This window comes from Arachis ipaensis, chromosome B3, assembly GCF_059453495.1.
Source record: "Arachis ipaensis isolate K30076 ecotype BB chromosome B3, ASM5945349v1, whole genome shotgun sequence".
Lineage (NCBI taxonomy): Eukaryota > Viridiplantae > Streptophyta > Magnoliopsida > Fabales > Fabaceae > Arachis > Arachis ipaensis.
The window spans coordinates 106,417,117-106,489,205 of NC_142438.1; the positions used below are offsets into that span (position 1 = coordinate 106,417,117).

Sequence of the window (72,089 nt, forward strand, 5' to 3'; positions counted from 1 at the left end):
GAATTGACTTCATGGGACCTTTCCCACCATCATACTCAAACACTTATATTCTGGTGGCAGTTGACTATGTATCAAAATGGGTTGAGGCTATCGCCACACCCTCCAATGATACTAAAACAGTGCTGAAATTCCTCCAGAAACATATCTTTAGCAGGTTTGGTGTCCCTAGAGTGTTAATCAGCGATGGGGGCACTCACTTCTGCAATAAACAGCTTTACTCTGCCATGGTTCGGTATGGAATTCGCCACAAAGTGGCCACTCCATATCATCCACAAACCAACGGGCAAGCTGAAGTCTCTAACAGAGAATTAAAGAGAATCCTGGAACGGACAGTAAATACCCGTAGAAAGGATTGGGCAAGGAGCTTGGATGATGCTCTGTGGGCTTACAGAACAGCATTCAAGACCCCTATAGGGACCTCTCCATACCAACTCGTGTATGGTAAGGCATGCCACTTGCCCGTGGAACTGGAACATAAGGCCTATTGGGCAACCAGATTCCTAAACTTAGATGCCAAATTAGCAGGAGAAAAACGATTGCTCCAGCTAAATGAGCTAGAGGAATTCAGATTCACAGCTTTCGAAAATGCCAAGCTTTATAAAGAAAAATAAAAAAAATGGCATGACAGAAAGCTGTCATCTAGAATCTTTGAACCAGGACAGAAGGTCCTGTTGTTTAACTCTAGACTCAGGCTATTCCCCGGGAAACTGAAATCCCGGTGGAGGGGACCATACGTGATTACAAGTGTGTCACCATATGGTTATGTGGAGCTTCAAGATATTGATTCTGATAAGAAGTTCATTGTCAATGGACAGAGAATCAAGCATTATCTTGAAGGCAACACTGAGCAAGAATGCTCAAGGCTGAAGCTAGATTAAAAGCTCAGCAAGGTCCAGCTAAAGACAATAAAGAAGCGCTTGCTGGGAGGCAACCCAGCCATGGGGCAACAATCCTCTAAGCATTTTGCCCTATTTTTATTTTTATTTGTTTATATAAAGTTCACTGACACTAAGGTAAAGAATCATTTGCATAAGTTTACAGGGTTACAGAAGGAATCTACACACAAAACAGAGATAGGGAGCTTACTGGCAAGGCCATTTTGGGCGTTCAGCGCCCAAAATGGGCATCCAGTGGGCGCTGGACGCCAGTAAGGATAGCTATCTGGCGTTCAACGCCAGAAAAGGGCAACAACTGGGTGTTGAACGCCCAGGATAGCAGCAATTGGGCATTGAACGCCCAAAACAGGCAGTGTTTGGGCGTTCAAATGCCAGGATGGTGGGGAGGAGCTCTCCTTCTACCCATCTCCTTCTTTTTCTTTTGCTTGAGGACAAGCAAAGCTCTAAGTTTGGTGTGCTTATCCGTGATCACTAAGATCATGGCCCCTAAAGGAAAACAACCCACTCCAAGAGGAGCAAGGGCGTGATTTAAAGGAACTGAAGCGCCAGAAATTCTCTCTTGAAGGACCAAGCACCTCACAGACTAGAGGAACATCCACTTCCCAAACCTCAAGGTTGTTGAGTTCTAATCTTAGCCTTAACTCTGTGATAACTGTTCTTATTTTAATTATAGTAGTAATTAGTCTATTTTGATTTTATCTCCAATTAAGCTATAGTTTATTTTTCTCATCATCAGCAAACATGAATAAAATAGTAGATCTTTTAAATAAGAAGCAATAAAATTTCGAGTTTTAATAAGAGAAATTCTAATTAGTTAAATGTGGTGGCAATGCTTTCTGTCTTCTGAATGAATGCTTGAACAGTGCATATATCTTTTGAATTTGTTGTTTAAGACTGTTAAATATGTTGGCTCTTGAAAGAATGATGAACATGAGACATGTTATTGAGAATCTGAAAAATCATAAAAATGATTCTTGAAGCAAGAAAAAGCAGCAAAGAACAAAGCTTGCAGAAAAAAAAAAAAAGAGAGAGAGAGAGAAAGAAAAAAAAGAGAAAGCAAGCAGAAAAAGCCAAAGCCCTTAAAACCAAAAGGCAAGGGTAATAAAAAGGATCCCAAGGCTTTGAGCATCAGTGGATAGGAGGGCCAAAAAGGAATAAAATCCTGGCCTAAGCGGCTAAATCAAGTTGTCCCTAACCATGTGCTTGTGGCGTGAAGGTGTCAAGTGAAAACTTGAGACTGAGCGGTTAAAGTCAAGGTCCAAAGCAAAAAGAAGAGTGTGCTTAAGAACTCTGGACACCTCTAATTGGGGACTCTAGCAAAGCTGAGTCACAATCTGAAAAAGTTCACCCAGTTATGTGTCTGTGGCATTTATGTATCCGGTAGTAATACTGGAAAACAAAGTGCTTAGGGCCACGGCCAAGACTCATAAAGAAGCTGTGTTCAAGAATCATCACACTGAACTAAGAGAATCAATAACACTATCTGAATTCTGAGTTCCTATAGATGCCAATCACTCTGAGCTTCAATGGATAAAGTGAGATGCCAAAACTGTTCAGAAGCAAAAAGCTACTAGTCCCGCTCATCTAATTAGGATCTGAGCTTCAATCAAAAACTCTGAGATATTATTGCTTCTCAACCTATTAGTCTTCTATTTTATTTGTCTAGTTGCTTGAGGACAAGCAACAGTTTAAGTTTGGTGTTGTGATGAGCGGATATTTTATACGCTTTTTGGGGATAATTTCATATAGTTTTGAGTATGTTTTAGTTAGCTTTTAGTTTATTTCCAGTAGTTTTTAGGAAAAACTCATGTTTCTGGACTTTACTATGAGTTGTGTGTTTTTCTGTAATTTCAGGTATTTTTCTGGCTGAAATTGAAGGAGCTGAGCAAAAATCTGATTCAGGCTGAAAAAGGACTGCTGATGCTGTTGGATTCTGACCTCCCTGCACTCAAAGTTGCTTTTCTGGAGCTACAGAACTCGAAATGGCGTGCTTCCAATTGCGTTGGAAAGTAGACATCCAGGGCTTTCCAACGCCAGCCTTCTACCCAAATCTGGCGTCCAGCGCCAGAAAAGGATCAAAAACTGGAGTTGAACGCCCAAACTGGCACAAAAACTGGCGTTCAACTCCACAAATGGCCTCTGCACGTGAATTGCTTAAAGTCTCAGCCCCAGCACACACCAAGTGGGCCCCAGCACACCAAGTGGGCCCCAGAAGTGGATCTCTACATCATCCATTATAGTCCACTCATATTTTGTAACCCTAGGCTACTGGTTTAGTATTTAAACAACTTTTAGAGACTTATTTTGTATCTCATGACATTTTCAGATCTAAACTTTGTATTCTCTGACGGCATGAGTCTCTAAACCCCATTGTTGGGGGTGAGGAGCTCTGCTGTGTCTCAATGAATTAATGCAAGTATTTCTGTTTTCCATTCAAACACGCTTGTTCCTATCTAAGATGTTCATTCGCGCTTAACTGTGATGAAGGTGATGATCTGTGACATTCATCACCTTCCTCAACCCACGAACGTGTGCCTGACAACCACCTCCGTTCTATGTCCGATTGAATGAGTGTCTCTTAGATTCTTTAATCAGAATCTCCGTGGTATAAGCTAGAACTGATAGCGGCATTCATGAGAATCCGGAAATTCTAAGCCTTGTCTGTGGCATTCCGAGTAGGATTCAAGGATTGAATGACTGTGACGAGCTACAAACTCCTGAAGGCTGGGCATTAGTGACAGATGCAAAAGGATAGTAAATCCTATTCCAACCGGATCGAGAACCAACCGGTGATTAGCCGTGCTGTGACAGAGCGCGTGAGCGTAGTTTTCACTGGAAGGATGGAAGGTAGCCATTGACAACAGTGATCCACCAACACACAGCTTGCCATAGGAGGATGTGCGTGCGTGAATCAGAAGACAGAGGAAAGCAGAGATTCAGAAGACAAAGCATCTCCAAAACTCCAACATATTCTCCATTACTACACAACAAGTAACTTTTAATTTATGCTCTACTGGTTATTCATAATTCAACTGATAAACATAATTGACTTCCTGACTAAGATTTACAAGATAACCATAGATTGCTTCAAACCAACAATCTCTGTGGGATTCGACCCTTACTCACGTAAGGTATTACTTGGACGACCCAGTGCACTTGCTGATCAGTGGTACGCGTTGTGAAAAGTGTGATTCGCAATTCGTGCTACCACCACCCATACTTACCCGACCTATCAAAAGGAAAGAGCTCGTGCTATATCTATCAGTTGGAAGCCGGGCTATAGCTTCAGCCCTTGTTCGAGAAGATAAAATGGGGCAGCAACCTATCTATTTCATCAGCAAAGCCCTACAAGTGGCCGAGTTGAATTATCAAATGATAGAAAAGGTTGCTTATGCCTTTATTCTCACATCTCGAAGGCTTTGGCCTTACTTTCAGGCTCACATCATTAAAGTTCGTACTAATCAACTAATGCATGGAAACTTGTCTCTTAACAAATCTCCCTCGGTAAGTATACCGAATTGTCGTCAAGTAAAAACTCACAATAGAGTGAGGTCGAATCTGACAGGGATTGATTGGTCAAGCAACTTTAATTGGAGAAATGTTCTAGTTGAGCTAAGCAGAATTTGGTTTGAGAGTTGCAGGAAATTAAATGGCTGGAAAGTAAATAGCAGAAAATGGGAATGGGGAAGACGATCAAAAAAGTAATTGGCAGAAATTAAAGAGAATGGGTAAGATCAGAAATGGGGAGTTCATTGGGCTTAGGAGATGTTGCATCCTCCGGATCAAGTTCATTTTCATCTCTTCCTCAATCAATGCATTCATTGATCTCCTTGGCAATCTTAAGTGATTGAATTCCAATTCCTTGGTAATTCAATCTCTCAAATCTTGATCAATAGCCAATTCCTTGGTCCAATTGCTCGTGAGAAGAGATGAGGTATGGTCACCGATTATACGACATGTATTTCCAAATCAAAGTGTTGGTAGGATTATATGTCACTATATCCATCCAAACCCTAATTTGGTCCAACATGAGAAAGCATTTCTAGCATGATCTCTTCATTCCTCTTCCAAGGTTCCGAAGTTATCCAAGTATGAATAGCTTATTTTCCAAGATAACTACTCAATTGGATGAAGATTGAAAGCTTTCTAGTAAAATCAAGAGAAATGAAAGAAGAAGAATAATGAAAACTATTATTGATCCATCAAATTACAACAGAGCTCCCTAACCCAATGAAAGGGGTTTAGTTGTTCATAGCTCTGGGGATGGAAAACAAAGATGGAGAATGCATTCTCAAAAGTTAAACTAGAAGTTGCAAAGAAAGTAAAAAAATATAGAGAGTAATTCTAATAATGCCCAAAAGCTCCTTTCTAGTTCAAAGTTCTCCCTATTTATACTATTCTTCTGATTTTCTAGTTGCTTCTTCAAGTCTTGGGTATGGGCCTTTGGATCTTGAGTTGAAGCAGTTATCTTCTTCAGTGGGCTCAGCTTTACTTACAGAGAAAGTGTGCAGTTGGTATGGACTTTAGCTTGGGGCGTTAGTGGTGTTAATGTTAAGTGAAACTGTGGGGTCGAGAACGTTAGTGACAATCACCTTTTTCACTAACGTTCTTAACCCAAAAATGGTCCACGTTAACTTCAACGTTAGTGGCACTAACGTGACCACTAACGTTGCTTCTTATCCCTTTGCAAATGTTACTGGGGTTCACCTTTTCCAATAACGTTGAGAGTACCCCTTTCTCCCTACGTTAGAGTTCACGTTAGTATAGTTAACGTGGCCTTTAACGTAGGCTTGCCAAATCTTCGAGAGCGTTAGTGACACTTACCTTTGTCATTAACGCTTCTAAACGCCCCTACTTCCCACGTTAGAGTTCACGTTAACTAGGTTAACGTGACTTCTAACGTGGTATTGATAGCCATCTCCAACGTTAGTGACAAAGGTGAGTGTCACTAACGTTGGCTCATCATCCCTCTTCTCCACGTTAGCTTCTACGTTAATGTAATTAACGTGGCAACTAACGTGGCTCATAGTGGCTTAATCCAACGTTAGTGTCACTAACATTGGTGATTCCTTGCTCCCTCCACGTTAGAGTCCACGTTAACTAAGTTAACGTGACTCTTAACATGGCAAATATGAGCTTAGTCCAACGTTAGTGACAAAGGTGAGTGTCACTAACGTTGGCATTATCTTCCTCATCCATGTTAGAGTTCACGTTAACTGAGTTAACATGACTCTTAACTTGGCCAGCTGCCACTTTGGAACGTTAGTGGCACTTACTTTTACCACTAACGTTGGAGTTCTACTTCTCTTCCACGTTAGCTTCCACGTTAACATAGTTAACGTGGCAACTAACGTGGGCTATGATGGCTCACGAAGGCGTTAATGGCGATCACTTTTCTCATTAACGTTGCAAGCTAGCCTCCAACGTGGTCACGTTAGCTAGACTAACGTGGCTACTAACGTGGTTCTTCCTTGCTTCCTTTGTCCTGAAATCAAGCAATAAAGTGCATCAAAGCTCTAATCCAAGTTATGAGACATGCATCATTCAATTTTTTCATTTAATTCATGCATAATTCTCATAAAATCATGTAAAATTCACAATGTTTTCTTGAATCAAGATATAAGTGATTATTTACCCAAAACTTGCTTATTTCCTAAGAAAGTGCATGAAACTACCCTAAAACCATAAAGAAAAGGTCAGTGAAACTGGACAAAATGCCCTGGCATCACAATACCAAACTTAAAGCTTGCTTGTCCCTAAGAAAGTACTGGAACAAGAGAATGATGAATGAAATGACAAGATGAATGAATCATTCTTGTGGAAGTCATGTCCTTGGTTTTATGGGGTTTCATGTATAGCAACTTAGGTTCATTCCTTTACTGGCTTTCAGACCTTTATCATGTCTTGGAATACTCACTTGATGGCACCCTTTGAGACTGTTATTTATTGATCCCTTTGTCTTTCCAAGGTTTATTGCATCCTTAGGCTAAGTGTTCTGTGAGAGGGCGACTCTTTAAGATAAGTTTTCAGCCAACACTCCCGAACCAGTTGGTTCAAGGTGCTAGGTGTTGAAACACCCCTAAGGACTTACTCCCTCAAGTCTCTCTCCCCCATACATACACACCACAGGCACATGGTTTTTTATTTTCTTTCCTTGAGGTCTTGGTGTCCAGCACCTCTTTGGGTTACTAAATGTTCTGTAGCAAGGTTGCTCTTGGTTGTGGATTTTCAGTTGATAATCCCGGGTTAGTTAACCCAAGTTACCAAGCGATGAAGCACTCCTAAGAACTTATTCATTCAAGCAGATCCTTGGTACAAGAGCACCACAGACACATCCCTCAAGGTTTAAGCCCTTGGTGCCTAGCCTTATTTTTTATTACCTTTCTTTCTTTTTCAACTCTTAGTGTTCTTTTCCCTTTTCTTACTGGGATCTTATTATTTAGCTAGTCTCATGGGGTGTGTTTCAAGCATATGATTCAGGACAGATAGTTGCCTTCCCACCTTGTTGGTGAACTAACTTAGCTAAGTGATTACTACACCACAAATTTAAGGACTTACTCCACAAATTGAACTCCACTCTGGTCTTTCATAACATCTCTTTTTATTTAGCTTAAAAGGACAAACATACAATAAGCAAGATGCAGATGAAGATAGGTAACTTGAACCAGCACACATATGAAAAAGGCAAGAAAAATACTAAAGACAGCTTTGAAAATCCTAAACTACCATGGAAGCATGTTCTATTTCATACATGATTTTCCTTATTTAATACTTGAAAAAGATGGGACAATGAGGGAACTCCACCACCTTTTACTCATGGGGGTGCTCGCGCTCTCCTTCTTGTTTGTCATCATCCATAATTTTTTCATTTTTCTTCGCCTTCTTGGAAGATGGTGCACCAATTCTCCAGGAGATTCCTGCAAAGTCGTTGGAAGTTGCTTGTTCCCAAAGCACTTGAGAAATAGTTAGTATGCATGTATGCTTGTGAATTTCTGAACTTAACTTGGTGTGTGAACACCAAACTTAGTTCCTTGCCTAATACAGCAGGTTGAATACATGTAGAAAAGCTCATGTATTGTTATCAGCAAAACAACTATGAACTAGAAACTAACTACTGTTAAGTGGTTCCCCTGATTGTTTGGATCTAGCAATTTGCCCTTGAAGGAGTGTAGTGTGATTCTAACTGAAATCTTTGGTGGAACACCAAACTTAGAATTACACACTCACTCTTGTATTTCTTTGGTGTGTAACAGCAAACTTAGCTCCTCACAATACGGGAAAAACTACTTGTGATTTTTTATTGAAATGCAAATGAAAAGAAAACTACCTTAGGTTGGGTTGCCTCCCAACGAAGCACTCTTTTAGCGTCGCTAGCTCGATGATTCCTCCATTATTTGAGGTGATACTTCACTTTGGGGTTTTTCCCCATGTTGCCCATGTAGTGTTTGAGCCTTTGTCCATTCACAGTGAACGTCCTCTTTGAACTTTCCTCCATGATTTCTATGTGCCCATACGGCGAGACCTTTGTGACAAGAAAGGGTCCTGACCACCTTGATTTGAGTTTCCCAGGAAAAAGTCTTAATTTGGAGTTGTAGAGGAGCACTTGCTATCCTTCTTCGAAGCTCCTGGGTGTCAAATGGAGGTCGTGCCTTCTCTTTGCCTTTTCTTTATAAATCTTGGCATTTTCATAGGCTTGAGATCTGAACTCCTCCATTTCTTGTAGCTACAAGACCCTCTTTTCACCAGCAGCATTGCTATCAAAATTTAGCAGCTTGAGAGCCCAGAGGGCTTTGTGTTCCAGCTCCAATGGTGGATGACAAGCCTTTCCATACACCAGTTGGTATGGGGACATCCCGATTGGTATTTTGAATGCCGTTCTTTATGCCCAAAGAGCATCATCCAGCTTCTTTGACCAATCCTTTCTTGATGCTCCCACAGTCTTTTCCAGAATCCTTTTTAGCTCTCTGTTAGATATCTCAGTTTGCCCACTTGTTTGGGAGTGGTAAGGTGTGGCAATCTTGTGTTTCACCCCGTATCGTAGGAGGAGAGCTTCTAGTGGTCTGTTACAAAAATGGCTCCCTCCATCACTGATGAGTGCTCGTGGGACTCCAAACCGGCTAAAGATATTCTTTCTGAGGAAATTCATGACCACCTTGTTATCATTCGTTGGGGTTGCAATAGCCTCTACCCACTTGGAAACATAATCCACTGCTACCAAGATGTACTTGTTTGAATATGAGGTTGGGAATGGTCCTATGAAATCGATTCCCCACACATCAAACAGTTCCAGTTCTAAGATGAAATTTTGTAGCATCTCATTTCTTTTGGGTAAGTTTCTAGCTCTTTGACATTCATTGCAATTCTTTACCAGTTCTTTGGCATCCTTGAAAAGGGTGGGCCAAAAGAATCCACTTTGTAACACCTTGGCTGCAGTTCTGTCTCCTCCAAAATGGCCTCCAGAGCATGAGCCGTGGCAGTTCCACAAGACCTCTCGTCCCTCTTCTTTCGAAACACATCTTCTCAGGATTCCATCTGGACACTTCTTGAATAGATATGGCTCATCCCAAACAAAATATTTTGCATCATTAATGAGCTTTCTCTTTTGATGTTTGTTGATCTCTGGAGGTAAAGCCCCAGTTGCCTTGAAATTGGCAATGTTTGCAAACCAAGGTGCTTTGTGAACCGTCATTAACTGCTCATCCGGGAAACATTCATTCACACTTGTACCATGTGTTCCACCTTTATCATGAGGGATTCTGGACAGGTGATCCGCTACCTTATTTTCCACTCCCTTCTTGTCTCTAATTTCAATGTCGAATTCCTGCAACAACAAGATCCATCTTATTAGTCTTGGTTTTGATTCTTCCTTGGCAAACAAATATTTAAGTACTGTGTGATCTGTGAAAACGATTACTTTGGCACCAATGAGGTATGATCTAAACTTGTCAATTGCAAAAACTATTGCCAACAACTCCTTTTCAATAGTGGTATAGTTTCTTTGAGTATCATTGAGGACTTTGCTGGCATAGTATATTACATGGACTAAGTTCTCTTTCCTCTGTCCTAACACTGCCCCAACTGCGAAGTCAGATGCATCGCACATCAGTTCAAAAGGTAAGTTCCAATCAGGTGGGGAAATGATAGGGGAAAAGGACAGCCTCTTTTTCAAGCTTTTGAAAGCTAGCATGCACTTTTCATCAAAGACAAATGGTGTATCAGATACAAGGAGATTGCTTAAGGGCTTGGCTATCTTTGAAAAATCTTTAATAAACCGTCTGTAAAAGCCAGCATGCCCTAAAAAACTCCTAATTGCCTTGACATCACTTGGTGGAGGTAATCTTTCAATGAGTTGCACCTTAGCTCTGTCTACCTCAATGCCCTGGTTAGACACCTTATGACCAAGGACTATTACTCCTGTTACTATGAAATGACATTTCTCCCAGTTCAAGACCAGATTGGTCTCTTGACATCTCTTTAACACCAGGGCTAGGTGATCTAGACAATTAGGAAAGGAATATCCGAATACTGAGAAGTCATCCATAAAGACTTCGATGATTTTTTCTATCATATCTGAGAAAATGGAGAGCATGTAGCGTTATAAGGTTGCAGGTGCATTGCATAGCCCAAACGGCATGCGCCTGTAGGCAAACACTCCATATGGGCAAGTAAAGGAGGTTTTCTCTTGGTCTCTTGGATCAACCACTATTTGGTTATATCCTGAATAACCATCGAGAAAACAGTAATATGCATGTCCTACAAGTCTTTCCAGCATCTGATCCATGAAAGGAAGGAGGAAATGATCTTTTCGTGTAGCTTCATTGAGTTTTCTGTAGTCTATGCACATCCGCCATCCTGTGACGGTCCTTGTAGGGATTAGTTCGTTCTTCTCATTGGGGACTACAGTGATTCCTCCCTTTTTTGGGACAACTTGTACAGGGCTGACCCATGGGCTGTCTGAGATTGGATAGATCACTCTTCCTTGCCACAACTTCATGACTTCTTTCTGTACCACTTCCTTCATGACTGGGTTCAGCCTCCTTTAGGGTTGAATGGATGGTTTGGCATCATCTTCCAATAGTATCTTATGCATACATATGGCCGAATTGATTCCCTTCAAGTCAGCAAGGGTCCATCCTATGGCATCTTTGTGCCTTTGCAATACTTGGAGTAGCTCTTCCTCTTATTCTTGGCTGAGGGATGAATTTATGATCACTGGATAACTTTCATTTTCTCCTAGATATGCATACTTGAGAGTGGGTGGCAGTGCCTTTAGTTCAAGTTTGGGTGCTTCTTTCTTTTCATTCTTCTCCTCTATTGTGCGTTGAGCTTGAACCTCAGCTGTTGCAGCTTCTTCGCTTGATGCTGATTCCTCCTCTTCTGTTAACCCCTCAAGTTCTTCTTCTTCAAAAGTCTCTTGTACTACATCTTCCAGTGAGTCCAACCTCATACATTCTCCCAATGGTTCCTGTGGGTAGTTCATGGCCTTGAACACATTGATCATCATTGTTTTATTGTGTAGTCTAAGGGTAAGTTCGCCCTTTTGGACATCGATGACAGCTCCGGCAGTAGCTAAGAATGGTCTACCCAAGATGATAGAAGCCTTAGCTCCTTCCTTCATGTCTAATACTACAAAGTCTGCTGGAAAGATAAAGTCTCCTACCTTCACTAGCAAGTCTTCCACTATGCCGTGAGAAAACTTGAATGATCGGTCTGCCAGTTGTAAGGCCATTTTTGTTGGTTTGGCCTCCTCAATCTTCATTTTTCTCATCATAGCTACAGACATCAGATTTATGCTGGCTCCTAAATCACATAGAGCCTTCTCCACTGTTATTTCTCCTATAATACAAGGAATCTGGAAGCTCCCAGGATCCTTCAATTTCTGGGGCAGTTTATGCTGAATGATGGTACTGCATTCCTCAGTTAGTATCACAGTATCGTTGTTCTTCCAGCTTCTCTTCTTGGTCATCAACTCCTTCAAGAACTTGGCATAGAGCGACATTTGCTCTGTTGCTTCAGCAAAGGGTATGTTAATCTGTAGTTTCTTGAAGATTTCTAAAAATCTAGAGAACTGGCTGTCATCCCCCTTCTTCCTCAATTGTTAAGGATATGGGACTTTCGGAACATATGGCTTCAGCTCTTCTTCCTTTTGATGTGAGTTGGAGGTGGAGACTTGAACTTCATCTTGTTCCTCCTTCCTTCCAATTGAATCTTTCTCTTGTGGTTACTTGGAAGTCTCCTTCAATTCCTTCCCACTTCTGAGGGTGATAGCTTGACACTCCTCCCTTGGCCTTGACTCAATGTTGCTATAAAGGTCATGGCCAGGAGCTTGCTGAAATAGGTAGCCAATTTGTGTCTCAAGTTTCTTGATGGCAGCATCTTGATTTTGCATGTTGGATCGCACTTCCTCTCGGAACACCTTACTATCTTGGATCTCCTTGCATATGCCTTCAAGTAGAGTTTCAATCCTTGAGAGTCTATCTTCAGATGATGGTTAGTCGAGATTGGAGGGATGAGAAGGGCCATTTTGACTTTGGTATGGATGTTGAGAGGTGTTGTTAGGTGGGTGTTGATATGACCTCTGTGTGGAGTGTTGGTGAGCTGCATTGTTGTTGGGGTTGTGGCGTCTCTGATCTTGGCCTTGATCCTGTTGGTTTCCCCACCCAAAGTTCGGGTGGTTCCTCCAACCAGGATTATATGTTTAGGAGTATGGGTCATAGTGCTGCCTAGGTGAATTTCCAATGTAGTTGGCTTATTTCTGATTACCCTCTGCTTCTTCATTCACTCCTTCTTGAGCTGCTGCTAAGGTGGTGATTGCTGCCACTTGATTCCTCTCCATCTTTTTGGTAAGGTCAGCCAACTGCTTGGTAATAAGCTTGTTTTGAGCTAGCAGTGCATCCACATTGTTCAGCTCCATCACTCCTCTAGTGTTGCCTCTTTCAGAAGCATAGAAGTAGTCATTCTCTGCTACAGTCTCAATGACATCTATGGCTTCTTCAATGGTCTTCTTCTTGTTCAGAGATCCCCCGGATGAGTGGTCTACTGCCTTCTTTGATTCATACGAAAGGCCTTCATAGAAAATGTGCAACTGCACCCATTCGTTGAACATATCTGGTGGGCACCTTCTTGTCAGGTCCTTAAACCTCTTCCATGCTTCATATAGAGTCTCACCATCTTGCTGCCTGAAGGTTCATACCTCAGATCTCAACCTGTTGATTCGTTGAGGAGGATAGAATCTTGCCAAGAATTTATTCACCACATCTTCCCAGGTTGCTAAAATCTCCTTTGGAAAGGATTCCAGCCATTTAGATGCTTTGTCCTTGAGTGAGAAGGGAAACAGAAGTAGTCTATAGGTGTCAGGGTGAACACCATTAGACTTCACAGTATCGCATATCCTCAGGAAGGTGGTTAGATGTTGATTGGGGTCTTCTTGGACACTTCCTCCGAATGAACAATTGTTCTGAACAAGGGTGATGAGCTGTGATTTTAGTTCAAATTTGTTGGCATGTATGGTTGGCCTTTGGATGCTACTTACAAGGGTGATGTAAGAACCCAGAACTCTTCTCTCTTGTCCAGCCTGATGTGCTGGACCTTCTTTGCCATGGTTGTGAGCCTCTTCTTCATGATGGTTCTCCATATTCTCATCCATGTCTGGTTCAAAATACTCCTTCTCTTCCTCTGCACCAACTACTCTCTTCCCTCTTGCTTCCCTCCTTAATCTAAGGAAGGTCCTCTCAGGTTCAGAAAGTTGAAGCCCTGCTTCTTCTACCTGTCATACACCCAATAAGGCACAAGCAAGAAAGAAAGATGCAGACAATATTTTCTGCAGAAATGCTATTAGTGTGAGTGATGCAATATATCAAACAGTTAGTGGGTCAGTGAACCAAATATTAAAACAAAATGCAGGTAACACCACTAATGGGTGAAAGGTACAGGGAAAGAAATAACTAAAACTGAAAGTAAATTACTCAGATGAAACTAAATCAAACAAAAGGGAAATGCTCAATCTAGTTATCCACCAATTTAATCATTGTTGATACAAAATCAATCCACGGCAACGGCGCCATAAACTTGATGCATGGAAACTTGTCTCTTAACAAATTTCCCTCGGCAAGTATACCGAATTGTCGTCAAGTAAAAACTAACAATAGAGTGAGGTCGAATCCCCCAGGAATTGATTGGTCAAGCAACTTTAATTGGAGGAATGTTCTAGTTGAGCTAAGCAGAATTTGGTTTGAGAGTTGCAGGAAATTAAATGGCGGGAAAGTAAATAGCAGAAAATGTAAATGCTGGAAATAAAGAGCTGAAAATAGATGACGGAAAATAAATTGCAGAATCTTAAATGGGAATGGGGAAGACGATCATAAAAGTAATTGGCAGAAATTAAAGAGAATGGGTAAGATCAGAAATGGGGAGTTCATTGGGCTTAGGAGATGTTGCATCCTCCGGATCAAGTTCATTTTCATCTCTTCCTCAATCAATGTATTCATTGATCTCCTTGGAAATCTTAAGTGATTGAATTCCAATTCCTTGGTAATTCAATCTCTCAAATCTTGATCAATAGCCATTTCCTTGGTCTAATTGCTCATGAGAAGAGATGAGGTATGGTCACTGATTATTCCACATGTATTTTCAAATCAAAGTGTTGGTAGGATTATATGTCACTATATCCATCCAAACCCCAATTTGGTCCAACATGAGAAAGCATTTCTAGCATGATCTCTTCATTCCTCTTCCAAGGTTCCGAAGAGATCCAAGTATGAATAGCTTATTTTCCAAGATAACTACTCAATTGGATGAAGATTGAAAGCTTTCTAGTAAAATCAAGAGAAAAGAAAGAAGAAGAATAATGAAAACTATTATTGATCCATCAAATTACAACAGAGCTCCCTAACCCAATGAAAGGGGTTTAGTTGTTCATAGCTTTGGGGATGGAAAACAAAGATGGATAATGCATTCTCAAAAGTTAAACTAGAAGTTGCAGAGAAAGTAAAAAAATACAGAGAGTAATTCTAATAATGCCCAAAAGCTCCTTTCTAGTTCAAAGTTCTCCCTATTTATACTATTCTTCTAATCTTCTAGTTGCTTCTTCATGTCTTGGATATGGGCCTTTGGATCTTGAGTTGAAGCATTTATCTTCTTCAGTGGGCTCAGCTTTACTTGCAGAGAAAGTGTACAGTAGGTATGGACTTTAGCTTGGGGCGTTAGTGGTGTTAACGTTAATTGAAACTGTGGGGTCGAGAACGTTAGTGACAATCACCTTTTTCACTAACGTTCTTAACCCAAAAATGGTCCACGTTAACTTCAACGTTAGTGGCACTAACGTGACCACTAACGTTGCTTTTTAGCCCTTCGCAAACGTTACTGGGGTTCACCTTTTCCAATAACATTGAGAGTACCCCTTTCTCCCAATGTTAGAGTTCACGTTAGTATAGTTTACGTGGCCTTTAACGTAGGCCTGCCAAATCTTCGAGAGCGTTAGTGACACTTACCTTTGTCACTAACGCTTCAAAACGCCCCTACTTCCCACGTTAGAGTTCACGTTAACTAGGTTAATGTGACTTCTAACGTGGTATTGAGAGCCATCTCCAATGTTAGTGACAAAGGTGAGTGTCACTAACGTTGGCTCATCATCCCTCTTCTCCACGTTAGCTTCTACGTTAATGTAATTAACGTGGCAACTAACGTGGCTCATAGTGGCTTAATCCAACGTTAGTGACAAAGGTGAGTGTCACTAACGTTGGTGATTCCTTGCTCCCTCCACGTTAGAGTCTATGTTAACTAAGTTAACGTGACTCTTAACGTGGCAAATATGAGCTTAGTCCAACGTTAGTGACAAAGGTGAGTGTCACTAACGTTGGCATTATCTTCCTCATCCACGTTAGAGTGTACGTTAACTGAGTTAACGTGACTCTTAACGTGGCCAGCTGCCACTTTGGAACGTTAGTGGCACTTACTTTTACCACTAACGTTGGAGTTCTACTTCTCTTCCACGTTAGCTTCCATGTTAACATAGTTAACATGGCAACTAACGTGGGCTATGATGGCTCACGAAGGCGTTAATGGCGATCACTTTTCTCATTAATGTTGCAAGCTAGCCTCCATTCCACGTTAGTGGTCACGTTAGCTAGACTAACGTGGCTACTAACATGGTTCTTCCTTGCTTCCTTTGTCCTGAAATCAAGCAATAAAGTGCATCAAAGCTCTAATCCAAGTTATGAGACATGCATCATTCAATTTTGTCATTTAATTCATGCATAATTCTCATGAAATCATGTAAAATTCACAATGTTTGCTTGAATCAAGATGTAAGTGATTATTTACCCAAAACTTGCTTATTTCCTAAGAAAGTGCATGAAACTACCCTAAAACCATAAAGAAAAGGTCAGTGAAACTGGCCAAAATGCCCTGGCATCATCAACCCATGAAACACATCCTATAAGAAACGGACTTGGCAGGTAGAATGCTACAATGGACGATAGAGTTGTCCCAGTTCGACCTAACATACGAAGCTCGGACAGCCATTAAGTTTCAGTACCTTGCTGACTTTATTGTCGAATACACGAAAAGCATAGAAAACCCAGTAATATAGAGTCTGTATATAGACGGATCATCAATCATAGCACAAGATCAGGAAGGAAATATAAAACCATGCAAATATTATGAATAAGTGGGTAAAGAGTTGATGAAATCCATTCAATTGAGCACAAGATAAACTATAAAATAGTGGTTTATCACCAAGTCAGATACTGAAATAAATAAATAAGGTGAAAAGGAAGTTTAAAACAAAGAAATATAAAACCTGGATTGAGAGTCACTCTTAAAGCAAAAAGAAATCCTAAATCCTAAGAGAGAGAGGAGAAGATCTCCTTCTCAACTATATCTAAATCATTGAGAAATAAAATATGCGAGCTCCCTTTTAAATGGGTGCATTCCCACTCTTTATAACCTCTGGTCTATGCTGTCTGTACTTGGATCTGGGCCAAAAAGGGCTTCAGAAATCGCTGGGGGCGTATTCTGTAAATTCTGATACGTGGCCTCTATCACGCGTCCGCGTGGGTCACGTGGTCACGTCATTCGGAGCTTTTCCTTGCCGCGGTCGCGTCAGTCACGCGTCCGCGTCGTATGCGTTCTGCTTATGTCGCGCGGTCGCGTCAGTCATGCGGCCGCGTCGCTGCATCTTCGCTTCTGGCACGCGATCGCGTCGTCCATGCAATCGCGTGAATACCAGTTTCCTTCAAAGCTCTGTTTTACTTTCTCCTTCCATTTTTGTATGTTTCCTTTTCCATCCTTTAAGTCATTCTGCCTTAGAAAATCTGAAACTACTCAACACACTAATCACGGCATCGAATGGAAATAAAGGTAATTAAAATAATTAATTTTTAAAGCTTAGAAAAACATGTTTTTCACAATATGACATAATAAGGAAGGAAAAGTAAAACCATGCAGTTAATATGAATAAGTAGGTGGAGGATTGAATAAATTACTCAAATTAAGCACAAAAGAACTCATGAAATATGGGTTTATCAACCTCCCCACACTTAAACACTAGCATGTCCTCATGCTAAATCCAAGGTAAATAATTAAGGTTAAAGTAATGGAATGTCATGCAATGCAACCTAATTTAAATGCAACTACCTAAATGAATGATGCATCATGCAACTCTAAATTATTCACTCATATATAAAGCTTACATGTAGTCAAGTTAGTTCATATTCTCAAGGAGTTATGTATATGTATAGCCAACCTTAAATAATGAAGCATTTCAGCAAATGAGATGGGAAAGAAAACATTGTACAAACTTGCAAAACAATTAGTAAATTAAGTACAGGTATATGTTGATGAGTTATTGAACCCTCACTGGATTTTGTGTTTACCCTCTAGTCACTCAGTGTTTACTGGGTTTATTCACTCTACTTTTCTTTTTATTCTTACTTTCTATAGCTTTGTTTTTCATCTAACCAATCAACAATTATAAAATATAGTCATACCAAAAAGTCATGAGGCCTTTAATTGAGGTTGTAATGGGGTCAAGGTAAAGGTAAGGATTTATGTATAGGGTCAAGTGAGCTAATAAGTGAATCCTTAATTAGACTAAGATCTCACCTTAACATACATATTTAGTAAAACAAAATCTCTTTACCTATTTTCCCATATTATCCCACTTATTGTTACAAGCTCATGTTTCACTTTTTATTTTTTAATTCCATGTGCATTGCTTTTATTTTGCATTGGGGAATTTCTTTTGTATCCCCTTTTATTAAATGCTGAAAAAAAAAATTTTTCAAGGCACATGGCAATTAAATCACTTTGATTTTCTCATGAGCATGCTTCCCAAATTTATTTTATTTCTTTTAACTTCTCTACCCTTTTGTTTCTATCATCCATGTTCCCAATAGGTTTTCCATGTTCTAATCTATTCATAATTTTCTATCTTAAGCTAACCAAGGATTCAACTTGGGATTTTATTTTGTTTTTCTACTTAAGGCTAGTAGTGTGGCTAAATAGAATAAAAGGGATTTTAAAGGCTCAAGGGGGCTGACAAGGGTGATGTGAAAGGTAGGTTATTCTGGGGTAAGTGAGCTAAAATCAAATGATGGCCTCAATCATTCTTTTGGTATGTATCTATTCTATATTCTATAATTGGACATATAGATTAAAGCAAAGTAAAGAACATCAGAATAAAAAGAAGCGAAACACACAGGAATGAAGTTATGGTTTGAATGCAACCATACAATTAAGCTCAAGACTCACAGGCTGTGTGTTCTCTAACTCAAGCATCATATATCATTCATATATGTTATGCAGGTTTAGTTAAAAATTCCCATTATTCTCATAAAAAAATTATTTAGGGTAGCTTTTAAAGTTTTAATGTTCCTCCTTGATGAAATGTTGTCAGCTTAACTACATCATGTAATGATATATACAAGGTTGATGATATGTTTAATTTCCTAGCTTACTTCCTTTTTATATTTTTTAATTTAAACTATACTATCTTATGCTAAAAAGGGTAAACTATACTAATTAATCCACTAATAAATCAGAATTGCAAACTAAACTAAATAACTAGAAATATGAACTAAAGATGCAATATGCAAAAATAGAGTAAAAATACATAAAAGCAATGTATAAGTACTCAGAAAATAACAGTAAAAAGAAAAATACAGAAAATATTCAAAATAAAAGAAAAAGTATGTAGTGGTTCACCAAAATAAAAGCCAGAGATGGCGACCTCCCCACACTTAAAATGAAGCATCGTCCCTGATGCTCAATCAAGCCGGGTGTGAAGGGGTGTCATCACTGGTAGGGATGGCAGCTGGAGGCTCTGTGGTGGTGGTGGGCTGAGGGTCTAGCTGCTGTAGAGGTGGGGCTGACTGAATTGGGATCTCCGGATCCGCAGCCTCTATCTGAGGCATAACCTCCTGATGCGGGGCAGCCTGCTCTGTGGCTGCCTGCTGATGGGTCTCCTCCTGGAAATGAGTCTCCTCCTCGTGCCCATCCTCCTCCTCCTCTGATGGCTCAGATGGTGTGTTGGGCTCAGAGGGGATGTCGCCGGATCGTATCATCAGCTTCAGGTGCTCATAGCGTCGCTTGTTGCGACGCTCCAATCTCGCATACCAGCGCCGATTACGGTGCTCCATCTGATCAAGCTGTCGGAATAGGCGGTGCAAGAGGCGGTATACTGGCTCAGAGGCAGGTGAAGGTGCAGTGGTAGCAGCAGGAGTAGCAGTGGCAGCTGTGGATGAAGAGGGTTCAGGAGACGGTGGGGCTGGCACATCGGTAGTAGTGAAGGGTGGTGGTCTGTAGCCCAAAGCTAAGAAGTTTCTGCTGTGAGGAATGATCTTCCTGCAATCCGCCGCTGGTGGTGTCTCATCGGCATCCTCCCATAGCACGTTAGCTTGACGGCCTAGCTGTGTAACCAGATACAGAAAAGGGAGGGTGCCTCGGACGTGGACCCTGGCCATAAAATGCCGGATAAAGCATGGCAGATAAAGGTCCTTCCCCTTCATCACACACCAAAGGAGGGTGATCATAGCAGCCGGGATCTCCGTCTCGTGAGTACTCGGCATCACATAATTACTCAAGATCTGGTGCCATAACCGAGCCTCATCATTTGAGTACGCCCTCTTGATCCCTCTAGGCATGCTGGTGTCCTGACCCATCTCCCAAGGAACAGTCGGGTCCAGAGCTATCCGTGCCTTCACAGGATCCCAATCAAACTGCATCTGGCGCATGTCCTCCTCAGCCTTCGAATAACCATCAGGCTGATCGGACTTGGCTGGGAGCTAAAGAATGTCCTCTAAGGCCTCCTCAGTGACTAGAATTTGTTTTGCTCTCAGGTTCACTGCATCTAGGATGGTGAGGTAGTAGTTGCAGTAGAATTCCCGGACCCAAGATGCGTTGACCTCTGTCAGTATTCTCTCCAGAAAGAACCAGCCCCTTTGCTTGATTTGCTCAGTGGTGTACTGCTGGAGTACTTCTGGAATCTTCAGAGTTCGCTCCAGGTATAGATTTCTGGAGTTTGCAAAAGCCGGGTACTTCAGCTCACAGTACTGGTTTGCAAATTTTATAGGATCATTTGCAGGGAGCAGCTGGTCAGCTTTTTCCTGCTGTGTGAAGTTCTTCTCCCGCCATGAGGAATCGTGCATGAGGGCAATGATGGACTGGGAGGAATCTCCTCGCTTGCGCTTGCCAGTAGCCTTGCCTTTTCCTTTCCTTTGTGAGGCAGACATCCTGAAAAACAGAAAACCAGGATATGGATAAAAATAGTAAAGCAAATAGGCAATTAAACAAAGGAAACACAAAGCGGCAAATGAGAAATAAAATAAGGAAAATGAGTATATGAAATGTGATTGAATTTATGTTAAATGGAAAAATAATCAATATGCCATGGTTAGAAAGTTAGAGGAAAGTGAAAATAAATAGAAAAGAGATCAAAATGGTTAGTATGGTTAGAATTTGAAGAAGATATTAGTAAAATAAAATTAGTGAGTTAGTAAAGTGCGGGTTAAAGTAAGTGGCATAGAGAAAAATTCCATATAACAAGGATTCATAGGTAAGAATAGAAGTACTCATAATCGAACAAGGAAAACAGGGTGATGTTGATTCGAATAGAAATAAAGAAAGCAAAAATTGGAATCAGTGAATCACAAATGCAGTTTATGAATCAGGAAACCAAAAAGGGTAAGAAACTCTTCCATAGCATTCATGAAATAGTTTGGGTAAAGCAGAGTAAAACAGAGTTCAGAAGTGCCAAACCAAAACATGAATGAAAACAATTTACAAAAAATTTGGACAGCATTCCGGCTAAAATTGGATTGTCTCGGAAAATAAACAGCAATCATAGCAGTGCCTATGAATTAAAAACTTGCTGTAGTTACCTATAATTAATAGAAACAAGAAAATTCAGAGTAACAAGCAGCAAATGCAAGAAATCACAGCATATGAACGAGGTCACAGGAACAATAGAATTGCAGTTATGATAAAACAGAAACAGGAACAGTGCAAGTAAACAGACCTAGATCCACTAACCACAGCCTAAGCTTCCTAACAACCTAAAGATCTACCACAGCATGCATATCTATCTATCCTAAGTATGAACAAAAATGGAAAAAAAAATACAGAAAAACGACGAACGGATAAAAGGGAGTGCGTGTTGCGGAACCTAGAAAGCGAAAGAAGCAGAACGGTTGGGAGATGGCGGCGGTGGTGTCCGGCGCAGTGGCGGGGCACGGCGGCGCGGTGGCGGCGGAGGGGGATGGGGATAGGTTCTTAGGGTTAGTGATAGAGGAAGGGAGGGGGGTTGCGGGTGGGTGGCGGAGGGGGGGGGCGCGGCTGGAAGGCCGGCGGTGGTGGGTGGTGGTTCTGGGTGGTGGCAGAGAGGGGATGAGACAAGAAGAAAGAAGAAGAAAAAGGGGGAGGGGGTGGTACGGCGGCGGTGTTTGGACGGCGGCGGCGTCTGGGTGGTGGCGCGGTGGCGGCTGGGTGGTGCTGGTTGGTGGCTGGAGCAAGAAGAAGCAGAGAGGGAGAAGAGGGTTGGGGGTGGGGGGTTGCACGACTGATAGGGTTCGCGTGGCTGGGAGGTTATATTTTCATATCCACGCGGCCGCGTGGGACATGCGCTCGCGTGGTTGGGTGAAAATGGGAGTGACGCGATCGCGTGGGGCGCGCGATCGCATGAGAGGGGGGAAAGAGGGGTGACGCAATCGCGTGGGTCACGCGATCGCGTCGCTGGAATTCATGCTAAACGCACGACTCCAGCGCCGTTTTAGCGCAACTCTCTGTCTCCTTTTGGGGTGATGTGCAATCCATGTGACGCGATCGTGTCGCTCACGCGGTCGCGTGGGATTGGTATTGTGCAAGTGACATGATCGCGTGGGCCAATTTGTGCGAAACGCACAAGGGCCGCACGATTCCAGCCTAACTTTCTGTTCGTTGGATCCTTACGCCGATATATATATATCATGCGGCCGCGTGGGTCATCCGGTCGCATGGGTGGTGTTTCTCGCAATATGACGCGATCGCATGGGGCATGCGGTCGCGTCGTGCACCCTTTTTTTTATATATGCATGAAAAATGCAAAATGCAATGATTAACATGAATGCTATGCATGATTCCAGGTTTAATAAATTAAAATAAAAAAGGAAAAATGAAAGCAATTAACAAGAAATAAATTGAAAAAGAAGCGACCATACCATGGTGGGTTGTCTCCCACCTAGCACTTTTAGTTAAAGTCCTTAAGTTGGACATTGGAGGAGTATCCTGTTATGGCGGCTTATGTTTAAATTCGTCTAAAAATCTCCACCAGTGCTTGAAATGCCAATAGCCTCCGGGGTCCCAAACCAAGCATGCAAACCTTCTGAGTAGCTCCAAACAGATTTTCAGGCTCCTGGGACGACGAATGTCAGGATAGAGTCCAGGATTCCAAGCCTTGCTTTTAAATCCACCTCCGTCTTGATCTACATGTTTCCATTCGGGAGGTTTAAAAAGTAGAATCTCACCTTGGTGACCAAACGTTTTCCGTGATCCATGCAATTGAGCATGATACCAATCCGTGTACTTCGAGGTGAAGCGTGGAACCTTATTGAACCTTGTGCACCAGCTCTGAGTATGAGCCATTTCTCTCTTACTCTTAAAGCCGCAGAGAGCTCTAAGCTGGCCATCTGTTTCAAGCAAACCATATTCAAGTGAATAAGTAAAGTTATAAGTTAAGGATTGTACCCACTTGAAGCTTGTATTAGGTGGTAATGGCCTTGGGATAGGTGTTTTTGGTGGTTCTGCAAGTTCCATTTCGTTGTGCTCTTCTGTGAATTCCTCCACTTCTTTGCAAAGATCTTCAATTGTATCTGTGTCCTGGTCAGAGTCTTTTGTGTCTTCCTTATCACTTGAGTCATAGATTGGAGGTTGAGAGAAATCTACCTCTGCATCATCTTCATATTCACTTGGGGAAGATTCTTCGATCTCAGAGAATTCACTTGCGGATGCAAGTTCATCACTAAGAGAGCTAGACGTGTGACTATCACTATCGAGGGAATTTGTTTCTTGGATTATTCCGTCTGATTCTTCATAAACGACTTGCCTTGGAGAAATATCCTCCTTAGCATCAACTGTAGTCTCCTTGACGGCGTGTTCCTCAATTCTGGATTCCCATGGAGGTTCAGCATCTCTTAGATCTTCAACCAACTCTTCTTCTTGAGCGATGACAGCTTCTTCTACTTGTTCTAGTATGAATTCATTCTCTGTCTTATCCACTGGAGTTTCTGGTATCTCCTTCATGCTACGCTCTTCGTTAGACTTTTCACATGGGGCTGTGGCTGATCCTTGTGTATTTGAGCGCCTAGAAACCCATTGAATTATTGCTTGCTCCAGTTGTTGAATGGTTGTTTGAAATTTATTTACTGTTTTCGTTAGGCGAACCTCTGCTTCTCGGGTTGCTGGACTTGGACATGACACAAAGGAAAGTGGTGGTGATTGGGAGCGATTGGATTGGCACTGGGGTAAGGAAGGATCATATGGTGGCGAATGGTGAAGAGAAGCTTGTGAGTGTGGTGGTTCGAGGTTATATTGAAAGGATGGTTTACATGCACGGGGTGGGGCTTGTTGGTAGTTACAAGGTTGTCCACCATATCTTTCAGCTGGGTATGCATTGTAGAATGGTCTTTGTCCAGGATATCTCGGAGGGTGTTGCTGCCAAAAGGGTTGATTAGATCCTCTTGGTTCCATCCATCTTTGATTGATCTGACCTTGATGCGCGTTCCTGCTGTAACTTCTATTTCCTTTAACAATATTAGAACCAAACTCAAAGCGAGAGGGGTGAGAGTTCATGGTAGCAAATAAAGATAAACAGAAAAAAAAAACAAAAATAAATAAACAAGCAAAAGAAAAATATTTACAATAACCAATAATAAGGCACACGTTAGCAGTTTCCCGGCAACGGCGCCATTTTGACGTTAGGATTTTTGCCAGTAAAGAATGTCATAAAAACAGTCGCGTTGTAGATATAGTCTCTAAACCGACAAAAATCCCTTCGTACAAACATTTTGGGTGTCACAAGTAACAAACCCCTTTAAAAATTGTTAACCGAGTATTCAAACCTCGGGTCGTCTTCTCAAGGAACTGCGAGGAGGTATGTTCTTATTATTGGCTATAAAGGTTGTAATCGGGGTTTAGAAGATGAGAAGCAAGTAATTTAAATGACAAGTAAAGTAAATGGAAATTAAAATAAATAAATACTGTAAAGCATACTTTTGGCAAGGTAAGAGAAGTTGGAGGTCCAACATAGTTATCTCTCTCAACTATAATGAAAGTTGAATCTAAACTCCACTTGGTCAACCTTTACTAGGGCAAAGAAAAGTCAAGGGACTAATTAAATTGACCCTTGAATCCTATTTATTTCCTATGAAAAGGTTGGGATTACTTAAGTTCAGCTCAATTAGCAAGATAACGATTATCAATTATGTTGAGCTTAATAACTGTTGAGTTACTGAATTCTTAACCAGGACCAAAAGGGGAAAAAGTAAAATTGCTGGAATAATAAAAATGTCCTTAGATGGGAAGCAATGGTAACTTAAATCAAAGAGAACAATCATAAACTGAAAATACCTCAATTATCATTAATTCAAATAACAGTCTGTAACATGGAAGAATTCATAGATTCAATTATAAAGGTAAATAGCCAACTCAGATACTGAAATAAATAAATAAGGTGAAAGGGAAGTTTAAAACAAAGAAATATAAAACCTGGATTGAGAGTCACTCTTAAAGCGAAAAGAAATCCTAAATCCTAAGAGAGAGAGGAGAAGATCTCCCTCTCAACTAAATCTAAATCATTGAAAAATAAAATATGCGAGCTCCCTTTTAAATGGGTGCATTCCCACACTTTATAACCTCTGGTCTATGCTGTCTGTACTTGGATCTGGGCCAAAAAGGGCTTCAGAAATCGCTGGGGGCGTATTCTGTAAATTCTGATACGTGGCATCTGTCACGCGTCCGCGTGGGTCACGCGGTCGCGTCATTCGGAGCTTTTCCTTGCCACGCGGTCGCGTCAGTCACGCGTCCACGTCGTATGTGTTCTGCTTATGTCACGCAGTCGCGTCAGTCATACGGCCGCGTCGCTGCATCTTCGCTTCTGGCACGCGATCGCGTCGTCCATGCGATCGCGTGAATACCAGTTTCCTTCAAAGCTCCGTTTTGCTTTCTCCTTCCATTTTTGTATGTTTCCTTTTTCATCCTTTAAGTCATTCTGCCTTAGAAAATCTGAAACTACTCAACACACTAATCACGGCATCAAATGGAAATAAAGGTAATTAAAATAATTAATTTTTAAAGCTTAGAAATACATGTTTTTCACAATATGACATAATAAGGAAGGGAAAGTAAAACCGTGCAGTTAATATGAATAAGTAGGTGGAGGATTGAATAAATCACTCAAATTAAGCACAAAAGAACTCATGAAATATGGGTTTATCAATGACTCCCATAATCAACTACCTCAAATTCGACGTACTCCCCAAAAATGAAAAGGAAGTCAGAAGACTCATAAAAGAAGCGTAAAATTACACACTGGTCCACAATATCTTATACAAAAGAGGGATCTCAACACCCCTTTTAAAGTGCGTCCTGACCTCCAATACAAAGGAAGTCTTGGTGGCGTACATAGCGGCATATGTGGAAACCACTTGAGAGCTCAGTCATTGGCCAAAAAAGTGATCCGAGCTAGCTATTTCTGGCCGACCATATAGAAGGAGGCATCCAAGTTTGTTAAGGTATGTCCGCCTTGCCAGAAACACGCTAATTTCCATGTGGCACCTCCTAAAGAGCTTATCAGTGTTACCTCACCATGGCGATTCGCAAAATGGGGCCTTTATCTTCTTGGACCATTTCCGCAAGCACCAGGCCAAGTCAAATACCTAATAGTAGGGATTGACTACTTCACCAAATGGATTGAGGCGGAGCCCTTAGCAACTATTATTGCTCAAAGAAGTCGAAAATTCCTGTATAAGAATATTGTCACAAGGATTGGAGTTTCCCACTCCATCACCACAGACAATTGGACTCAGTTCACTGACTCAACCTTTAGGAACTTGGTGGCCGACCTAAAAGTAAAACATCAGTTCACATCAGTAGAGCACCCCCAGGCCAATAGATAGGCTAAAGCTACCAATAAATTCATATTGGTCGGGTTAAAACTTCGACTACAAGATGCAAAAGAGGCTTGGATCGACAAGCTCCCTCAAGTCTTATGGTCATATCGGACTACTCCACACTCCACAACGGGAGAATCACCCTTCCGACATACTTACAGAATGGAAGCAATGATCCCCATAGAAGTAGCTGAAGAATCACTTAAAGTCATATTTTACAATGAAGGAGCTAACACCTAGGTGTAAAAGGAAGAGCTCGACCTCTTCTACGAATTCTGAGAAAGAGCTCGAATTAGAGAGGAAGCTTTGAAGGAATTGATGGCTCTAAGATACAATTAAAAGGTGATCAAGAGAAACTTCACCACCAATGACCTTGTCCTGATCCAAAATAATATCGGAATACAGAAGTCAGGAGAAGAAAAGCTAGCTTTGGAAAGGACCTTACAAGATAGTAGAGCTCCTAAGCAAAGGTTCCTACAAGGTGAGTGACCTCCAAGGGCTGGAGTGATGCACGGAAAACTTGTCTCTCAACAAATCTCCCTTCGGCAAGTGTACCGAATTTGTCGTCAAGTAAAAACTCACAATAGAGTGAGGTCGAATCCCACAGGGATTGATTGATCAAGCAACTTTAATTAGAAGAATATTCTAGTTGAGCGAATCCAGAATTTGGGTTGAGAGTTGCAGAAAATAAAATGGCGGGAATGTAAATAACAGAAAAGTAAATGCTAGAATTAAAGGACTGGAAGTAAATGACTGCAAATAAATTGCAGAATTGTAAATGGGAATGGGGGATTTGCTCATAAAAGTAAATGGCAGAAATTAAAGAGAATGGGTAAGATCAGAGATGGGGAGTTCATTGGGCTTAGGAGATGTTGCAATTCTCCGGATCAAGTTCATTTTCATCTCTTCCTCAATCAATGCACTCATTGATCTCCTTGGCAATCTTAAGTGATTGAATTACAATTTCTTGCAATTCAATCTCTCAAATCTTGATCAATAGCCAATTCCTTGGTCAATTGCTCATGAGAAGAGATGAAGTATAGTCACTGATTATACCACATGCATTTCCCAAATCAAGTATTGAGAGGGTTATAGTCACATACCCATCCAAACCCAATTTGGTCCAGCATGAGAAAGCATTTCTAGCTTGATCTCTTCATTCCTCTTTCAAGGTTCAAAAGAGATCCAAGTTTGAATAGCTTCTCTTCCAAGATAACTACTCAATTGGATGAAGATCGAATGCTTTCAAGTAAAATCAAGAGGAAAGATAGAAGAAGAATAATGAAAATTAGTATTGATCCATCAAATTACAACAGAGCTCCCTAACCCAATGAAAGGGGTTTAGTTGTTCATAGCTCTTGAAAATGAAAACAAAGATGGAGAATACATCATAAAACTAGAAATTGCAAAGAAAGTAAAATACAAAGAGTAGTTCTCTTTTTCCCAGACTCCAGAACTTCTTCTCAATTCAAAGCTACTCCTATATATACTACTCTTCTCAGCTTCTAGTGTGATTCTTCAAGTCTTGGGCCTTTGGATCTTGAGTTTGAAGCAGTTCCTTTCTTTATTTGGGCTTGGCTTTACATGCAGAGAGAAAGTGCGAAGTGGGCGGAGACTTTAGTTTAGGACGTTAGGGGTGTTAATATTTAGTGAAAATATAAGTTCGAGAACGTTAGTGACACTTAACATTGTCACTAACGTTCCAATGCACCCCTTTGCCTCACGTTAAAACCCACGTTAACTAGGTTAACGTGGCTTTTAATGTTGCCTTGTTAACCTTCGAGAACGTTAGTGACACTCAACATTGTCACTAACGTTCCAGTGTGCCCCTTCTTGCTTTACGTTAAAGCCCACGTTAACTAGGTTAACGTGGCTTCTAACGTGACCCTTGCCATCCTTTGAGAACGTTAGTGACATTCAACATTGTCACTAACGTTCCAATGTGCCCCTAGGTCTCACGTTAGAGTCCACGTTAACTAGGTTAACGTGGCTTCTAACGTGGCCATCTTTAGCCATCCCAACGTTAGTGACAATGTTGAGTGTCACTAACGTTGGCTCATCCTTCATTCCTCATCGTTAGCTTCCACGTTAACCAAGTTAACGTGGAAGTTAACGTGACTCTTGGGGGTTGTGTGGTTGCTTCAACGTTAGTGACAATGTTGAGTGTCACTAACGTTGTCGACAACTCTTCATCCCTTACGTTAGTTCCCACGTTAACCAAGTTAACGTGGGAGTTAACGTGGTACTTTGCACTATAGGCCAACGTTAGTGACAATGTTGAGTGTCACTAACGTTGGCTTCTCTTCCCCCCTTAACGTTAGAGGACACGTTAACTAGGTTAACGTGGCTTCTAACGTGGCCACTTATGAGTAATTGCCAACGTTAGTGACAATGTTAAGTGTCACTAACGTTGGCTCAACTTCTCTTCTCCACGTTAGAGTTCACATTAACTTAGTTAATGTGACTCTCTAACGTGGGCATTGATGGCTTTTTTTTGAGAGTGTTATTGGCAATCACTTTTCTCATTAACCTTGCAAGTTACCTCCCCTTTTCTTGCTTCCTTTTGGTCCTGAAATCAAGCAATAAAGTGCATCAAAGCTCTAGTCCAAGTCATGAGTAATGCAACTTAATATTTGTTACTAAACTTATGCAAAATCCTCATGAAATTATGTAAAATGCACAATGTATGCTTGAATCAAGGCATAAGTGAATATCTACCCAAAACTAGCTCATTTCCTAAAGAAATGCATGAAACTAACCTAAAAACAGTAAAGAAAAGGTCAGTGAAACTGGCCAAGATGCCCTGGCATCACAACACCAAACTTAAAGCTTGCTTGTCCCTAAGCAAGTACTGGAACAAGAGAATGATGAATGGAATATCCAGAGGAATGAGTCATTCTTGTGGAAGTTATGTTACTGATTTTATGGTGGTTTCATGCATAGCAATTTAGGTTCATTCCATTACTGGCTTTCAGACCTTTATCATGTCCTAAAACACCCTCTTTGTTTATATCCCATGAGACTTTTATTCATTGATCCTTTTATTGTTATTTCAAGGGTTGTTTGTGTTATTTAGGCTAAGTGCTCTATAAGGGGGCAACTCTTTAAGATAAGCTTTCAGCCCAACACTCCCGAACCAGTTGGTTCAAGGTGCTAGGTGTTGAGACACCCCTAAGGACTTACTCCCTCAAGCCTATCCCCCATACATACACACTACAGGCATTTAGTTTATTTATTTTCTTTTCTTGAGACCTTGGTGTCCAGCACCTCTTTGGGTTACTAAGTGTTCTGTAGTGAAGGTTACTCTTGATAGTGGACTTTCAGTTGATAATCCCGAGTTAGTTAACCCAAGTTACCAAGTGATAAGGCACCCCTAAGAGCTTATTCATCCAAGTAGATCCCTCACACAGGAGCACCACAGACACTTGCCTCAAGATTAAAACCATTGATGCCTAGCCTTATTGCTTACTCTTTTTCTTTTGTTTTTCACTTCCATTGTTCTTTCCCTTTTCTCTTCTTAGGATCTTGTTATTAACTTAGTCTCATGAGTGTATCCAAAGCACAGTATTCAGGCCAGATAATTGTCATCCCAGCCTTGTGGTTGAACCAACTTAGCTAACTTATGACTACCCCAAAGATTCATGAATGCACTTCCACAATATGAACTCTACTCTGGTCTTTTGAAAACAATCATTCTCTTTTTATTTGATTTAAAGGGACAAGCATACAAGTAAGTTAAGTGATGGTGCAGTAACATAAAGACTAATGCACATAGACCTATTCAGAACTTAAAAGACAGAATTTAAAAAGGGTTCAACTATGAGTAACTACAAATCAAAAGTGCATTCGGACTTCCAACTTTCAACAATTCCGAGTACAATGGAATTAGGTAACAATACAACCTTCGGGTGATGATCTCTGGTCCCCCTCTCTCTTTGTCATCATCCTAGTTTTTGCTGCCTCGCTTCTTTGGGTGAAGGTGCACCATTTCCTTATAAGATTCCTGCAAGGTTACTGGAAGTTGCTTGTTCCCAAAGCACTTGAGACATAGTTAGCTTACATGTATGCTTGTGCCTCTCGAACTCAATTTGGTGTGTGAACACCAAACTTAGTTCTTTGCCCAGTACAAAATATTGCATATATGCAGAGACCCTCATATCTTGTTATCAGCAAAGCAATGATCACCTATGGTCTAACTACATCTAAGTGGTTTCTCTTGATTGGATGGAGCTAGCGATGTTCTTTTGGAGTGGAGTGTAATTCTTACCAATGTCCTTTAGTGGAACACCAAACTTAGAACTACACTATCACTCTTGGATTGTTCTGGTGTGGAACACCAGACTTAGCTCCTTACAATACAGGGGAAACAACTTTGTGATTTTTAATGAAATAAAGATGAAAGTGAAACTACCTGAGGTTGGGTTGCCTCCCAACAGAGCGCTCTTTTATCGTCGCTAGCTCGACGAGTCCTTAATTACTTGAGATGGTACTTTACTCTGGGGTTTTCCCCATGTTGCCCAGATAATGCTTGAGTCTTTGTCCATTCACTGTAAAAGTCCTCTCTGAACCTTCATCCGTGATTTCGATGTGGCCATATGGTGATACTTTTGTAACCATGAAAGGTCCGGACCACCTTGACTTGAGTTTTCCTGGGAACAGCCTTAATTTAGAATTGTAAAGGAGTACTCGCTGCCCTTTTTCGAAACTCCTGGGTGCCAGATGCATGTCATGTTTTCTCTTTGCCTTCTCTTTATACATCTTAGTGTTTTCATAGGCTTGTGACCTGAATTCCTCCATCTCTTGTAGCTGCAAGATCCTTTTTGCACCAGCAGCAATGCTGTCAAAATTTAGTATCTTGATAGCCCAAAGAGCTTTGTGTTCCAGCTCTAGTGGTAAATGACAAGCCTTCCCATAGACTAGTTGATATGGAGACATTCCAAGTGGAGTTTTGAATGCTGTTCTGTATGCCCAAAGAGCATCATCCAACTTCTTCAACCAATCCTTTCTAGATGCGTCCATAGTCTTTTCCAGGATCCTCTTCAGCTCTCTGTTGGATATCTCAGTTTGCCCACTTGTTTGAGGATGGTAAGGTGTGGCTACTTTATGTTTTACCCCATATCGTAAGAAGAGAGCTTCTAGTGGTTTGTTACAAAAGTGGCTCCCTCCATCATTGATAAGGGCTCTTGGGACTCCAAACCGGCTAAAGATATTCTTCCTGAGGAAGTTCATGACTACCTTGTTATCATTAGTTGGGGTTGCAATAGCCTCTACCCACTTGGAAACATAATCCACTGCTACCAGGATGTACTTGTTTGCATATGAGGTTGGGAATGGTCCCATGAAATCAACTCCCCACACATCAAACAGTTTCAGTTCCAAGATGAAATTTTGTGGCATGGCATTTCTTTTGGGCAGGTTTCCAGATCTTTGGCATTCATTGCAGCTTTTTACTAGTTCCTTGGCATCCTTGAAAAGGGTGGGCCAAAAGAATCTGCTTTGTAACACCTTTACAGTAGTTCTGTCCCCTCCAAAGTGCCCGCCATAGCATGAACCGTGGTAGTTCCACAGGACTTCTCTCCCTTCCTCTTCCGAAACACATCTTCTAAGAATTCCATCTGAACATTTCTTGAAGAGATATGGCTCGTCCCAGACAAAGTATTTTGCATCATTCATGAGCTTCCTCTTTTGATGTTTATTGATCCCTGGGGGTAATGCCCCAGTTGCCTTGAAATTTGCAATATCTGCGAACCATGGTGCTTTGTGAACTGTCATCAACTGCTCATCAGGGAAGAGCTTGTTCACATTTGTATCATTTTCTCCACCTTGATCGGGAGGGATTCTGGATAGGTGATCTGCCACCTTGTTCTCCACTCATTTCTTATCTCTGATTTCAATATCAAATTCCTGCAACAGTAAGATCCACCTTATTAGTCTTGGCTTTGATTCTTACTTGGCAAACAAATATTTAAGTGCTGTGTGATCTGTAAAAACAATCACTTTAGCACCAATGAGGTATGATCTAAATTTGTCAAATGTAAAAACTATTGCTAGCAACTCCTTTTCAGTAGTGGTATAATTTCTTTGAGTTTTATTAAGGACTTTGCTAGCATAGTATATCACACGAACTAGGTTATCTTTCCTTTGTCCTAACACTGCCCCAACTGCAAAATCAGATGCATCGCACATCAATTCAAATGGTAGGTTCCAATCAGGTGGGGAAATGATAGGAGCAGAAGATAACCTCATTTTCAAATGTGCAAATGCTAGCATGCATGTTTCATCAAAGATGAATGGTGTATCAGATACAAGGAGATTGCTTAAGGGCTTGGCTATCTTTGAAAAATCTTTAATGAACCTTCTGTAAAAACCAGCATGCCCTAAAAAACTTCTAATTGCCTTGACATCACTGGGTGGGGGTAGTTTTTCAATAAGTTCTACTTTAGCTCTATCAACCTCAATACCTTGGTGAGAGACCTTGTGACCAAGGACTATTCCTCCTGTCACCATGAAGTGGCATTTTTCCCAGTTCAAGACCAAATTGGTCTCTTGGCATCTTTTCAATACCAAGGCGAGGTGATGTAGGCAACTAGGAAAAGAATCTCCGAATACCGAGAAATCATCCATAAAAACTTCAATGAATTTTTCTATCATATCTGAAAAGATAGAAAGCATGCAGCGTTGGAAAGTTGCAGGGGCATTACATAATCCAAATGGCATGCGCCTATAGGCAAACACTCCATATGGACAGGTAAATGAGGTTTTCTCTTGGTCTCTTGGATCAACCACTATTTGGTTATATCCTGAATAACCGTCGAGAAAACAATAATATGCGTGCCCTGCAAGTCTTTCCAACATCTGATCCATGAATGGAAGGGGAAAATGGTCCTTTCGTGTAGCCTCATTGAGTTTCCTGTAGTCTATGCACATCCGCCATCCTGTGACGGTCCTTGTAGGTATGAGCTCGTTCTTCTCATTGGTAACCATAGTGATCCCTCCCTTCTTTGGCACAACATGTATGGGGCTAACCCAAGGGCTGTCCGAAATTGGGTATATGACCCCTCCTTGCCAAAGCTTCATAACCTCTTTCTGTACCACTTCCTTCATGATTGGGTTCAGCCTTCTTTGGGATTGAATGGATGGCTTGGCATCGTTTTCCAACAGTATTTTATGCATGCATATGGCTGAATTGATTCCCTTTAAGTCAGCAAGGGTCCATCCAATGGCATCCTTATGCTCCCGCAGCACCTTGAGTAGCTCGTCCTCTTGATCTTGACTGAGGGATGAATTTATGATCACTGGGTAGTTTTCATTTTCTCCTAGATATGCATATTTGAGAGTGGGTGGCAATGTTTTGAGTTCAGGTTTGGGTGCTTCTGATTTTTCGTTCCCTTCCTTTGGTGCATCTGATATATGTATTTCTGCTGTAGCTACCTCTTCACTTGATTCAGATTCTTCCTCCACCAATCTCTCGTTCTCTTCAGGTTCATCTTCTTCAAAATTCTCCTGCACTTCATCCTCAAGTGCATTTAACCTCATGCATTCTCCCAATTGTTCCGGTGGATAACTCATGGCCTTGAACACATTGAATGTCATCTTTTTCATTGTGTAATCTCAGGGTGAGGTCACCCTTCTGAACATCAATGACAGCTCCAGCAGTGGCCAAGAATGGCCTTCCCAAGATGATGGAGGTCTTGGCGTCTTCCTGCATGTCCAGCACCACAAAATCTGCTGGGAATATGAAATCTCCTACTTTTACTAGCAAATCCTCTATTATCCCGCGAGGGAATTTGAACGACCGGTCTGCCAGTTGTAGAGCCATTTTTGTTGGTTTAGCCTCCTCAATTTTCATCTTTCTCATCATAGCTACTGACATCAAATTGATGCTGGCCCCTAAGTCACAAAGAGCCTTTTCTACTGTGATTTCTCCTATAATGCAAGGGATCTGAAAACTCCCAGGATCCTTCAGTTTCTGAGGTAGTTTATGCTGAATGATAGCACTGCACTCTTCAGTTAGTATCACAGTCTCATTGTTCTTCCAGCTTCTCTTCTTAGTCATTAGCTCCTTTAAAAACTTGGCATAAAGTGGCATTTATTCTATGGCTTCAGCAAATGGTATGTTGATTTGTAGCTTCTTGAAGATTTCCAAAAATCTCAAGAACTGGTTGTCATCTTCCTTTTTCTTCAATAGGGGGGTATGGAGCTCTTGAGACGTTCAGTTGGGGTATCTTTTTTTTTTTCTGCAGACTTGGCGTGGGGGGTTGCATTCCATCTTGCTCTTCTTCCTTTTCATTTGAGCCTTCTTCTTGTGGTTTTTGGGGATGTTCCTTCAGTTCCTTCCCACTCCTAAGTGTGATAGCTTGACACTCCTCCCTTTTGCTTGAATGGGCATCATAGCAAAAATTGTGGTTAGGAAGCTGCTCAAACAGATAGCTGATTTGTGTCTCCAGTTTTGTGATGGCAGCATTTTGATTCTGCATGTTTGACTGCACTTCCTCCCTGAATGCTTTACTGTCTTGAATGTCTCTGCATATTCCTTCAATGAAGGTTTCGATCTTAGAGAGCTTGTCATCAATTGATGGGTGATTCGGAGAAGATGTGCTATTTTGATTTTGATAATCTTATGAAGAAGTGTTGTTGTGGGGGTGTTGAGACGTCCTCTGTGTGACTTGCTTTTGATCTTGCTCACTTCCCCACCCAAAGTTTGGGTGGTTTCTCCATCCAGGGTTGTAAGTCTTGGAGTATGGATCATAGTTTTTCCTTGGTGAATTCCCAATGTAGTTGGCTTACTCCTGACTCCCCTCTGCTTCTTCATTCACTCCTTCTTGGATTGTTGATGAAGATGAGATTGCTGCTACTTGGTTCCTCTCCATCTTCTTGGTGAGGTCAGCCAGCTGCTGGGTAATGAGCTTGTTTTGGGCCAACAGAGTATCTACATTGTTTAGCTCCATCACTCCTCTTGTGTTTCCTCTTTCGGAAGCATAGAAGTAGTCATTTTCTGCTACTGTTTCAATAACATCTATGGCTTCCTCAATGGTCTTCTTCTTGTTCAAGGATCCTCCAGATGAATGGTCTACGGCCTTCTTTGACTCATAAGAGAGCCCTTCATAGAAAATGTGCAGCTGGACCCATTCGTTGAACATGTCAGATGGACACCTCCTTGTTAAGTCCTTGAACCTCTCCCATGCTTCATACAGAGTCTCACCATCTTGTTGCCTGGAAGTTTGAACCTCAGCTCTCAGCCTATTGATTCGTTGAGGAGGGTAGAATCTTGCTAAGAATTTGTTCACCACATCCTCCCAAGTTGTCAAGCTCTCCCTTGGGAAGGATTCCAGCCACTTGGCTGCCTTGTCCCTGAGTGAGAAGGGAAATAAGAGCAGTCTATAGGCGTCAAGATGAACACCATTAGATTTCACTGTGTCACATATTCTCAGGAAGGTGGTCAAATGTTGATTGGGGTCTTCTTGAACACCTCCTCCAAACGAACAGTTGTTCTGAACAAGGGTGATGAGCTGTGGTTTAAGTTCAAAGTTGTTGGCATGGATTGTTGGATTTTGGATGTTACTTCCACAATTGCCTGGGTTTGGATTGATGTAAGAGCCCAAAACTCTTCTATCCTCCTGGTGGACGAAATTGTGATCACATTAATGTAGTACTCTTTGTTATTGTATGGAATCATTATTATGGCTCTTTACTATGTGTGGACACAACTCCGTTCAACTAACCAGCAAGTGTACTGGGTCGTCCAAGTAATAAACCTTACGTGAGTAAGTGTCGATCCCACAGAGATTGTTGGCTTCAAGCAAGCTATGGTCACCTTGCAAATCTCAGTCAGGCGGATTTAAACATGATACTTTATTAGATTAAAATAAACAATAAAAGGGATAGAGATACTTATGTAGATTCATTGGCAGGGATTTCAGATAAGCGAATGGAGATGCTTTTCGTTCCTCTGAACCTCTGCTTTCCTGCTATCTTCATCCAATCAGTCTTACTCCTTTCCATGGCTGGCTGTATGCAAGGGCATCACCGTTGTCAGTGGCTACATCCCCTCCTCTCAGTGAATCTTATGCTCACGCACCCTGTCACGGCACGGCTATTCATCTGTCGGTTCCCGATCATGCTGGAATAGGATTCACCCTCCTTTTGCGTCTGTCACTAACGCCCAGCACTCACGAGTTTGAAGCTCGTCACAGTCATTCAATCATTGAATCCTACTCAGAATACCACAGACAAGGTTTAGACCTTCCGGATTCTCTTGAATGCCGCCATCATTCTAGCTTACGACACGAAGATTCTGGTTAGGAGATATAAGAGATACTCATTCTAGCTTAATTCATGTAGAACAGAAGTGTTTGTCAGACACGCGTTCATAAGGGAGAAGGATGATTAGCGTCACACATAATCATCACCTTCATTACGTTCTTGGGTGCGAATGGATATCTTAGAAGCGAAATAAGAAGAATTGAATAGAAAACAGTAGTACTTTGCATTAATCTTTGAGGAACAGCAGAGCTCCACACCTTAATCTATGGAGTGTAGAAACTCTACCGTATGAAAATACATAAGTGAAGGTCCAGGCATGGCCGAGATGGCCAGCCCCCTAAAACGTGATCAATAGTCTCCTAAGATGAATAATGGAATAAAACTGAGACCAAAGATACCTAATACAATAGTAAGAGGTCCTATTTATAATAAACTAGTCACTAGGGTTTACATGAGTAAGTAATTGATGCATAAATCCACTTCCTGGGCCCACTTGGTGTGTGTTTGGGCTGAGCCTGAGTGTTGCACGTGCAGAGGCCATTTGTGGAGTTGAACGCCAGTTTCTGTGCCAGTTTGGGCGTTCAACTCTGGTTTTGGATCCTTTTCTGGCGCTGGACGCCAGATTTGGGTAGAAAGCTGGCGTTGAACGCCAGTTTACGTCGTCAATTCTTGGCCAAAGTATGGACTATTATATATTGCTGGAAAGCCCTGGATGTCTGCTTTCCAACGCAATTGGAAGCGCGCCATTTCAAGTTCTGTAGCTCCAGAAAATCCACATTGAGTGCAGGGAGGTCAGAATCCAACAGCATCAGCAGTCCTTTTTCAACCTCTGAATCTAATTTCTGCTCAAGTCCCTCAATTTCAGCCATAAAATACCTGAAATCACAGAAAAACACACAAACTCATAGTAAATTCCAGAAATGTGAATTTAACACAAAATCTATTAAAAACATCCCTAAAAGTAACTAGATCCTACTAAAAACATACTAAAAACAATGTCAAAAAGCGTATAAATTATCCGCTCATCACAACACCAAACTTAAATTGTTGCTTGTCCCCAAGCAACTGAAAATCAAAATATGATAAAAAGAAGAGAATATACTATAAATTCCAAACTATCAATGAAACAGAGCTTCAATCATATGAGCGGGACTTATAGCTTTTTGCCTCTTGAATAGTTTTGGCATCTCACTTTATCCATTGAGGTTCAGAATGATTGGCATCTATAGGAACTTCAGATTTCGAATAGTGTTATCGACTCTCTTAGTTCAGCATGATGATTCTTGAACACAGCTTCTTTATGAGTCTTGGCCGTGGCCCTAAGCACTTTGTTTTCCAGTATTACCACTGGATACATAAATGCCACAAACACATAATTGGGTGAACCTTTTCAGATTGTGACTTAGCTTTGCTAAAGTCCCCAATTAGAGGTGTCCAGGGTTCTTAAGCACACTCTTCTTTTGCTTTGGACCTTGACTTTAACCGCTCAGTCTCAAGTTTTCAATTGACACCTACACGCCACAAGCACATGGTTAGGGACAGCTTGGTTTAGCCGCTTAGACCAGGATTTTATTCCTTTAGGCCCTCCTATCCACTGATGCTCAAAGCCTTGGGATCCTTTTTATTGCCCTTGCCTTTTGGTTTTAAGGGTTATTGGCTTTTTGCTCTTGCCTATTGGTTTTAAGAGCTTTTGGCTTTTTCTGCTTGCTTTTTCTTTTTCTTTCTATTTTTTTTTTCGCCTATTTTTTTTTCTATTTTTTTTTTCTGCAAGCTTTGTTCTTTGCTGCTTTTTCTTGCTTCAAGAATCATTTTTATGATTTTTCAGATTATCAAATAACATGTCTCCTAGTCATCATTCTTTCAAGAGCCAACATATTTAACATTCTTAAACAACAACTTCAAAAGACATATGCACTGTTCAAGCATACATTCAGAAAACAAGAAGCATTATCACCACATCAATATAATTAAACTAAGTTCAAGGATAAATTCAAAACTCATGTAGTTCTTGTTCTTTTGAATTAAAACAGTTTTTATTTTAAGAGAGGTGATGGATTCATAGGACATTCATAACTTTAAGACAGATTTACTAACTACTAATGATCATGTAATGAAGACACAAACATAGATAAGCACATAACATAGAAAATGAAAAACAGAGAAAGTAAGAACAAGGAATGAGTCCACCTTAGTGATGTCCTTGAGCTCTTCTATGTCTCTTCCTTGTCTTTGCTGCTCCTCCTTCATTGCTTTTAGATCTCCTCTGATTTCATGAAGGATGATGGAGTGCTCCTGATGTTCCACCCTTAGTTGCTTCCAATAATTGTGTGGAAGAAAATGAATCCCCTGAGGTATCTCAGGGATCTCTTGATTTGCAGTCAAATGTTCTACCACTGAGCTATAGACCCTTGATGGAAGCTTTTGTCTTCCCTTTCCTCTTTCTAGAGGTTTCTCTGGCCTTAGGTGCCATCAATGGTTATGGAAAAAAACAAAAAAGCTATGCTTTTACCACACCAAACTTAGAATGTTGCTCACCCTCGAGCAAAAGAAGAAAGAATAGAAGAATAAGAAGAAGATATGGAGGAGATGGATGGGAGTGTGTATTCAGCCATATGGGTGGGATTGGGTGGGAGAGAGATGTTGAATTTTTGAAGGTAGTGGGTGTATGGATGTGAGTGGTAAATGGAAAAAAAGAAGGGATGATCATGAATGGAAAGAGAGATGATGAGGTAGGTGGGGATCCTGTGGGGTCCACAGATCTTGAGGTGTCAAGGCATTTACATCCCTGCACCAATTTAGGCATGTAAAATGCCCTTGCACACAACTCTGGGCGTTCAGCGCCAGGTTGGTGCCCTTTTTGGGCGTTCAACGCCCCTTTGCTGCCATTTCTGGCGTTGAACGCCAGAACCATGCTTGTTCTGGGCGTTCAGCGCCAGGATGCTCCCATTCTGGGCGTTCAGCGCCAGAACTATGCTCTGTTCTGGCGTTTGAACGCCAGACAGATGCTCCTCCAGGGTGTGATTTTTCTTCTGCTGTTTTTGATTCCGTTTTTGATTTTTTTGTTTATTTTGTGACTCCACATGATCATGAACCTAAGAAAACATGAAAAACAATAAAAATAAGAATTAGATAAACATTGGGTTACCTCCCAACAAGCGCTTCTTTAATGTCAATAGCTTGACAGTGAGCTCTCATGGAGCCTCACAGATGTGCAGAGCTTTGTTGAGACTCTCCAACACCAAACTTAGAGTTTGGATATCGGAGTTCAACACCAAACTTAGAGTTTGGTTGTGGCCTCCCAACACCAAACTTAGAGTTTGACTGTGGGGGCTTTGGTTGACTCTGCTTGGAGAGAAGCTTTTTCTGCTTCCTCTCCATGGTTGCAGAGGGAGATCCTTGAGTTTTAAACACAAGGGAGTCCTCATTCCATTGAAGGACTATTTCACCTCTGTCAACATCAATCACAGCTCTTGCTGTGGCCAGGAAAGGTCTTCCTAGGATGATGGATTCATCCTCTTTCTTTCCAGTATCCAGGACTATGAAATCAGCAAGGATGTAAAGGCCCTCAACTTTTACCAATACATCTTCTATGTGTCCATAAGCCTGTCTTTTTGAGCTGTCTGCCATCTCTAGTGAGATTTTAGCAGCTTGCACCCCATAGATTCCCAGTTTCTCTATTACAGAGAGGGGCATGAGGTTTATACCTGAACCAAGGTCACACAGAGCTTTGAAGATCATGGTGCCTATGGTACAAGGTAGTATGAACTTTCCAGGATCCTGTCTCTTCTGAGGTAATGTCAGTTGATCCAGATCACTTAGTTCATTGATGAACAAGGGAGGTTCAACTTCCCAAGCATCAATGCCAAATAATTTGGCATTCAGCTTCATGATTGCACCAAGAAACTTGGCATTTTGCTCTTCAGTGACATCCTCATTCTCTTCAGAAGAGGAATACTTATCAGAGCTCATGAAGGGCATAAGGAGGTCCAATGGAATCTCTATGGTCTCTAGATGAGCCTCAGAGTCCTTTGGTTCCCCAGAGGGAAGCTCCTTATTGATCACTGGACGTCCCAGGAGGTCTTCCTCCTTGGGATTCACGTCCTCTCCTCTCCTCATAGGTTCGGCCATGGCGCTTATGTCAATGGCCTTGCACTCTCCTTTTGGATTCTCTTCTGTATTGCTTGGGAGAGTACTAGGAGGGATTTCAGTGATCCTTTTACTCAGCTGGCCCACTTGTGCTTCCAGATTTCTAATGGAAGACCTTGTTTCATTCATGAAACTTACAGTGGCCTTAGATAGATCAGAGACTAGATTTGCTAAATTAAAAGCATTTTGTTCAGAGTTCTCTGTCTGTTGCTGAGTTGATGATGGAAAAGGCTTGCTATTGCTAAACCTGTTTCTTCCACCATTATTAAAGCCTTGTTGAGGCTTTTGATCCTTCCATGAGAAATTTGGATGATTTCTCCATGTTGAGTTATAGGTGTTTCCATAAGGTTCACCTAAGTAATTTACCTCTGCTATTGCAGGGTTCTCAGGATCATAGGCTTCTTCTTCAGAAGATGCCTCTTGAGTACTATTGGATGCAGCTTGCATTCCATGCAGACTCTGAGAAATCATATTGACTTGCTGAGTCAATATTTTGTTCTGAGCCAATATGGCATTCAGAGTATCAACTTCAAGAACTCCCTTCTTCATAGGCGTCCCATTATTCACAGGATTCCTTTCAGAAGTGTACATGAACTGGTTATTAGCAACCATGTCAATGAGTTCTTGAGCTTCTGCAGGCGTTTTCTTTAAGTGAATGGATCCACCTGCAGAGGTGTCCAGTGACATCTTTGATAGCTCAGATAAACCATCATAGAATATATCCAGGATGGTCCATTCTGAAAGCATGTCAGAAGGACACTTTTTGGTCAACTGTTTGTATCTTTCCCAAGCTTCATAGAGAGATTCACCTTCTTTCTGTCTGAAGGTTTGAACATCAGCTCTAAGCTTGCTCAGCTTTTGAGGAGGAAAGTACTTGGCTAAGAAAGCCGTGACCAGCTTATCCCAAGAGTTCAGGCTGTCTTTGGGTTGAGAATCCAACCATAATCTAGCTCTGTCTCTTACAGCAAAAGGGAAAAGCATAAGCCTGTAGACTTCAGGATCTACTCCATTAGTCTTAACAGTATCACATATCTGCAAAAATTCAGTCAAGAACTGAAAAGGATCTTCAGATGGAAGTCCATGAAACTTGCAGTTCTGCTGCATTAGAGAAACTAATTGAGGTTTCAGCTCAAAGTTGTTTGCTCCAATGGCAGGAATGGAGATGCTTCTTCCATGTAAATTGGAATTAGGTGCAGTAAAGTCACCAAGCATCCTCCTTGTATTATTATTATTTTCGGCTGCCATCTCCTCTGCCTGTTCGAAAATTTCTGAAAGGTTATCTCTGGATTGTTGTATTTTAGCTTCTCTTAATTTTCTCTTCAGAGTTCTTTCAGGTTCTGGATCTGCTTCCACAAGAATGTTCTTATCCTTGCTTCTGCTCATATGACAAGGAAGAATGGCCAGAAAAATGATAATAATAATAGAGATCCTTTATACCACAGTATAGGGATCCCTTTGTAAGTAGAAGAAGAGGGGGAGATAAAGGATGTGATGTAAAGGAAGAAACACAACTGTGAGGATTGGAATGTGAGATGAGATGTTAGGATATGAATGATTAAATAGAATAGAATGAGAGAGAAGGATAATTTTCGAAAATTATTTTGAAAAAGAGTTAGTGATTTTTGAAAATGGTTTTTTTTTTTTTTTCGAAATTTTTTTTTTTATAAAAAATAAAAATAATTAGTTAATAAAAAATAAATTTTTGAAAAAGAGGGAAGATATTTTCGAAAATTAGAGAGAGAGAGTTAGTTAGGTGGTTTTGAAAAAGTTAAGAAACAAACAAAAAGTTAGTTAGTTAGTTGAAACAAATTTTGAAAAGATAAGAAGTTAGGAGGTTAGAGAAGATATTTTGAAAAGATATTTTTGAAAAAGATAAGATAAGAAGATATTTTTGAAAAGATATGATTGAAATTAGTTTTGAAAAAGATTTGATTTTTAAAATCTCAATTAATGACTTGGTTCATAAGAAATCACAAGATATGATTCTAGAACTTAAAATTTGAATCTTTCTTAACAAGCAAGTAACAAACTTCAAATTTTTGAATCAAAACATTAATTGATTAGTTATTTTCGAAAATTTTATATAAAAATAAGAAAAAGATTTTTGAAAAATATTTTTGAAATTTTCGAAAATAGCTAATAATTTTGAAAAAGATTTGATTTTTGAAAAAGATTTTGAAAAAGATAAGATTTTCAAATTGAAAATTTGATTTGACTCATTGGCAACAACTTTGATTTTTAAAAAATTTTTGAAAAAGTCAATCCAAATTTTCGAATTTGATGAGAGAAAAAGGGAAAGATATTTTTTTGATTTTTGAAATTTTTATGATGCAAGAGAAAAACACTAAAAAGATGCAATGCATGAAATTTTTAAATCAAAACATGTGATGCGTGCAAGAATGCTATGAATGTTAAGATGAACACCAAGAACACTTTGAATGTCATGATGAACATCAAGAACATATTTTTGAAAAATTTTTAATGCAAAGAAAACATGCAAGACACCAAACTTAGAATTCTTTAATGCTTAGACACTAAGAATTCAAGAATGCATATGAAAAACATGAAAAGACACAAAACAAAAAATCATCAAGATCAAATAAGAAGACTTACTAAGAACAACTTGAAGATCATGAAGAACACCATGAATGCATGAGAATTTTCGAAAAATGCAAGATGCATATGCAAGTGACACCAAACTTATGATATGACTCAAGACTCAAATAAGAAACACAAAAATATTTTTGATTTTTATGATTTTCTAATTTTTTTTGGATTTTTATTTTATATTTTTCGAAAAACTATTTTGGAAAAGAAAAATAAGGATTCCAAAATTTTCAATATGAATTCCAGGAATCTTATGCTCTAAAGCTCCAATCAAAGGGTCAGGCATGGCTTAATAGCCAGCCAAGCTTTAGTATGTAACTCAGACATGACACGCCTGACATTCCTTACATTCAACAGCCAATTGGCTAAGAAAGATAAAGAAGCTCTTCTCTTGGGTATAAGGATTGAGACATGGCTTTACAGCCAGACAGGCTTCAACATGCTTCATGAAACACTAGAATTCATTCTTAAAAATTTTGAAGCCATAGAATAATTTATTTTTGAAAATATTATTTTTAGTAAAAATTTTTTTTTTTCGAAAACAAGTGAGGAATTTTTGAAAGATTTTTGAAAAATTTTTGAAAACAAAACAAAAAGAAAATTACCTAATCTGAGCAACAAGATGAACCGTCAGTTGTCCATACTCGAACAATCCCCGGCAACGGCGCCAAAAACTTGGTGGACGAAATTGTGATCACATTAATGTAGTACTCTTTGTTATTGTATGGAATCATTATTATGGCTCTTTACTATGTGTGGACACAACTCCGTTCAACTAACCAGCAAGTGTACTGGGTCGTCCAAGTAATAAACCTTACGTGAGTAAGGGTCGATCCCACAGAGATTGTTGGCTTGAAGCAAGCTATGGTCACCTTGCAAATCTCAGTCAGGCGGATTTAAACATGATACTTTATTAGATTAAAATAAACAATAAAAGGGATAGAGATACTTATGTAGATTCATTGGCAGGGATTTCAGATAAGCGAATGGAGATGCTTTTCGTTCCTCTGAACCTCTGCTTTCCTGCTATCTTCATCCAATCAGTCTTACTCCTTTCCATGGCTGGCTGTATGCAAGGGCATCACCGTTGTCAGTGGCTACATCCCCTCCTCTCAGTGAATCTTATGCTCACGCACCCTGTCACGGCACGGCTATTCATCTGTCGGTTCCCGATCATGCTGGAATAGGATTCACCCTCCTTTTGCGTCTGTCACTAACGCCCAGCACTCGCGAGTTTGAAGCTCGTCACAGTCATTCAATCATTGAATCCTACTCAGAATACCACAGACAAGGTTTAGACCTTCCGGATTCTCTTGAATGCCGCCATCATTCTAGCTTACGCCACGAAGATTCTGGTTAGGAGATCTAAGAGATACTCATTCTAGCTTAATTCATGTAGAACAGAAGTGTTTGTCAGACACGCGTTCATAAGGGAGAAGGATGATGAGCGTCACACATAATCATCACCTTCATTACGTTCTTGGGTGCGAATGGATATCTTAGAAGCGAAATAAGAAGAATTGAATAGAAAACAGTAGTACTTTGCATTAATCTTTGAGGAACAGCAGAGCTCCACACCTTAATCTATGGAGTGTAGAAACTCTACCGTATGAAAATACATAAGTGAAGGTTCAGGCATGGCCGAGATGGCCAGCCCCCTAAAACGTGATCAATAGTCTCCTAAGATGAATAATGGAATAAAACTGAGACCAAAGATACCTAATACAATAGTAAGAGGTCCTATTTATAATAAACTAGTCACTAGGGTTTACATGAGTAAGTAATTGATGCATAAATCCACTTCCTGGGCCCACTTGGTGTGTGTTTGGGCTGAGCCTGAGTGTTGCACGTGCAGAGGCCATTTGTGGAGTTGAACGCCAGTTTCTGTGCCAGTTTGGGCGTTCAACTCTGGTTTTGGATCCTTTTCTGGCGCTGGACGCCAGATTTGGGTAGAAAGCTGGCGTTGAACGCCAGTTTACGTCGTCAATTCTTGGCCAAAGTATGGACTATTATATATTGCTGGAAAGCCCTGGATGTCTACTTTCCAACGCAATTGGAAGTGCGCCATTTCGAGTTCTGTAGCTCCAGAAAATCCACATTGAGTGCAGGGAGGTCAGAATCCAACAGCATCAGCAGTCCTTTTTCAACCTCTGAATCTGATTTCTGCTCAAGTCCCTCAATTTCAGCCAGAAAATACCTGAAATCACAGAAAAACACACAAACTCATAGTAAAGTCCAGAAATGTGAATTTAACACAAAATCTATTAAAAACATCCCTAAAAGTAACTAGATCCTACTAAAAACATACTAAAAACAATGTCAAAAAGCGTATAAATTATCCGCTCATCACCTCCCCAGCATGATTTGCTCCACCTCCTCTGCCATGGTTGTGAGTCTCTTCTTCATGATGATTTTCCATGTTTTCTTCCATGTTAGGTTCAAAGTATTCCTCAAAGTGTTCCTCCTCTTCTTCAGCACCAACTACACGTTTTTCTTTTGCCTCCCTCCTTAGTCTAAGGAAGGTTCTCTCAGGTTTAGAATCAAAGGAAGTTGAAGCCCTGCTTCTTCTCCCTGTCATACAACCAACAAGTACAAGCAAAGAAAATAGGTGCAGACAGTATTTGTGTCAGAATTGCTGTTAGTTGTGGGTGATGCAATATATCAAACAGTTAGTGGGTTAGCAAACAGAATTGAAAATAACAAAGAAAAACAAAAGAGTAGAGGGGGAAGGGAAGAAGTTTAACTAAAACAAAAAGTAAATCACTCAAACAGAAAAATGAAATTCACAAAATAAAAATGCTCAATCTAGTGATCTTCCAATTTAATCATTGTTGATGCACAATCAATCCCCGGCAACGGCGCCATAAACTTGATGCACGGAAAACTTATCTCTCAACAAATCTCCCTTCGGCAAGTGTACCAAATTTGTCGTCAAGTAAAAACTCACAATAGAGTGAGGTCGAATCCCACAGGGATTGATTGATCAAGCAACTTTAATTAGAAGAATGTTCTAGTTGAGCGAATCCAGAATTTGGGTTGAGAGTTGCAGAAAATAAAATGGCGGGAATGTAAATAACAGAAAAGTAAATGCTAGAATTAAAGGACTGGAAGTAAATGACTGAAAATAAATTGCAGAATTGTAAATGGGAATGGGGGATTTGCTCATAAAAGTAAATGGCAGAAATTAAAGAGAATGGGTAAGATCAGAGATGGGGAGTTCATTGGGCTTAGGAGGTGTTGCAATTCTCCGGATCAAGTTCATTTTTATCTCTTCCTCAATCAATGCACTCATTGATCTCCTTGGCAATCTTAAGTGATTGAATTACAATTTCTTGCAATTCAATCTCTCAAATCTTGATCAATAGCCAATTCCTTGGTCAACTGCTCATGAGAAGAGATGAAGTATGGTCACTGATTATACCACATGCATTTCCCAAATCAAGTATTGAGAGGGTTATAGTCACATACCCATCCAAACCCAATTTGGTCCAGCATGAGAAAGCATTTCTAGCTTGATCTCTTCATTCCTCTTTCAAGGTTCAAAAGAGATCCAAGTTTGAATAGCTTCTCTTCCAAGATAACTACTCAATTGGATGAAGATCGAAAGCTTTCAAGTAAAATCAAGAGGAAAGATAGAAGAAGAATAATGAAAATTAGTATTGATCCATCAAATTACAACAGAGCTCCCTAACCCAATGAAAGGGGTTTAGTTGTTCATAGCTCTTGAAAATGAAAACAAAGATGGAGAATACATCATAAAACTAGAAATTGCAAAGAAAGTAAAATACAGAGAGTAGTTCTCTTTTTCCCAGCCTCCAGAACTTCTTCTCAATTCAAAGCTACTCCTATATATACTACTCTTCTCAGCTTCTAGTGTGATTCTTCAAGTCTTGGGCCTTTGGATCTTGAGTTTGAAGCAGTTCCTTTCTTTATTTGAGCATGGCTTTACTTGCAGAGAGAAAGTGCGAAGTGGGCGGAGACTTTAGTTTAGGACGTTAGGGGTGTTAATATTTAGTGAGAATATAAGTTCGAGAACGTTAGTGACACTTAACATTGTCACTAACGTTCCAATGCACCCCTTTGCCTCACGTTAAAACCCACGTTAACTAGGTTAACGTGGCTTTTAACGTTGCCTTGTTAACCTTCGAGAACGTTAGTGACACTCAACATTATCACTAACGTTCCAGTGTGCCCCTTCTTGCTTCATGTTAAAGCTCACATTAACTAGGTTAACGTGGCTTCTAACATGGCCCTTGCCATCCTTCGAGAACGTTAGTGACAATCAACATTGTCACTAACGTTCCAATGTGCCCCTAGGTCTCACATTAGAGTCCACGTTAACTAGGTTAACGTGGCTTCTAACGTGGCCATCTTTAGCCATCCCAACGTTAGTGACAACGTTGAGTGTCACTAACATTGGCTCATCCTTCATTCTTCATCGTTAGCTTCCACGTTAACCAAGTTAACGTGGAAGTTAACGTGACTCTTGGGGGTTGTGTGGTTACTTCAACATTAGTGACAATGTTGAGTGTCACTAACGTTGTCGACAACTCTTCATCCCTTACGTTAGTTTCCACGTTAACCAAGTTAACGTGGGAGTTAACGTGGTACTTTGCACCATAGGCCAACGTTAGTGACAATGTTGAGTGTCACTAACGTTGGCTTCTCTTCCCCCCTTAATGTTAGAGGCCACGTTAACTAGGTTAACGTGGCTTCTAACGTGGCCACTTCTGAGTAATTGCCAACGTTAGTGACAATGTTAAGTGTCACTAACGTTGGCTCAACTTCTCTTCTCCACGTTAGAGTTCACGTTAACTTAGTTAACGTGACTCTCTAACGTGGGCATTGATGGCTTTTTTTTGAGAGTGTTATTGGCAATCACTTTTCTCATTAACCTTGCAAGTTACCTCCCCTTTTCTTACTTCCTTTTGGTCCTGAAATCAAGCAATAAAGTGCATCAAAGCTCTAGTCCAAGTCATGAGTAATGCAACATAATATTTGTCACTAAACTTATGCAAAATCCTCATGAAATTATGTAAAATACAAAATGTATGCTTGAATCAAGGCATAAGTGAATATCTACCCAAAACTAGCTTATTTCCTAAAGAAATGCATGAAACTAACCTAAAAATAGTAAAGAAAAGGTTAGTGAAACTGGCCAAGATGCCCTAGCATCATGGAGCTCCCGAGGTCCTGGCACGCTTGTAACCTAAAAAAATACTACAGCTAAGCAGCAAACCTTGCTCAATTGGTGCACTCTTTTTCCCGATTTCAAGGGTTTTTTAACGAGGCACCAACACGAGGGCTAGAGATGTCCACACCCCTAGTATGCTTTTGTAAAGGAATTTCTTAAATATTAATAAAAATTCCTATTCTATTTCTCTCTTCAAAGGTTTCCTATCTTGAACGCATTAATTTAAGTTTGATAAACCATAAAAATACATTGCCCGACCTAAAGTGGTTGGCAAGATGAAGCAACGAGGTACAGGTTAATGAAAAAAGTTATACAAACAACTCGTACAAAGCAACCTCAAACAGGAAGGATAAAAAATGAGTTGTAAAAGTAACTTAAGAAAGGCCGATTACTTGAAGTCGGACCTATGTAAGGAAATTAATAAACTTTCGAATTTGTTAAGACTCTAAAGTAAAAACAAATTGTACCTTACTACAAGAGTTTAACAAAAGGGTACTTCACAACTCTAATAAAGTTTTGAACATTACTTCATAAAAGTTTTGAAAAAACAACAAAAGTGAAAGGTAAAGTGTTCGAAAAACTATAAACTATTACAAGAAATTAAAGTGTTATAAGCCCACAAGTCGGGCCATACCAGTTATATGAAACAAAATATAAAAAGCCTAAAGGGGAGTGAGGTCCTTGCAAGTAACATCATCTTTTTTAGGAGAAGGAGAGGTCTCTACGGCACCAGCTTCGGGTTTGCCTTCCAAAGTTGAGGTCTGCCCGTCCTGAGGCCCCCAAGGTCTTCGGATCCAGCGCAGGCTCCTCCTCTTCATCCTCCTCGGACGCAAGGACTATCTTGTCGTCCACCACTATGTTGTTTGTATTAAAAAGGGAAAGGTCAAGGTCGGAAGCAAAGACCTTAACCTGAGCCTTTAGGTTTTCGAACATCTCATCCATCCCCAATGTTGCTGACTGCTGAAACTCGACCAAATTCTCCTTCATTTTCTCCAATTCCTCCTCCAATGCCAACATCTCCCCAAAGACACGAGTATAGCTCTCCCGAAACTTCTTTGCCTTCTCCTCGGCCAGAGCAGCAGAAGCCTCTGACTTGCTTACTCTCTCCCGAGTTCTTTCTAGCTCGGTCCTTAAAGTCTCCCCCTCCTTCTCTAATTCCTTCTTAATCTCGTTCAACCTCAACACATCAGCATGGGCCACCACCAAAGCACTGGCCGTGGCCTGTATGGGAGAGTTCCTCAACTCCCTAGAGTACACACCCCAACCGTATGGAGGAGGTTTTGAAATGCCACATCGTACGTGCTCAAATGATGGTAGGGGAGGATGTTCTTCTCCCCCCAAGCCAAGGCATCAAAATTCCTTGTATAAATGCTTTCTTCCTCCACCAATTTTTGTTTTTTGAAGGGAGGTTCAGTTGAAGGAGGAGACAGAAGGGAAGGCTCAGAAAGGATAAGTTTGGAGAGAGGAGTAGGAATGACGACCTTCTGATCGAAGGGACCTGACCTCGATTTCCTGGGGGAAGATCAGACAGAGGATCCTGCCCCAACCTCTTTTTGCTGTTGGAGGTTTTGAGCCATAACCGTCTTCTTAGTGTTCCGAAAAACTTCATAGCAGATTTCGGAGCCATATTTTTTGCAAAACAAAATGGATACAGTGAGAAACGGCAATTACAAAAGTAGAATTCAACAAGTAAAGGAAAATGGAACTACCAAGATCGGACTTCAGAAGGCTGGGATCTCCTAAATATCTTTTTGTATTCAAATGGGGAGCTTAGTGCCAAGTACCCAACAAAAAATCTGCAACACCCCTCTCTAAGTTGTCTAACTCGGCTAGATCACACCTAACGGTTATAAGGGTATCTCGCCAGTACAGGGGGAACGGAGGTTTTTGGTTCTCGGGTAAAAAGAAAGGTCGAACATCCTCAGCATCCCAAACCTTAAAAAAGTAATTTTTGAAATTATGAAAAAAATTGTCAAAGATAGAAAAAACCTTCCAATCTTGTACAACTCAGAAGGATATCCACCCTGACTTCTTTGTGAAACTATAAGGTTTTGTTGCAACAAAAAGATAGAAGAAGACGTTTAAAGTAGGTCGGACATCCAACTCCCGACACAGGAGCTGGTACTTTTTCATGAAAGCCCGAAAGTTCGAATGTAACTAAGAGGGGACAAGGTTACAAGACTGCAGCACATCCATCTCAAAGTCGATAAAGGAAAGTCGGACACTTAGCCTAGTGAAGAAACAATCGTAGGCATAGAAGAAAGGCCATTCTAAAACATAGCTTCTCCCATCCTCCCTATTTTCACATATACTATGATGCCCATGGAACTCATCACAATACTCTTTATCAGTCACAGGGATAGAACTAAGAACATTACTATCTACCCAAACTCGAAGAGTAGGAGGGACCTTAGTCGACATATTAAAGATAACACATCGTGAAGCAGACCGTTACTAAAAGAACTCAGAACTCATCCAATACAAGTTGGGTAAATCATCAAAATAAAAAAGAAAGCTACTCCTTTCAAAAATTCTCCTACAGCACAACCAAATGGTGCTTCTCTTATACAACGTCGTCATATTTCAAAGTGGCACCATTAGGGGTAACACAACACACAAACAGTAAACACCTACGGCAATACAAAAAGGTTCTTCCAGAGAAAATAGAATATTTCAGAATCATTTTGGAAATAAACATTTTTTCCAACAAAAAGTGCAAGAGAGTCAAAAGTAAACTTTTTTCTAAACAAAAGGAAAAAGGGCAATGACGGTGGAGATGAAAGCTCAATAAAAACAAACAAACAATCATAAGCAAGCAGGAGTAACAGTCCAAGAAAAGAGAAAGAAGACAAGAGACAACCTCGAGGAAGACTACGAAAAAGAGGGAAGGCATGTCTAAGCGACAAACACTATGACCGATCCTCTTCTCGATGAAAAAACCGAAAATGCTTCAGAAACCAAGATAAAGAAATCTTGGAAGCAAAAGAAATGATCAAAGAGTAACTGCCATTTTTATAAAGAGAAGAAGAACTAGAAAGTGTTTTTATAAGAAACAATAGGAAAAACGGCTCCTTTACTCCTTTTTAAACGTGCGCGAATTCCAAAGAACAACTGCCGCGCAACGTTCACCCATCATTAAGAGGCAACATTCAAATTTTTCAAAGAATGTCAGGAAACCCGACCTTCAAAAAGAACCAAAATGAACGTGAAAGACAGAAGTTGCGAGATGCTTGAACCGGACCTATAAATGATCCAGACTCAAGCAGGGATACTATTTATACCCTGACCCAATAAATAAAAGCCAGGCTCAATAAGACAAAAGGGCCCACCAATAAAGGTGGCCTTCATGACAAACCTGACCTCATTAAGGAGGTCAGACACCGATATAAGGGGCGAAGCTCTACCTGCCCCGAAGCAGATAACAACCCCCAGAAATTTCTCCTGTTATCCTTTCCTTATCTAGAAGGTAGATCCCAACAAACTCCCAAGATAAAGGGAATGCTTATCCATCAGAAAATATGGAACTACTCCAACAAAGGTGGTTATCAATTCTACTATAAATACACTAGCACCCCCCAGGTATATGCACATTTTGATCTACTAAAAACATGCCTAAAGCCCTTGCTAACTTAAGCATCGGAGTCTCTTGCAGGTACTGATGAATGTAAATATTCTCATGCCGGTTATAAACTAGTGATAAATCCGATCGTGAGTATAGTCTAACCAACACACGAATACCGCATCAAACAATTCTAAAATCTATGACCGAGAGTATTGATCCCGGGTCGTTCTCCCTAGGAATTGCTTTAGAATGTGCGTCATTGATTAGGAAAGCTTTTATGGTTTTGAGAATTGGTGCAAGAATTTAAACTAGCAAGGCAATCAACAATTAATCGAAATTAAAGCCTTGGCCAAGGGTTAGCATTGGAAGTTCCATCATTATTGTCTCCTTCAATTATTATAAGAATTGATTGTTGCTTCACTTAGTTAACCCCCTAACAATGGAGGAAAGTCAAATGAGAGTAACTAACTTGAGTCACAAGTCCTAGTCTCACCCTAGGGAAGTCTAGCTTTAGTGCACTCCAACTTAATTAGCAATTCTCAATTCATAATCTTCAATTGATATCAACTATTCAAGTGTCTCCAATAACTCAACCCCTAAGCCAAGTGAGAGAAATCTACTCCATAGCTAAGGTTGTCATTATCACAAACATTTGGTAGGCAATTATAGAAAACATGATGCAATTGAGAGAAGAGAATTGAATCAAAGCTATCTAATTCAAACAATCATCAACAATCAAACAATTGAATAAAACCTCAATTTATTAATCCAAATTCAAAGTAACGAAGCATACCAAATCTAGATCTAAGGAATTGAATCAAAAGAACATCAATTAAGAGTAGAAGAAGAGTAGATCTACACTTGTAGCAAAATAAAAAGTTAATTGTCAATAGATCTCACCAAGAATTCCAAGGATACTTGCAATGGAGGATGAAAACCTAGAGAGAAGTTGGAGCTTCTCTCTCTAGAAAATAAAATGTAACTGATGAGCGGATAATTTATACGCTTTTTGTCATTGTTTTTAGTATGTTTTTAGTAGAATCTAGTTACTTTTAGGGATGTTTTCATTAGTTTTTATGTTAAATTCACATTTCTAGACTTTACTATGAGTTTCTGTGTTTTTCTGTGATTTCAGGTATTTTCTGGCTGAAATTGAGGGAATTGAGCAAAAATCAGATTCAGAGGTTGAAGAAGGACTGCTGATGCTATTGGATTCTGACCTCCCTGCACTCAAAATGGATTTTCTGGAGCTACAAAACTCGAAATGGTGCGCTTCCAATTGCGTTGGAAAGTAGACATCCAGGGATTTCCAGCAATATTTAATAGTCCATACTTTGCCCAAGTTTAGATGATGCAAACTGGCTTCAATGCCAGCTCTCTGCCTAATTCTGCCGTCCAGCGCCAGAAACAAGTTGCAAAGTGGAGTTCAACGCCCAAACTGGCAAAAAAGCTGGCGTTCAACTCCAAGAATGACCTCTCCATGTGTAGACTTCAAGCTCAGCCCAAGCACACACCAAGTGGGCCCCGGAAGTGGATTTATGCATCAATTACTTACTTCTGTAAACCCTAGTAGCTAGTTTATTATAAATAGGACTTTTTACTATTGTATTAGACATCTTTTGATCATCTTTGGATGCCTAGTTCTTAGATCATGGAGGCTGGCCTCTCGGCCATGCCTGGACCTTTCACTTATGTATTTTCAACGGTAGAGTTTCTACACTCCATAGATTAAGGTGTGGAGCTCTGCTGTTCCTCAAAGATTAATGCAAAGTACTACTGTTTTTCTATTCAACTCAACTTATTCCGCTTCTAAGATATTCATTCGCACTTCAACATGAATGTGATGAATGTGACAATCATCATCATTCCCTATGAACGCGTGCCTGACAACCACTTCCGTTCTACCTTAGATTGAATGAGTATCTCTTAGATCTCTTAAACAGAATCTTCGTGGTGTAAGCTAGATTGATGGCGGCATTCATGAGAATCCGGAAAGTCTAAACCTTGTCTGTGGTATTCTGAGTAGGATTCTCAGATTGAATGACTGTGACGAGCTTCAAACTTGCGATTGCTGGGCATAGTGATAGACGCAAAAGGAGGGTGAATCCTATTCCAACATGATCGGGAACCTCAGATGATTAGCCGTGCTGTGACAGAGCATTTGGACCATTTTCACAAGAGGAGGGGATGTAACCATTGACAACGGTGATGCCCTTGCATAAAGCCAGCCATGGAAAGGAGTAAGACTGATTGGATGAAGACAGCGGGAAAGCAGAGATTCAGAGGAACGAAAGCATCTCTACACGCTTATTTGAAATTCTCACCAATGAATTATATAAGTGTTTCTATCCCTATTTTCTGTTTAATTAGTATTATTTTCGAAAACTCCATAATCAATTATTATCCGCCTGACTGAGATTTACAAGTTGACCATAGCTTGCTTCATACCAACAATCTCCGTGGGATCGACCCTTACTCACGTAAGGTTTATTACTTTGACGACCCAGTGCACTTGCTGGTTAGTTGTATCGAAGTTGTGACAAATTATGAATTGAGATTAGAGCACCAAGTTTTTGGAGCCATTACCAGAGATCACAATTTCGTGCACCAAGTTTTTGGCGCCGTTGCCGGGGATTGTTCGAGTTTGGACAACTGACGGTTCATCCTGTTGCTCAGATTGGGTAACTTTCTTTTCGTTTTCTTTTCAAAAAGTTTTCAAAAATTTTTTCAAAAATATTTCAAAAATTTCTCCTTTGTTTTCGAAAAAAAAAAAGATTTAAAATAAAAATGTTTTCAAAAATATATTTTTCTTCAGAATTTTTAAGAATGAATTCTAGAGTTTCATGAAGCATGTTGAAGCATGCTGACTATAAAACCATGTCTAAATTCTTTTGGACAGAGGTTTTGGCTTAAAATTGAATGAATTACACTCATATTTTAACTAAAGCTTGGCTGGCTATTAAGCCATGCCTGACCCTTTGATTGGAGCTTTAGACTAAAGAGCATAAGATTCCTGGAATTCATATTAAAAATTTTGGAATCCTTATTTTTCTTATTCAAAATGATTTTCGAAAAAAAAATTAAAGGAAAATACAAAAAAAAATCATAAAATCATAAAAATAAAGAAATATTTTGTGTTTCTTGTTTGAGTCATGTGTCATGTTATAAGTTTGGTGTCAATTGCATATTCATCTTGCATTTTTCGAAAATTCATGCATTCATAGTGTTCTTCGTGATCTTCAAGTTGTTCTTGGTAAGTCTTCTTGTTTGATCTTGATGTTTTCTTGTTTTGCATCTTTTCTCGTTTTTCATGTGTATTTTTGCATCCATAGAGTCTAAACATGAAAGATTTCTAAGTTTGGTGTCTTGCATGTTTTCTTTGCATATAAAATTTTTCAAAAATAAGTTCTTAATGTTCATCTTGACATTCAAAGTGTTCTTGGTGTTCATCTTGACATTCATAGCATTCTTGCATGCATTCATCGTTTTGATCCAAAATTTTCATGCATTGCATCATTTTTGTTGTTTTTCTCTCTCATCATAAAAAAATTCAAAAAAAAATCAAAAAATATCTTCCCCTTTTTCTCTCTTAAAATTTCGAAAATTAGATTTGACTTTTTCAAAAATTTTTAAAATCTAGTTGTTTTTATGAGTCAAATCAAATTTTCAATTTAAAAATCTTATCTTTTTCAAAATCTTTTTCAAAAATCAAATCTTTTTCATTTTTCTTAGTTATTTTCGAAAACTTTAAAAATATTTTTCAAAAAAAAATCTTTTTCTTATCTTCATCTCCTAATCTTCGAAAATAAGATCATCAATTAATGTTTTGATTCAAAAATTTCAAGTTTGTTACTTGCTTGTTAAAAAAAGATTCAAACTTTAAGTTCTAGAATCATATCTTGTGATTTCTTGTGAATCAAGTCATTAATTGTGATTTTTAAAAATCGAATCTTTTTCAAAACTAATTTCAATCTTATCTTTCCAAAAATATCTTCTTATCTTATCTTTTTCAAAATCATATCTTTTTCAAAAATTTGATTTTAAAATATCTTTTCTAACTTCTTATCTTCTTATCTTTTCAAAATTGATTTTCAAATTTGTTTCAACTAACTAACTAACTTTTTGTTTGTTTTTTATCTTTTTCAAAACTACCTAACTAACTCTCTCTCTCTAATTTTCGAAAATATCTTCCCTCTTTTTCAAAAATTCTTTTTAATTAACTAATTATTTTAATTTTTTATTTTAATTTTCAAAAAAACTACTAACCTTTTTCAAAAACTATTTTCGAAAATCACTAACTCTTTTTCAAAAATTATTTTCAAAATTCTCCCTCTCTCATCTTATTCTATTTATTTATTCATCTACTAACATCTTCTCATCTCACTTCTCTGCTCTCCTCACCCTTGTGTTTCTTTCCTTACATTACATTCTTTGTCCCCTTCCTTTCTTCCACTCACACAGGGACCTCTACACTGTGGTATAAAGGATCCCTATTATTATTATTATTATTTTTTCTGTGCCCTCTTCTTTGTCATATGAGCAGGAGCAAGGACAATAATATTCTTGTTGAAGCAGATCCAGAACCTGAAAGGACTCTGAAGAGGAAACTAAGAGAAGCTAAATTACAACAATCCAAAGATAACCTTTTAGAAATTTTCGAACAGGAAGAGGAGATGACAGCCGAAAATAATAATAATGCAAGGAGGATGCTTGGTGACTTTACTGCACCAAATTCCAATTTACATGGAAGAAGCATCTCCATTCCTACCATTGGAGCAAACAACTTTGAGCTGAAACCTCAGCTAGTTTCTCTGATACAGTAGAACTGCAAGTTTCATGGACTTCCATCTGAAGATCCTTTTCAGTTCTTAACTGAATTCTTGCAGATCTGTGATACTATTAAGACTAATGGAGTAGATCCTGAAGTCTACAGGCTCATGCTTTTTCCATTTGCTGTAAGAGACAGAGCTAGAATCTGGTTGGACTCTCAACCTAAGGATAGTTTGAACTCTTGAGATAAGCTGGTCACGGCTTTCTTAGCCAAGTTCTTTCCTCCTCAAAAGCTGAGCAAGCTTAGAGTGGATGTTCAAACCTTCAAACAAAAAGATTGTGAATCCCTCTATGAAGCTTGGGAAAGATACAAACAGCTGACCAAAAAGTGTCCTTCTGACATGCTTTCAGAATGGACCATCCTGGATATATTCTATGATGGTTTATCTGAGTTATCAAAGATGTCATTGGATACTTCTGCAGGTGGATCCATTCACCTAAAGAAAATGCCTCCAGAAGCTCAAGAACTCATTGACATAGTTGCTAATAACCAGTTCATGTACACTTCTGAAAGGAATCCTATGAATAATGGGACGCCTATGAAGAAGGGAGTTCTTGAAATTGATACTCTGAATGCCATATTGGCTCAGAACAAAATATTGACTCAGCAAGTCAATATGATTTCTCAGAGTCTGAATGGAATGCAAGCTGCATCCAACAGTACTCAAGAGGCATCTTCTGAAGAAGAAGCTTATGATCCTGAAAACCCTGCAATAGCAGAGGTAAATTATATGGCTGAACCTTATGGAAACACCTATAACCCATCATGGAGAAATCATCCAAATTTCTCAAGGAAGGATCAAAAGCCTCAACAAGGCTTTAATAATGGTGGAAGAAACAGGTTTAACAATAATAAACCTTTCCCATCATCCACTCAGCAACAGACAGAGAATTCTGAACAAAATACCTCTAATTTAGCAAACTTAGTCTCTGATCTGTCCAAGGCCACTGTAAGTTTCATGAATGAAACAAGGTCTTCCATTAGAAATTTGGAAGCACAAGGGGGGCAGCTGAGTAAAAGGGTCACTGAAATCCCTTCTAGTACTCTCCCAAGTAATACAGAAGAAAATCCAAAAGGAGAGTGCAAGGCCATTGAATTAATCACCATGGCCGAACTTGTGAAGGAAGGAGAGGACGTGAATCCCAAGGAGGAAGACCTCCTGTGACGTCCAGTGATCAATAAGGAGCTTCCCTTTGAGGAACCAAAGGAATCTGAGACTCATCTAGAGACCATAGAGATTCCATTGAATCTCCTTATGCCATTCATGAGCTCTGATGAGTATTCATCTTCTGAAGAGAATGAGGATGTTACTGAAGAGCAAGCTGCCAAGTTTCTTGGTGCAATCATGAAGCTGAATGCCAAATTATTTGGCATTGAAACTTGGGAAGATGAACCTCCCTTATTCACCAATGAACTAAGTGATCCGGATCAACTGACATTGCCTCAGAAGAAATAGGATCCTGGAAAGTTCTTAATACCTTGTACCATAGGCACCATGATCTTTAAGGCTCTGTGTGACCTTGGTTCAGGAATAACCCTCATGCCCCTCTCTGTAATAGAGAAACTGGGAATCTTTGGGGTACAAGCCACTAAAATCTCATTAGAGATGGCAGACAATTCAAGAAAATAGGCTTATGGACAAGTAGAGGACGTGTTAGTAAAGGTTGAAGGCCTTTACATCCCTGCTGATTTCATAGTCCTAGATACTGGGAAGTATGAGGATGAATTCATCATCCTTGGAAGACCCAACCCTTCCTAGCCATAGCAAGAGCTGTGATTGATGTGGACAGAGGAGAATTGATCCTTCAATTAAATGAGGACAACCTTGTGTTTACAACTCAAGGATCTCTCTCTGCATCCATGGAGAGGAAGCATAAAAAGCTTCTCTCAAAGCAGAGTCAAACAAAGCCCCCACAGTCAAACTCTAAGTTTGGTGTTGGGAGGCCACAACCAAACTCTAAGTTTGGTGTCAAACCCCCATAACCAAACTCTAAGTTTGGTGTTGGGGAGTCTCAACAAAGCTCTGCACATCTGTGAGGCTCCATGAGAGCCCACTGTCAAGCTATTGACATTAAAGAAGCACTTGTTGGGAGGCAACCCAATTTTTATTTAATTATATTTCTATTAGTTATATGTCTTTATAGGTACATGATCATGTGGAGTCACAAAATAAATCAAAAATTTGAGAACAGAATCAAAAACAGCAGAAGAAAAATCACACCCTGGAGGAAGACCTTACTGGCATTTAAATGCCAGTAAGAAGCATGTTTTGGGCGTTCAACGCCAGAACAGAGCATGGTTCTGGTGCTGAACGTTAGAAATGGGCAGCATCTGGGCGTTTGAACGCCAGAAATGCACCCTGGAGAAGAGCTGGCGCTGAACGCCCAGAACAAGCATGGTTCTGGCGTTCAACGCCAGAAATGGGCAACAAATGGGCGTTCAACGCCCAGAACAAGCACCAATCTGGCGTTGAACGCCCAGAGTTGTGTGCAAGGGCATTTTGCATGCCTAACTTGGTGCAAGGTTGTAAATCCTTGAACACCTCAGGATCTGTGGACCCACAGGATCACCTCAGGATCTGTGGACCCACAGGATCACCTCAGGATCTGTGGACCCCACAGGATCCCCACCTACCTCCACTTCTTCTCACCCTTCTTTCACACAATCACATAAACACTCTTCCCCAAAACCCTTCACCAATCACCTCAATCTCTCTTCCCCATCACCTCTTCACCACTCACATCCATCCACTCTTCTCCATAAACCTACCTCATAAACTCCACCTACCTTCAAAATTCAAAATCAATTTCCCACCCAAACCCACCCTAAATGGCCGAAACACACCTCCCCCCTCCTCTCCATATTTTCTTCTTCTTCTTCATCTATTCTTTCTTCTCTTGCTTGAGGGCGAGCAAAATTCTAAGTTTGGTGTGGTAAAAGCATAAGCTTTTTGTTTTTCCATTACCATTGATGGCACCCAAGACCGGAGAATCCTCTAGAAAAGGAAAAGGGAGGACAAAAGCTTCCACCTCCGAGTCATGGGAGATGGAAAGGTTCATCTCCAAAGCTCATCAAGACCACTTCTATGATGTTGTGGCCAAGAAGAAGGTGATCCCCGAGGTCCCTTTCAAACTCAAGAGAAATGAGTATCTGGAGATCCGACATGAAATCCAAAGAAGAGGTTGGGAAGTCCTAACAAACCCCATCCAACAAGTCGGCATCCTCATGGTTCAAGAGTTCTATGCCAATGCATGGATCACTAGGAACCATGATCAAAGTAAGAACCCGAATCCAAAGAATTATGTTACAATGGTTCGGGGGAAATACTTAGATTTTAGTCCAGAGAATGTGAGGTTGGCGTTTAACTTGCCTATGATGCAAAGAGATGAGCGCCCCTACACTAGAAGGGTCAACTTTAATCAAAGGTTGGACCAAGTCCTCATGGACATATGTGTGGAAGGAGCCCAATGGAAGATTGACTCCAAAGGCAAGCCGGTTCAATTAAGAAGACTGGACCTCAAGCCTGTAGCTAGAGGATGGTTGGAGTTCATCCAACGCTCCATCATCCCCACTAGCAACCGATCTGAAGTTACTGTGGATCGGGCCATCATGATCCATAGCATCATGATTGGAGAGGAAGTAGAAGTTCATGAAGTCATCTCCCTTGAACTCTACAAAATAGCCGAAAAGCCCTCCCCTGGGGCAAGGCTAGCTTTTCCTCATCTTATTTGCCATCTATGTTACTCAGCTGGAGCTTTCATAGAAGGAGACATTCACATTGAGGAAGAGAAGCCCATCACTAAGAAAAGGATGGAGCAAGCAAGAGAGCCCATTCATGGAGCTCAAGAGGCACAGGAAGCTCATCACCATGAGATTCCGGAGATGCCTCAAATGCATTTTTCTCCACAAAACTATTGGGAGCAAATCAACACCTCCCTAGGAGAATTAAGTTCCAACATGGGACAACTAAGGGTCGAACATCAAAAGCACTCCATCATCCTTCATGAAATAAGAGAAGATCAAAAAGCAATGAGGGAGGAGTAACAAAGACAAGGAAGAGACATAGAAGAGCTCAAGGACATCATTGGTTCCTCAAGAAGGAAACGCCACCATCACTAAGGTGGACTCATTCCTTGTTCTTACTTTCTCTGTTTTTCATTTTCTATGTTAAGTGCTTATCTATGTTTGTGTCTTCATTACATGATCATTAGTATTTAGTAACTTTGTCTTAAAGTTATGAATGTCCTATGAATCCATCACCTCTCTTAAATGAAAAATGTTTTAATTCAAAAAGAACAAGAAGTAGATGAGTTTCGAATTTATCCTTGAACTTAGTTTAATTATATTGATGTGGTGACAATACTTCTTGTTTTCTGAATGAATGCTTGAACAGTGCATATGTCTTTTGAAGTTGTTGTTTAAGAATGTTAAATATGTTGGCTCTTGAAAGAATGATGACAAGGAGACATGTTATTTGATAATCTGAAAAATCATAAAAATGATTCTTGAAGCAAGAAAAAGCAGCAAAGAACAAAGCTTGCAAAAAAAAAAAAAAATAGGCAAAAAAAAAATAGAAAGAAAAAGAAAAGCAAGCAGAAAAAACCAAAAGCTCTTAAAACCAAGAGGCAAGAGCAAAAAGCCAATAACCCTTAAAACTAAAAGGCAAGGGTAAATAAAAAGGATCCCAAGGCTTTGAGCATCAGTGGATAGGAGGGCCTAAAGGAATAAAATCCTGGCCTAAGCGGCTAAACCAAGCTATCCCTAACCATGTGCTTGTGGCGTGAAGTTGTCAAGTGAAAACTTGAGACTGAGCGGTTAAAGTCAAGGTCCAAAGCAAAAAAAGAGTGTGCTTAAGAACCCTGGACACCTCTAATTAGGGACTTTAGCAAAGCTGAGTCACAATCTAAAAAGGTTCACCAGTTATGTGTCTGTGGCATTTATGTATCCGGTGGTAATACTGGAAAACAAAGTGCTTAGGGCCACGGCCAAGACTCATAAAATAGCTGTGTTCGAGAATCATCATACTGAACTAGGAGAATCAATAACACTATCTGAACTCTGAGTTCCTATAGATGCCAATCATTCTGAACTTCAATGGATAAAGTGAGATGCCAAAACTATTCAAGAGGCAAAAAGCTACAAGTCCCGCTCATCTAATTGAAGCTATGTTTCATTGATAGTTTGGAATTTATAGTATATTCTCTTCTTTTTATCCTATTTGATTTTCAGTTGCTTGGGGACAAGCAACAATTTAAGTTTGGTGTTGTGATGAGCGGTTAATTTATACGCTTTTTGGCATTGTTTTTAGTATGTTTTTAGTAGAATCTAGTTACTTTTAGGGATGTTTTCACATTTCTGGACTTTACTATGAGTTTGTGTGTTTTTCTGTGATTTCAGGTATTTTCTAGCTGAAATTGAGGGACTTGAGCAAAAATCAGATTCAGAGGTTGAAGAAGGACTACTGATGCTGTTGGATTCTGACCTCCCTGCATTTAAAATGGATTTTCTGGAGCTACAGAACTCGAAATGGTGCGCTTCTAAATGCGTTGGAAAGTAGACATCCAGGGCTTTCCCGCAATATATAATAGTCCATACTTTGCCCAAGTTTAAAGGACGCAAACTGGCATTCAATGCCAGCTCTCTGCCCAATTCTGGCGTCCAGCGCCAGAAACAAGTTGCAAAGTGGAGTTCAATGCCCAAACTGGCACAAAAGCTGGCGATCAACACCAAGAATGACCTCTCCACTTGTAGACTTCAAGCTCAGCCCAAGCACACACCAAGTGGGCCCCGGAAGTGGATTTATGCATCAATTACTTACTTCTGTAAACCCTAGTAGCTAGTTTATTATAAATAGGACTTTTTACTATTATATTAGACATCTTTTGATCATCTTTGGACGCCTGGTTCTTAGATCATGGGGGCTGGCCTCTCAGCCATGCCTGGACCTTTCACTTATGTATTTTCAACGGTAGAGTTTCTACACTCCATAGATTAAGGTGTGGAGCTCTGCTGTTCCTCAAAGATTAATGCAAAGTACTACTGTTTTTCTATTCAACTCAACTTATTCCGCTTCTAAGATATTCATTCGCACTTCAACATGAATGTGATGAACGTGACAATCATCATCATTCCCTATGAACGCGTGCCTGACAACCACTTCCGTTCTACCTTAGATTGAATGAGTATCTCTTAGATCTCTTAAACAGAATCTTCGTGGTGTAAGCTAGATTGATGGCGGCATTCATGAGAATCCGGAAAGTCTAAACCTTGTCTGTGGTATTCCGAGTAGGATTCTGGGATTGAATGACTGTGACGAGCTTCAAACTCGCGATTGCTGGACGTAGTGACAGACGCAAAAGGAGGGTGAATCCTATTCCAGCATGATCGGGAACCTCAGATGATTGGCCGTGCTGTGACAGAGCATTTGGACCATTTTCACAAGAGGAGGGGATGTAACCATTGACAACGGTCATGCCCTTGCATAAAGCCAGCCATGGAAAGGAGTAAGACTGATTGGATGAAGACAGCGGGAAAGCAGAGATTTAGAGGAACGAAAGCATCTCTATACGCTTATCTGAAATTCTCACCAATGAATTACATAAGTGTTTCTATCCCTATTTTCTGTTTAATTAGTATTATTTTCAAAAACTCCATAATCAATTATTATCCGCCTGACTGAGATTTACAAGGTGACCATAGCTTGCTTCATACCAACAATCTCCGTGGGATCGACCCTTACTCACGTAAGGTTTATTACTTGGACGACCCAGTGCACTTGCTGGTTAGTTGTATCGAAGTTGTGACAAATTATGAATTGAGATTAGAGCACCAAGTTTTTGGAGCCATTACCAGAGATCACAATTTCGTGCACCAGTAACTAATTGTCCTAACACTCCTGATCCTTGGTCTTCTTAAGCTTTTTCCTCCAAAATCTGCTCCAAAAAAGAGCTTGGGAACCCCCTGAAATCGCTGGGCACGTGTTTCATTTAAAAAATCATGTGCGCACATCGACGCGTACGCGCACTGCATGCGTACGCATCCTTGGGTTCTTTTGCGATCTGCGCGTAGGCGTACGGTGCGCGCGAGCGTCATAAGGGATATGGACCAGCCATATAGGCACGCCGGCTCCTCACTCGGCTCCACTGCGCTGGCTCTGGGTGAGCGCATCCACGCGTACGCGCATTGTGCGCGTGCGCGTGCATGTCCAAACTTCCATTCTTTAATTTGTTTCATGCTCCTTCCATTCATGCATGCTTCCTTCATTCCTTTTGGCCATTTTTGCCCTATAACTTCTGACATCACTTAACAAACGGATCAAGGCATCTAATGGTAATAGAGGAGGATTACAATATCTCAATTTTGATGCAAAAGAAGCATATTTTTATCTATGAGGTAAAATGGGAAAGAGACACAATCATGCAGTTTTATATAAATAAGTGTGGAAGATCATTGATAAAACCCTTAGATTCTATGTATGATAAACCCTAAAAACGGGGTTTTTCAACCTCCCCACACTTAAAGTATAGCATGTCCTCATGCTAAGGGAAAGCAAAAGATCAAAGGACTACAAGGGCGTTGGGCTCATGTGATGCAATTTACCTACATGAATGCACTACGGTGTAAGCCACTATCTCCTTGGCCAAGAGCAATTCAATCTTCCTAGAATACACATATGTATATGCACATAGGGCAAGATGATGGGCAATGTATGAACTCTACCAATTCTAGTCATCAAAGTAAATATGCATAACTTGTTTGAAGAACGCTCGCGAGAGCTGGGAACAAGGAGTTGAGCTTCGAACCCCTCACCGAAAGTATTTGCACTCTATTCGCTCGGTGTATAGGGTTGATCACTCAATCCTCCCCTACTTCATGCTTTTTCCAAAATTTGTTTTTCTTCTAACAATCAACATATATTCCATTCATGCATGCAAGTATCATGGGGTCTTTTCTTTAGGTTGTAATGGGGATAGGGTCAAGGTAAGGATGCATATTTGGTCAAGTGACCTTGAAATTTGAATCTTTGATGAGCTTAAACTTCTCACCTAACCTTTGACCTCTTATACAATATTAAAGCTAACCTAACTACCCATTCTTTAACTTTTAACATACTCATGCATTTTCTTTTCATTTCTCAACACTTGTGCATTGATCTTTATTGAACTTTACTTTGGGGCATTTTGTCCCCTTTTTATTTCTTTCTCTTTTTTTTTTCTTTTCTTGCTTTTCTATATATTTTTTTTCTTTTGTTTTTCTCATCATTTTTTCCATTTTTATTTTTATTTTTTTTCAATGCATAAGGTCTACACATTTAATCAATACATGAGCATGTACCCAATTCCCAATATTTACAACGAAAATACAAATTTACCCTTTTTCTCAACTAATGTCCCAAAAGAAAATTTGGCTCAAAGTGGGTTAAACGTAGGCTCAAATTTGGCTAACAAAGGAAGATAAGAGGTAAGGCTATTTGGGTAAGTGAGTTAATTGAAACGATGGCCTCAATCATATAAATGCATGAATACAAGGAATAATGGACATATAGAATTAAACAAATCAAAAATCACATTCGTAGGAGGAGAAGAATTGCACACAAGAAGGGAAAATAAGTGGTTATAAGATGTAACCACACCATTAGGCTCAAAACTTGCTTGCTTATGTTCTTAGCTCAAATTCTAATTCCATGTTCCAAAATACATCCTCCAAACAAGCTAAGCATCAAAAGATTTTCAAATTTCAAAATTGGTAGGGTCGCCCTAAAATTCTAGTTATCTAGGGGAGAAGTCATTGCTCTAACCAAGTGGATTTATTAAGAGATACTAATATGCAAAAGATGTCAAAAATGGAAGACCTAGTATACAATCTACTCTAGTTAAGAAAAGAGGTTCAAGAAATTTATTCGGGTGTTACCTACAAAGACCGGTCGGCCGACCGACCTCCCCATACTTAGAAGCTGGCACGGTCCTCTGTGCCTTGAGTGAGACGTAGTGGTTGATCGGCTTCCGAGTGTCCATCCACTTCTTCATCGTTGCTTTCTTCATTATCGGTGCCGGTGGACGTAGAAATTTCCGGTTCTTTCATAGGTGGTGCTAGGCAACTTAGAAGCTTCTTGACAAAAGCGTAACGGCGTTGGTTACGCCGCTCATAACGGTCAAGCTTCTTGTGTAGTTCCTCTATGCATTGCATGGGTGATTTTGGTGGTGCGGAAGATGTAAAGGGGATGTTCATGGGGACGGATAAGTATGGCTCTTCGGTGTCCGCCGGAGGGTAAAGGTAGCTCCCGTTTGGAATAACATCTCCATCCGCCGGGATCATGGCCCTTCTATCCTTGGTCTCTCGGGGAACACCGGCTGCGGCAACTAAGTCGGTCACTAGAGCGAGAAAGGGTAGATTCCCCTTAGCGTGGATGCGGCCCATGGATTAGCGAATGAGACGGGGAATGTGCACCAGTCTCTCGGTGAGGACACACTAAACCAACAAGGCTAATTCGGCAGTGATAGATGAGCCATGGGTGCTTGGGAGCACATAGTGGGCTAGAATTTGGGCCCATGCTTGAGCCTCTCTGGTGAGAAAATGTGCGTCAATGCCCTTGGGCCGGGGCCTCATCCTTCCTCGAATCCAGAATGATTCGGGTATGGCAATGACCTTAAGGATAGCATCCCAATTAAACGCATATTCGCACTGTGCCGACAAAATCTCTTGATAGGCATCAACTCCTTCCGCTAACGGTCTGGTCTTAAGCACATTTTGAATGGCCTCCTCTGTGACAGAAACTTGCCTTCGACGCACCAATACCGATGTAAGGGAAGGGGAGTGGTAGTTGGTGTAAAATTCAACCACCCATGACAAGTTCGCCTCCCGTGGCTTCCTCAATAGGAATTCCCATTGCCGCCGTTCGAGACAGGGCATAATGAGTGGTATGACATGAGCCGAAGGGGCTAGAAGGGGCTCCGCATGATAGGTCCGTGGCTTGATCAAGGGGTAGACAAGTTCACAATAGCGGTTGGGGAAGTTGTTCGGATCCCTCGCCGGATTGTCTTTTTCTAAAACATCAATGTTAGCAATGCTCCTTGTCTTGGTGAGGAGGGGCTTAGCTCGCAGGCCTTGGTGTGCTTTGCTAGTAGACCGTGATGGTGCCTTCTTGGGCGCCTTTCCATTGTCTCTTTTGAGCACCATCTAGAAAAGAAGGAAAGGTGGTGAAATTAAGCTTAAAGAGGTGCCAAGAAAGAATAATCATGCATGTGATAAAGCACAAGAGAATAAATGGCCTAGATACATGACAGCTGCAACATGTAACTAAGGCAATAATGAAGATCATAGCTAGTCACTAGCATGTGATGCATGAGTGGTATAGGCATGCAAACAAGAAGCATGAGAAGCACAAACCCTTAACATCAACAACAAGAGGTGAGAAAAACAGGGGATGAGCTTGGAGAAATGAAGCGAGAAATGTAGTAAGCTCAATGCATACATAATTCCAAGAAGTCATATGGGTCTTTCATCAAACACTTTGGTGTGCATCCCTTTGTGACAAAAACTTAGAGAAGAGTGACAATGTAGCATCCCATAAAGCATCATCAATCATCATATCACACCACTAAATATAAAAGAAAGCACGTAAATCAAACAAACTCTTCAATGCAAGAGTAAACTCTACTAAGAACACCCATGAGAAAATGAAAAGAAATAAGGAAATAAAATGCAACAAACAAAGAGAACAAGAATGCAACTACTTAAGAAAAAGAGTAAGAGCATGTAACTAAGGGAATGGAAAAAAAGGAAAAGGAAACAAAAATTAGAAATAAGGAGTACCTTGAGAGGGAGAAGATGAGATAGGGTATGGAGGTGAGAGAAAGGTTAGTGAAGAAGAAGAGGGGGGAAGAGAGAAAAGAGAGGTGTGGGTCCGCCAGAGGTGGTGGTTGCTGCCGGTGGTGGCAGAGAAGAGGAGGTAGGGATGGTAGAGGAGGGGAGAGGTGAAGAAGAGGGGTGGTGGTAAGAAGAAAGGAAGAAAAGGAAGGGGAAAGGCGCATTCTAATTCAATTGGTCCGCGAAACCGACGCGCGCGCACCATGCACGCGTGCACGTGCATGGGTAAAATCAGCAAGGGCGCGGACGCGCACAATGCGCGTGTGCGTGAAGTAGCGAAATGTGGGTGTGCGCGCGAGCGCCATGTGCGCATGCACGTGCATATGTGTTGTACCCTCAGCATAGGTTGGGCACAACTATGGCCCAACTCTCGAGAAAATGTACCAGAAAATAAAATTTGGTGAGCGATGCGGACGCGCACGGTGCACTGACGTGTCGATTGGCATTATGGTCGAGGTACGCGTGCGCGCCAGCTGCGCCTACGCGTGAGTTCAGTTGGGCCAGTAGCATAAAATTGGCCCAACCAGGGCACAACTCTCTGGACGATAGCCCAAGATCGCAAAACGCATTGGTGACGCGTACGCGGCTAGTGCGCGCACACGCGCTTTTACGCGAGTTACCATGGACGCGTACGTGTCTCGTGCGCACACGCGTGATGTTGGTTATGCCCAGGGCCCAAAGCTAGCCCAGAATTTGCACAACTCTCTAGTAAATGGCCCAGAAGTTGCGAAAGCCTATGGACGCATATGCGCACAGTGCGCGTACGCGTGCTCCACCCCCCTCCCACCCTTTTTTTTTAGGCCAAACAAGCCAAAGAAGTCAAAAACACCTAAAATCAATGCAAGACCTAAAGAGAGGTGTTCTTCCACCACATAATCAAGCATTCATGGAGAATTCAATGCAAGGCTTTATGAGTAAAATATCCTAGGTATTTACAATTAAAACTAATCAAAGAAGACTATAGCTAAGCAATCACAAACTAATTAAGAGTTTAAAAGCTATATACAAAAAGGGTATAAAGGATAGATTTTACCATGGTGGGGTGTCTCCCACCTAGCACTTTTGTTTAATGTCCTTAAGTTGGACTTTCACTTGTTCATTGCTCTTTGCCAAGAGGTGCATCTTCCAAAAGGAATAACTCAATCTCTTTGTTGCTCTTCATTTGTTCACCATAATACAACTTGAGACGGTGCCCATTGACCTTGAAGATATCCGAACTTGAGGGATGGCACAAATGGTAAACCCCATAGGGTTCCGCCTTCACTACTTGATATGGGCCTTCCCATTTTGACTTTAGTTTACCGGGAAACAATCTCAATCTAGAATTGTAAAGAAGGACAAGATCACCGGCCTTGAATTATTTGCCTCTTATGTTCCTATCATGGACGGCTTTCATTTTTTCCTTGTAAAGTCTAGAGTTCTCATAAGCTTCAAGCCTCAAACATTCCAACTCCGCTAATTGTAGCTTCCTCTCAATTCTGGCTCCACCCAAACTCGGATTACACTCCTTGATGGCCCAATACGCCTTGTGCTCTATTTTCACCGGCAAATGCCAAGCTTTGCCGTATACCAACCGAAAGGGACTCATGCCAATTGGCATTTTGTATGCTGTTCGGTAGGCCCATAATGCATCGGTGAGCTTGGCACTCCAATCTTTCCTATTGGGTTTCAGAATCCTTTCCAAGATGCATTTAATCTCCCGATTGGAAATCTCGGCTTGGCCGTTTGTTTGTGGGTGGTAGGCCGTGGCTACTTTATGCATGATGCCATATTTCCTCATTAGTCCGTCCATTCTTTTGTTGCAAAAATGTGAACCTTAGTCGCTCATGATTGCTCGTGGCGACCCAAATCTACAAATGATATTATTTCTCGCAAAAGAAAGGACCACATTAGCATCATCCGTGCGGGTGGGTATTGCATCCACCCATTTGGACACATAATCAATGGCGAGTAGAATGTAGAGGAAACCATTAGAATCTGGGAATGGCCCCATGAAGTCAATTCCCCACACGTCAAAAATCTCACAAAATAGCATAGTTTGTTGGGGAATTTCATCCTTCTTAGAGATATTACCAAATCTAATGCATTGAGAACAAGATTTATAAAAATGAGAAGAGTCCTTGAAAAGAGTTGGCCACCAAAAACCACAATCTAGGATTTTTCTTGCCGTTCTTTGAGGTCCAAAGTGGCCTCCTCCTTCGGAGGAGTGGCAAGCTTCCAAGATTGAGTGGAATTCGGTTTGTGGAATGCACCTCCGAATTACTTGATCTGCCCCACATCTCCAAAGGTATGAGTCATCCCACACATAGTATTTGGATTCGCTTTTTAGCTTATCCCTTTGATGTTTGGAGAGATTAGGAGCGAAGGAGCGAGATACTAAGTAATTGGCGATTGGTGCATACCAAGGAATGGTTTCCGAGATTGCATGCAAGCCCTCAAAGGGAAATGAATCATTGATAGGAGTAGTATCGCCTTTTGTATGTTCAATGCGACTTAGATGGTCCGCCACTAGGTTTTGCGTACCACTCCTATCCTTGATTTCCAAGTCAAACTCTTGCAACAATAAAACCTATCTAATCAATCTCGGTTTGGATTCCTTCTTAGCCAACAAATACTTTAATGCCGTATGATCCGAGTACACTACCACCTTTGAACAGAGAAGATATGCTCGGAATTTGTCCAAGGCAAAAACAATGGCCAAAATGTTCTTTTTCGGTAGTAGTGTAGTTGGATTGGGCTCCATCTAATATTTTTGATGCATAGGCTAAGACATATGGATTCTTACCCTCGCGTTGTGCTAATGCGGCTCCCACGGAAAATTTGAAGCATCATACATTATTTCAAATGGCCAACTCCAATTCGGCCCTCGCACAATGGGAGCGTGGGTCAATGCTACTTTGAGCTTGTCGAAAGCCTCCATGCATTCCTTGCTTAAATCAAACTCAATATCCTTTTGTAGCAACCTTGAGAGAGGCAATGCTACCTTGCTAAAATCCTTGATGAATCTCCGATAAAATTCTGCATGTCCAAGAAAAGAACGGACCTCCCTCTCGGAAGAGGGGTAAGGAAAACTAGATATGACATTAATTTTAGCCGGATCTACAGAAATACCATCTTTTGAAATAATATGTCCTAAAATAATGCCTTGCTTGACCATGAAATGACATTTCTCAAAATTTAAGACAAGGTTGGTTTTAGTACATCTTTCCAAACTTTTTCAAGACTATCCAAGCAATGATCAAAAGAATCACCATATACCGTGAAATCAACCATGAATACCTCCATGCATTACTCTAGAAAATCCGCAAAGATGCTCATCATGCACCTTTGGAAAGTTGCTGGTGCATTGCATAAGCCGAATGGCATACGCTTGTCCTATAAGTTCCAAAAGGGCAAGTAAATGTTTTTTTCTTGGTCCTCTAAAGCAATGTGTATTTGTAAGTATCTCGAATAGCCATCTAGGAAGCAATAATGAGATTTACCGGATAAATGATCGAGCATTTGATCGATAAATGGAAGTGAAAAATGATCTTTTCTAGTGGCCGCATTCAACCTTCGGTAGTCTATGCATACTCGCCAAGAGTTTTGCACCCGTGTTGCTATGAGCTCCCCACTTTCGTTCTTGATTGTGGTTACCCCGGACTTCTTAGGCACAACTTGAATGGGGCTCACCCATTCACTATCCGAAATAGGGTAGATGATGTCTGCCTCAAGTAACCATGTTACCTCTTTCTTGACAACCTCCAAAATAGTAGGATTTAATCGCCTTTGAGGTTGTCTTACGGGTTTAGCTTCCTCTTCCAAAAAGATCCGGTGCTCACACACTTGGGGACTTATCCCCACTAGATCCGCCAAATTCCACCCTATTGTCCTTTTGTTGTTCCTCAAAACACATAGCAACTTCTCTTCTTATTGAGGATTTAGTTCCCTTGCTATGATCACCGGAAACTTGTGGGCTTCATCAAGGTATGAGTACTTTAGGTGGGGTGGTAATGGCTTCAATTCTAGCTTTTGCTCTTGGCTTGTCACTTGAACTTCTTCACTTGCATCTTCACTATTTCCTTCAATCATATGTTTCTATTCT

General features: G+C 40.6%; 3 non-coding genes across 3 annotated transcripts; all 3 read left to right on the top strand.

Moving 5' to 3' along the window:
• Positions 1 to 12,997: 12,997 nt before the first annotated feature.
• Positions 12,998 to 13,104, top strand: LOC148571932 (small nucleolar RNA R71). The gene has a single exon (XR_015908427.1). It is a non-coding gene; the product is annotated as a small nucleolar RNA R71 (small nucleolar RNA).
• Positions 13,105 to 35,674: 22,570 nt separating this feature from the next.
• LOC148571933 (small nucleolar RNA R71) lies at positions 35,675 to 35,778 on the top strand. Its single transcript, XR_015907807.1, has one exon. It is a non-coding gene; the product is annotated as a small nucleolar RNA R71 (small nucleolar RNA).
• Positions 35,779 to 41,686: 5,908 nt separating this feature from the next.
• On the top strand, positions 41,687 to 41,794 carry LOC148571934 (small nucleolar RNA R71). The gene has a single exon (XR_015908809.1). It is a non-coding gene; the product is annotated as a small nucleolar RNA R71 (small nucleolar RNA).
• The last annotated feature ends 30,295 nt before the right edge of the window (positions 41,795 to 72,089 follow it).